The sequence below is a fragment of the Aquarana catesbeiana genome, linkage group LG07, assembly GCF_042186555.1.
Source record: "Aquarana catesbeiana isolate 2022-GZ linkage group LG07, ASM4218655v1, whole genome shotgun sequence".
Lineage (NCBI taxonomy): Eukaryota > Metazoa > Chordata > Amphibia > Anura > Ranidae > Aquarana > Aquarana catesbeiana.
The window spans coordinates 305,382,453-305,439,609 of NC_133330.1; the positions used below are offsets into that span (position 1 = coordinate 305,382,453).

Sequence of the window (57,157 nt, forward strand, 5' to 3'; positions counted from 1 at the left end):
CCTTTACATCAGAGTCTGCAGCATCCCCCCTTACATCAGGGTCCTCAGCATTTCTCTTTACATCAGAGTCTGCAGCATCCCCCTTACATCAGAGTCCTCAAAGTTCTCCTTTACACCAGAGTTCGCAGCATTCCCCCTTACATCAGGGTCTTCAGAGTTTCCCTTTACATCAGAGTCCGTGAGATGTTTACATTCCCTGTAAAAGGAATAAAAGTGATAAAAAAGGCACAGTGTAAAAATAAAAAAAACAAAATAAATAAGCAAAAAAAAAAAATTGAAAGTGCTCCTATTCCCTCCGTGCTCATGCGCAGAAGTGAGTACTTGTACTCACACAAATGCTCCCGATGCCTTATCCGATACCTGGTCGGCGGGCGATGTCAGTGGACGGAGTCGGTGGACAGAGAGGGCGGGCGGAGTCAGCGGAGCGGAGAGCAAGTCCTCACCTGCAGTAGAACCAGCTTGGTAAGCTGGCAGGGGTGCAGGCGCAGCCGCATCAGGATCAGTGATTGGAGCCAAAACATTCGGTCACCGTCAGCGGCTGAACATCCCGATGCCCATCTTGGTACACCCTGCACTCGGCTGTAGTAAGCCAGCAGCAGACATCTTGTTACACCCAGTCCATATAGATGGGGCTGGGTGTAACAAGATGTCTGCTGCTGCTTACTGCGGCTGAGTGCAGGGTGTACCAAGATGGGCGTCGCAGCATAGCATTTCAAAATAAATCCTTTCCTCATGTCATTTATTGCTGCATTTCAGTGCCAGCCATGAGTGCCACCTATCAATCCCCATAAGTGCCGCCTATCAGTGCCAGCCACCTGCCAGTGCCATCTATCAGTGCCCATAAGTGGCGCCTATCAGTCAAACTGTCACATGACATTAAAAATAAGTATCGTTATCGGTGAGTACTGGAAAAAAGTATCGGTACTTTTACTCGGTCTTAAAAAATTGGGACAACCCCACCGCAAACATTAGAGCGAGAGCAATAATTCTATCACCAGACCTCCTCTGTTACTCTAAACTGGCAATCTGTAATGCTATGCAAATACTGTGTGAGATAAACGTTTGCAATGACCGCCATTTTTTTTTTTTAACAGATAGAATGACCATTTTATTCCCCGGGGTCTCTGCTAACAAAAAATATATACTGTTTGGGGGTTATAAGTAATTTTCTAGCAAAAAATACTGAATTTTACTCTTAAACAAAAAGTGTCAGAAAAGGCCTGGTCAGCGAGAGGTTCTCTGAGACCTGAATACTACTTCAAGGGATCCTCCATGACAGAAAGGCTGAGAGGGCAGCACACAGGTGACAGATTCTCTTTTATTACAACAGAGTGTAGGGAAAGCATTGTATTATATTTGTATGGAGGAGGAGGAGGGATCAGCTTTGCTGCACTTTAGCCCTCCATGTTCTGTTACTCAGGATACCGAAAAGAAAAGTCTCTCAGGAAAAGGCGACACAACAACAACCCCGCCCTTCCTGCCCCGCGCGCGCGCGTCCCCGCCCTTCCTGCCCCGCGCGCGCGCCCCCGTCCTCTCAGGCCGGCCGCGCGCACCCCCCTCTCCGCCCTCATAAAGCGCATGCGCAGTCACCCTCTCCGGAGAAGTCGGCGGAAAAGTTAGCTGGAAGGAAAAGAAAAGTTTTGCGAGGCAGCATGTCGGGCACCGCGAACGTGTCGGCCATGAGGAAGATGGTGTCGCAGCTGCGGCTGGAGGCCAGCATCAACAGGGTGAAGGTGAGGAGGGAGAGCCGGGGGCGCGCCTCGGGGCCGGGATCCCCCCAACTTCCCCGTCCGGGGTGGGGGAGGGGCGGGGGTGGTCTGTGTGTGTGGGGTGAGGACACAGGATATCGGGGTGGGGGATATATACACGGACAGTGCACTCATCACTATGGGGGGCAATCACACTTGTGGGTGACTGGCCCTTTAAATGACTACACCCCACTGACAGTCCAGTTATAGGGGTCCCCATCCCTTTATTTGGGTGGGTTCAACTCCATTTACATCCTCTTCTCTCAATACAAACTTTGTCCTGCTGGACCCTGAGCCGCCATCTCCCCCCCCCCCCCCCCTCATTGGGGGGCAGGAAGAGACCACCGACCCCCCCTGATGGTGCAATACCTTGTCTGACCACTGTGTGTCCTCCTCCTGGGTCAGGGGGTCTCCCACGAGTCATCATCACCATGGCAACAGTGGTGGGTGGGGGCAGAGAAGAACTTATAAACTTTTGGGGGGGATTGTGGAAGAAGTGAACTGTCAGTCCTCGGCTTCTTTGCCCTCTATAGGGGATCCTTCTTCATACACCCCGATCATCCATAACTTCCCCATTCTCCTCCTATATCCCCCGACCCATTGAGGAATGGACTCCGCTAGACCTCCTCTAGTACTCGGTGGTATCTGGCACCAAGTCCCCAGTAGCAGATCCCCCCCCCCCCAAATTGTGAGGTCCCCATGGATAGGACTATTATCGATCTTATTTCCAGCACATCCCATGGATGCTCAATTTGGATTGAGATCTGGAGAATTGGGAGGCCAAGTCAACACCTCCAACTTGTGCAAGCCATTTTTGCAGTGTGGCACGTTTTCATGACGAAAGTGGCCACTGCCATCAGGGAATGCTGTTTCCATGGAGAGGTGTACTTGGTCGGCGACAATGTGTAGGTGGTTTGTGTTAAAGTAACGTCCACATGAATGGCAGGACTTAAGGTTTCCCAGCAGAACAAAACATCACACCGCACACGCCGGCTGACCTTCTTCCCATAATGCATTCTGGTGCCATACACAACAAACTGCAATGTCCCTCCCCCTTCTTCCCCTTTTTTTTTTTTTTTTTTTTTTTTTTTTTTTTTTTTTTTTTTTATTCGTTCTATGCATTAAGGTAACAAACTGTGTCCAGCAGCCCCCTGAGCCCCAATCCAGCGATGTGCATGAGAGCAGCGGCTCTCCAGGGTCTGTTTCCTAATTGGCTCACACAGCAGCAGAAGCTTATTGGCTCCGGCTGCTATCAATGAGTGGGAGGCAGCAGCTTGTATTAAGAGACTTGCAATTAGTAGGAGGGAGGGAGTGCTGGCGGGGGACCCGAGAAGAGGATCTGAGCTGATTTGTGCACAGCAGGAAAGTAGAACATGTTTGAGGTTTTTTTTTCCTATAGAAAGGCTTTAAGGGAAGGTTGTAAAACTGCAGCTCAACTGTCTGTTTTTACCACCCCAGCCAGGAATTGAGGTTGGTTCTGTCTTGTCGTGGCTTCTAATGCACATGTTGAGAAGCTCGGTGTGCTGTGAAATCGCAGTAAGTGGTTTCAATTAGAGATCGACTGATTATCGGAGCGGTCGATATTCAAATAATTGGTATCGGTCAAACTTACTGATGTTACCGCTATTGGTCAGACCTCCTCCCCGTGTGGCGCTTGCTGCAGGCTCTGGCAGTCTGTTAGCGTTGCCGTGGGCAGCAGAGAGATATCTCACTGCCCGCCTCGTATCACCAATATTCTGCCCCTACGGCAGGGCTGTGAAGGCTGTTCTTGACAGAGCTGAGGCTGCCAGAAGTAGTGTAAGAAGTGACAATGTACAGAATATCGGCCTGAAAAGTGGCTAAACCCCCCCCCCCCCCCCCCCCCCCCCACTAGCTTCAATACAGGAGATGCCTTCATGGGTAACTGTCAGTCTGGAGGAGCGGGTGTTCTAGTCGGGCTGTATTTGCATGCAGACAGCCCGATGTAACATCTAAATGTGATGCTGAGCTTCCATGGTTGAGAGATCTGAAATCCAATGAATAAGGGGCCCAGGGACAGTTGGACTGGTGAGGAAAGGGCTAGATGATGCTCAACGTCCTTCAGCCAGGAAATGACGTAAGGGACTAGATCTGATCTACTGCAAAGTGTACGGTGAAATTTATGCAAGCAATCTCCGTAGGAGTACAGTGGATGAGTCTGTAATTACTGTAGGTTGGAGCTCTGCTTTGAAAGCAAGTGAGAAATCGAAGACAAAACTTTTTTTATTTTAGAAGAGCAGAGAAAGCCAAGTGGATAGAACCCCTGGCAGGCTTGTACTGGTATCCAGGCCTCCATTGAGATATTTCCCTTCACTTCCTGTCCTGCTGACATTTTTCTGCCGGACAGGAAGTGATTGGAACTCCCTAACAGCAACACAGACAGAAAATGCTTTTTCTTTAGGGGAAGGTGGTCCAGCAGGCTTGGAAGCAGGTTCAGTCAATAGTAAGTTTGACCCTTCTGTGAAGTGAAGTGAGGTCCTACTTCAGTAGGGGGGGGGGAGGGGGGGGTTGTGCACACTCTTGGCCCAATGTAACTCTAAAAAGCCAACTGTCAGGTGGAAGTGATCAGGTGGCTGTACAGTTTCATTCACATACCCCAGTAGTGCAACATCCCCCCCCATGTTTCCAGGCTGTTCCACCTGCAGACCTGGGTAGGTAAGAGGGAGACCATTAGGGCTGCAACTAATGATTATTTTCATAATCGATTAGTTGGCCGATTATTTAGATCGGTTATGACCTTAAAAAAATGTGGTGTATAATTAATCTGTAACGTTTAAAAAAAGGTAATTTATTCCTAAATATCTTTATATGCAGGGGTAAATATAAACAACCAACTATATGGTTAGGGAGTAAAATATTTAATCCTCTCTGAGAATAACAGACAGAAGAGATATACTCTATATACTATTAGAGGTTGAATCTGGACTCAGATCAAATTTTTTTTTTTTTTTCTTTTAAAGAGAAAAAAAAAAATTCTAGACTGTTTTTTGCAGATTTTCAAACAGAACTGTAATATTACATGCTTTTCAGCAGCTTCTCCATTGAAGTATATTGAACCAAAAAAAGCAAATACACAGCAGCTGGAAAAAAGCATAGATGTGAATGTTAAAGCGGGGTTCCCATTTAAAAAAATAAATAAATGTCAGCAGCTACAAATATTGCAGCTGCTGACTTTTAATTGGACACTTACCTGTCCCTGGGTCCAGCGATGAGGGGGATCGAAGCGCCGCTCGTCTCCCCCTCTGTTCGGCAGCACCGGCATTGCAACTGTGGGTGCTGGGCTGTGGCGTCACAGCCGGGCACCCACTGCGCGAGCGGCGCCGTGATTGGCCGCTCAGTCATCTGGGACCTGTATTGGGTCCCAGATGATTGACAAGAGGGAGGGAACAGAGCTGAGCCCTTCCTGTGCCGAGGGGAAGTGATGTCACCAGCCCAGGCACTGAAAGAGGCAGACTACGAGGGACCCCCTAGCAACAGGCATTTAGAGGTAAGTTAAAAAAAAAAAAAAATTTCCAAATTTTTTTTTTTTTTTTTTTTTTTGTGGAACACCACTTTAAATGAATGAACTGTAGTGCATTTCTGCAAAAAGCACCAAAAAACACATGGGTGGGTTCCAGGCCTAAGACATTTAGTAACATAATGGAGTTTTTTTTTTTTGTTTTTTTTTACTGTGCAACAGTGAAAGTAATATTTACAGTAGAGATTATTTGCTCTTTTTGTACTATAGGGCTAATTTTAGCTTTTTTAACCCCATTATGTTACTGGCCGATTAATCGATTACTATTTTCATAAATCGATTATTTATCGATTAGTAGTTTCAGCCCTAGAGATCATTGAATGTCTGTTTGCTGATTTCACCCAGCTAGAGTGACCACAAAGCGTTGTGTGTGTGATATCACTTCCTGGGTTCATCTGTCACCTTTCTGTAGCTGCTGTGGCCATAGAGAGGACTATATAATGGGGTGCAGTCTGCACTACTCTCTTATCTTTAGTGGAGTGCAGGAAGACATCAGATATCAGGACAAAGAGGCACCAGTAACTTTAGATGTTAAAACAGATGACCCGTCTCTTTGGGGACTTGGCGCACACAGAAGCTCATTGTTCCACACATTTTAAATGCTCACCAGTCAGATGGGCCTGTGTGTTGTGGAGATTTCTGTTTGACGCTGACCATAAAATAAGTATACCATTGCATGGACAGATACAGTGGAAGACCATAAAATGCGGTTCTGGATAGTTTATTACGTTCTATCCTATAGAAGAGAAAGGGGGGGGGGGGTGCAATGTGTTTAGAATGTAACATTTCAGATAGCAGCAGCTAAGTTGCAAAACTAAAATTTTGAGAGGGGGTCATTCCGGTTCAGTCCATATACAGAATGGATGCTCTTGTGAAAAAAAACAGTGAATGTCTTTGTCAAGTGATACATTAGGAAGGCATGGTCCAGACGCTGTATATATTTGGGTCAGCATGACACAAGCACACACTATAGAAATGCAGCATGTGAACTAAATGGTTTCCGAAGGCCTGGTCTTTTTGAGGTGCTCATGGCAGCCATAACTGGGTACTGAGTGCCTCCTTTTTAAAGGGACCCCGTCACCATATTCTGTCTTTAACCACTTCAGTACAAGGTACTTTCACCTCCTTCCTGATTAGGCCAGCTTTCAGCTCTGTCACACTTTGAATGACGATTGTGCGGTCATGCTACACTGTACCCAAATGAAATTTCTAGCATTCTTTTCACAAAAATGGAGCTTTCTTTTGGTGGTATTTAATCTCCACTGGGTTTTTATTTTTTTTGTAAATTTCAGTTATAAAATTTTGCAAATAACAAATCTTCATTAATTTAGGCCAACATGTATTCTGCTACCTTTTTCTGGTGAAAATCCAAGTCCACAAACTATGGTATATCTGAAAATTGATCATTCCTGATGTATTGTGTAAATATATTGATGGCCTATCATTTCTTAAAGCTCTTATAATGGAAGGACAGTACAAATGCCCCCAATGACCTTTTTGGAAAGTAGACAGTCTGAGGTATTAAGAGGCGTGTGTGTGTTTTTTGTTTTTTGTTTTTTCCTCTCTGGATGAGTGTGTAGATACTGTCTATTGTGATTGGTTAGCGATCACATGGTACAGCCAGTGGCAATCACAGCTAGCAACACTATTGTATACAATGAATGGCATGAAAGAATCATTCATTGTTCACAATTGTCATGTGATTGGTCATACCGATCACATGATACTGGCAGTGGGCCGGTATAGTGATCAGTCATCCACTGTCTGGTGGACACTACGTGCGACAGATTGTGACAGAGGAACTCATGTTCTCCCAGAACAATGGGGATCTCGCCCATCCGTCATTTTATAATGGTTTTGGGCATGGCAGAGCATGTGACCTCTTCTGTGGGGCCGTGGTTGGGTCTAGCACCTCCTGATACAGGCAGTGCATCTGATTTTAGTGCCGGTGTCTTGCCGAGAGAGTTCCCCCGGCGGATAAGGACCCCCCTGTACTGTGCAGGCGCAGCGATTGCGCAGTACGAACGACTAAGGAGCCGCCGAAGATGGCCAAAGCTGAAAACTTCCAATCGGCTGTACACGGCGCCTGCACCCTGAGTCCAGGTTCAAGCCCCACCATCCAAGTGGGCCTAGAGGTAGAATAAAAAAGTGCAGAGCGACGCGAGCCCCTGAGGGGCCCTGTTACAGGCGCCGTGTACAGCTGATTTACACCTATTTGGCTATTTCCGCCGTCTCGTACTGCGCTGCGCCTGCGCAGTGCAGGGGGGGTCCTTATCCGCAGAGGACCCCCCTGAGCATCACTGGTAGGGTGAGCGTAATGTAGAGTCTCTATAAGCAGTTCCTTTCCTCTGCATAGGCACAGTGACTGCATCTCTCTTAAAGCACAATTAAAGTGCTTCTAAAGCTAAAAATGTTTTTACTTTTGAATGCATTCCTTGTGTCTATGGAATGTGGCCTCATGGCAAACAGCTTGCTATGGGGACAAAGGAGTCGAGATCGCCGGTGGTGGAACCTGTGAGGAGGAGGATTGGGGGCTGCTCTGTGCAGTGCTATTACACAGAGCAAGTGAGTGTATGTTTACAAAAAAAAAAAGTTAAGTTTTTACTTTTCAACGATAAGTTCAGCCTTGGGTAATGTATTGCATGTTCCACCTGTTTTTAGTGTGTAATGTGTTCCCACTTCTGCGGTGGCTCGCCAATCCAAGCCCTCTTGTGTGACAGCAGTATGGGGAGTAGTACCCTGTACCAGCTGACACTTTTTTTTTTTTTTTTTTGAAGAGTGTGGCCTATGTGGCTCCGCCTACTCTCCTATTTGACTTCACCCAAAGCAGTCATAACGAATGTGTGGCTACAGAGTGTACATTAGATTGTAAGCTTCAGGTGATTAATGATTCTGTTGGTTTGGGGATCTCTATGGTTTCCCTGTCGTGGTTTATGTTTTAAAACGGAGTAAAAGCACGTATCTTGTTTCCTCCTTGCAGGTCTCTCAGGCGGCCGCTGACCTGAAGCAGTTCTGTATGCAAAATGCACAACACGATCCCTTACTAACTGGAATTTCCTCAAGCACAAATCCTTTCCGACCCCCGAAAGTTTGCTCTTTCCTGTAAATTGTATTTTTCGCTCTATGGTGAGTGCATAGTTTATACCGTGTATATGTAGCAGTGCATTAGCTGCACAGTCAAATGGCTTGTAATAAGTTTGTGCTTGGTGCTGAGAATCATTAACACTTGCATCCAGTAAGGTAAATAGACTGCACTTTGTGTAGTTGCACTCGGTTTTCAGAGCTAAGTGAAATGTGGTAAAGCTCTGCTGATTTCCCATTATCTGATCATGTGCACGAATGTTTGATTTTTGCTTTCACCTGATTGGGGTGCTCTTTGCAAAGTGAAGATTCACCACACTTGCTAAGAAAAATGAATGCAACTGCACTTATCCCGGACATACACTGTTGAAAGATGATCGCTCAACTTTGGTACAGCCAGCCCACTGGATTCTCAGTGTAGAGAAGCTGGATACACACTATACAATCTTTAGGGGTTTTTTTTTTTTTTTTTTTTTTTTTCCCGAAACCTTATAATATGAGGTAAATACTTTCAATTTGTATGCAATCAGGCAGGCTCTTGCACTACATAGTTGAAGGGAAATCTAACAACAAAAGTTGTATAGTGTGTATCCAGCTTTAGTCTATTTGTCTTTAGTAAATCAAACCCCATTGTCTACCTAGGTGGTGCTTTAACTAATCTTACTTGGTAAAGCAAGAGAATTGTCTGAAGTGCAGTAACCCATGGTGCCCAGAATTCATCTTTCACTGATTTGACTGCTTTAGTAAATCTTTCTGTTCCTTTTTAAAGTAAATGGTATTTTGTAACAAACATTGGGGTTGATTTTCTAAAGGCAAATCCATTTTGCACTACGACCCCTTTCACACTGGGACGTTTTGCAGGTGCTACAGCGCTAAAAATGGCACCTGCAAAGCGCCCTGAAAGAGCTGTTGCTGTCTCTCCAGTGTGGAAGCCCTTGGGGCTTTCACACTGGAGCGGTGCGCTGGAAGGACGTTTAAAAAAAAAAAAAAAAAAAAAAAAAAAAAGTCCTGCTAGCAGCATCTTTGGAGTGGTGTATACACCGATCCTGCCCATTAAAATTAATGGGGCAGCACGGCTATATCTGAAATGAGGGGAATCACTGCTGATTTTATCATCCAATCATGTGCAAGCAAAATGTTGTGTTTTTTCCTTGCATGTCCCCCTCCTATAAACAGCAACTACAGTTTTAGTGCACAGTGGATTTGCCTTTAGTAAATAACCCCCATGTCTGGATATGGACACAAAGGGGTTTTAAGAAATGAAATGCCACAAGCTCCTCTGTTGGGCGCAATCTGCACCACATGACGCAGGAGCTCCAATCTTTCCATCCATTAACGCTCGGCTCAGGGAAGTCACATCTGCAGCATTTTTCTATATTGAATCCTACCCCCCCCCCCCCCCCCCCCCCTGGCAGATGTACAAATCAGTACCTGATGCATATCTAGGGCCAGTGAAGTCAGCCAAAGCAAAAGGGATGGTGATGGTATATGCTAACTAAGAAAGGGCTTGTGTTGCTTTCAAAAATTATGACCAGAACTTTTTACTTTTATGTAACTTTATCAATGCAGATGTGCTGTAACTTTCTTTCCCTGCCCCTCTACAGATTAACTTTTAGCTGGATCGCATTTTGTCAGAAGGAGTGGCTTGGTTTGACCCTGTACAAGACTTCACCCCTGGGACGTGCCAAGTTCCCCCCTCCATGTACAATCTATTGTCAGACCTGTTTAACATCTACCTCTCCGCTTTGTGCTATTTGCCCTAATGTGCATTTCTTTTTTTTTTTTTTTTTTCTTTTTTTTTTGTCTTTAAAAGGATATTGATTTTTATACACTGGTGACTAACCACAATAAATAAATTTCATTTTAATACTGCTTGGTGTGAGTTTGTATGGTTATTTCATAATTTTATGCCAACATGTGTTAGGGTTTTTGTACAAAAAAAAATAATTAATACTTGTTACTGTGCATTTTAGGCATGTTGACTGTCTTTAGGCTCTGGGCAATGGTTCCTTTTGGACAAATTAGATCATACAGGAGCTGGACAAAATTCTGCAAACAAGTATGGTGAAGGAGCTAATTTGTTACATAATATGGTGTTTGGATGCATTTTGGCATCCAAGATGGCCTGACTTCTCCTGGGAAATGACAGAAGTTTTGGATGGTGGACAGTGGGATCTGATACCACGCTTCATGCAAAAACCTGGGACCAATCCGGCGCAATGTCCTGTTTGTCTCCTTCGGTCAGTTGACCGCGCTTATGCTTATCAGATGACATCCTGTATATGCCGTCATAGCCTTTAAAACTGCACCTCGTGACACTGCAAATTGGCAACTTCAGTCAGAGGCACGAGCTAAGCTGTCACCAACCATGTGTCCTCTAACGCTGTAAGCTCTGATATGACTCCTTATTACTAGCAGTGAATGACAAAAGTGAGGCTTCCCACCTGTTGGCTAGGCATCTCATCACAGAGGAAGCAAAATGTTACATCACTTCCGCATTCAATACATGTCGTTGCCACTTTTACACCTGCAGATCATGTGTTTCCATACTCCCCCCCCCCCCCCCCCCCCCCCCCCCCCCCTTAAGGAGGAATTGAACTGTGGAAGCTGTTTCAATAGAAGTGAGGTAGAGGGGAAAGGGACTAGTCTCTAGCAGTGGTGTAGTAGGGGGACTGGGGCAGCTGGTGCACTCACCCCAGGTGCAACACTTACAGGGGAGCATAATTATTCCTGGACTGTCCCGAGTGTGCTGGGAGCCTCCCCCAGACTGAAGTGTTGTCCTGGGCATTTCTTAGCTGCGGCCTATTGCCTCACTCGCTCTCTTCCCTGCCCCAACCCCCTGGTGAGGCATAGCCCAGACATTCCTCTGCAGAAGCCCATCTCCCGCCGTGTAGTAATGGGAGAAGGGCAGTGCTTGGTGCAGATGGTGGGTGTTGATGGTGCTCCTGGCTGGGGGTGGTGGAACCCCAAAACAGTACTGACTGGTGCTGGGGAGAGCCCTGATCTGTGTGACAATGGAGGCCATGGAGGATCTACATTGTACTGTGTATAGGACTTCCCAGTCAGTTAGTAGGCATCAGTATAGTAATAAAATTTGCCACACACACAGAGCTTTCTTTTTGGTGGTATTTGATCACATCTGTGGGTTTTTATATTTTGCGCTACAAACAAGAGTACATCATGGGACTATATATATATATATATATATATATATATATATATATATATAAAAATTAGTGGCTTGCGAAAGTATTCGGCCCCCTTGAAATTTTCAACCTTTTGCCACATTTCAGGCTTCAAACTTAAAGATATAAAATTTTTATTTTTTGTGAAGAATCACCAACAAGTGGAACGAAATCTTTTGGATTTTTGAAACTTTTTTTAACTAATAAAAAAAATGAAAAGTGGGGCATGCAAAATTATTCGGCCCCCTTGCGTTAATACTTTGTAGAGCACCTTTTGCTGCGATTACAGCTGCAAGTCGCTTGGGGTATGTCTCTATCAGTTTTGCACATCGAGAGACTGAAATTCTTGCCCATTCTCCCTTGCAAAACAGCTCGAGCTCAGTGAGGTTGGATGGAGAGCGTTTGTGAACAGCAGTTTTCAGCTCTTTCCACAGATTCTCGATTTGGCTTCAGGTCTGGACTTTGACTTGGCCATTCTAACACCTGGATACGTTTATTTGTGAACCATTCCTTTGTAGATTTTGCTGTATGTTTGGGATCATTGTCTTGTTGGAAGATAAATCTCCGTCCCAGTTTCAGGTCTTTTGCAGACTCCAACAGGTTTTCATCCAGAATGGTCCTGTATTTGGCTGCATCCATCTTCCCCTCAATTTTAACCATCTTCCCTGTCCCTGCTGAAGAAAAGCAGGCCCAAACCATGATGCTGCCACCACCATGTTTGACAGTGGGGATGGTGTGTTGAGGGTGATGAGCTGTGTGGCTTTACGCCAAACATATCGTTTTGCATTGTGGCCAAAAAGTTCGATTTTGGTTTCATCGGACCAGAGCACCTTCTTCCACATGTTTGGTGTGTCTCCCAGGTGGCTTGTGGCAAACTTTAGACGAGACTTTTTATGGATATCTTTTGAGAAATGGCTTTCTTCTTGCCACTCTTCCATAAAGGCCAGATTTGTGCAGTGTACGACTGATTGTTGTCCTATGGACAGACTCTCCCACCTCAGCTGTAGTTCTCTGCAGTTCATCCAGAGTGATCATGGGCCTCTTGGCTGCATCTCTGATCAGTCTTCTCCTTGTCTGAGCTGAAAGTTTAGAGGGACAGCCAGGTCTTGGTAGATTTGCAGTGGTCTGATACTCCTTCCATTTCAAAATGATCGCTTGCACAGTGCTCCTTGGGATGTTTAAAGCTTGGGAAATCTTTTTGTATCCAAATCCGGCTTTAAACTTCTCCACAACAGTATTATGGACCTGCCTGGTGTGTTCCTTGGTCTTCATGATGCTCTCTGCGCTTTCATCAGAACCCTGAGACTATAGAGCAGGTGCATTTATACAGAGACTTGATTACACACAGGTGGATTCTATTTATCACCATCAGTCATTTAGGACAACATTGGATCATTCAGAGATCCTCGCTGAACTTCTGGAGTGAGTTTGCTGCACTGAAAGGAAAGGGGCCGAATAATTTTGCACGCACCACTTTTCAGTTTTTTAATTGCTAAAAAAGTTTAAAATATCCAATAGATTTCGTTCCACTTCACAATTGTGTCCCACTTGTTGGTGATTCTTCACAAAAAATTAAAATTTTATATCTTTATGTTTGAAGCCTGAAATGTGGCAAAAGGTTGAAAAGTTCAAGGGGGCCGAATACTTTCGCAAGCCACTGTATGTGTGTGTGTGTGTATGTGTGTGTATATATATATATATATATATATATATATATATATATATAATGGATTATAGGCCACCTTCAGGTGATGGACACTGGTATACCCAATCCAGGAAGGGGACAAGCAGTCTGCATACAGGAGCTGTGGGGCATGTGAGGGTTGCAAACTGGAATTCCTGATACAGGAAGGAATTTTTTTTTTTTTTTTTTTTTTCTTCCCAGCACTAGGATGACCTTTTTATAGTGGCTTTAATATCATGACTATATTCAGCAATTTAAGTGCAATTGTATAGTGCCTCTGTTTTTGTGCTTAGGACTATGCCTGCAAAAAAAGACACCACAAAGACCAAAAAGGTACTGAAGTTTTTCACCCCCATCTTGAGTTGCATTTCCATGCTGTCATCCTCGCCTGAATTATGGTGAGCCATTGGAACAAATTGATGGTGCAACTGTTTCTCACATTTCAGCCTCTGTATACGTGACTGAAGATGTCCTTTCCTCCACGCTGCAGGGTCTGGAAGGATGATTAGCGGCTTTAATTGCATCCTCCATTCAAATGGATAGGAAGCATGCTAGATCCCCCTCTTCAGAACATTTTCAAGGGGAACAGTGGGCACAGGATGAGGTGTTACCCTCAGGCGATCAGGAGCAAAAACAAATTGATGATTCCTGTGTGGAGGAAACAACGGTAGATGAACCTTTTTCAGCCTCACACTCTGAGAAATTTCGGATACAAAATCTTACAGATGGTTCGTTCCACTTTCATGCTACCTCTAACGGAGTCTTCTAAAAGCTTGCTTTCTTCCTTGGGTTCCTTTAAAACCTTCTCAGCCTTCGCATGCGTTTCCTGTCCATGCATTACTAGGAAAGCTTATTTTTGCTGAATGGGATCAGCCAGATAAGCATTTTCTCCCTCCTAAGAGATTTTCAGTTCTCTATCCCATGAAGGAGAAATTCACCAAAAAAATGGAAAGTACCAGCAGTTGACACTGTGATTTCCAGTGTGAATAAAAGCCTAACTTGTCCTGTAGACAATGCACAAATGCTTAAAGATCTAACAGATAAGAAGTTGGAATCCCTGTTAAAATCTTCTTTTTCCTTGGTAGATGCTGTTATTCAGCCTGCAGTCGGTGCAATAGGCGTCTGTCAATCCCTAAAGGACCAATTTATACAGGCCCTTAAAAAGAGGTTCCTGTGCAACAAGCCCGGGAATTGGCTGAACTACCAAATGCATTATGCTCTGCCATAAATGCCATTAAAGATTCTATTCACCAGGCGTCTCGCCTTACGCTTATACATAGGCGTAGAATCCTGTGGTTAAAAAATTGGTCAGCCGAAGCACCATGTAAAAACCTCCTAACTGGGTTCCCTTTTCATGGGGAGCGACTATTTGGAGAAGATTTGGACAAATATATCCAAACAATTTCTAGTGGGAAAAGTACTCTTTTGCCAGTCAAAAAGTATAAATGCCCTTCATTTAAATGGGCTTTTTCCCCTGCGCCAGGGGCTTCTGCCTCTAGGCAGTGGCGACGGCCTCCGCCGTCAGACCCAGGCTCAAAAGAAGTCCTGGGGTTGGAAACCTGAAAAGAAGAATCCTAAAGCCTCATCATGAAGAGGCAACCCCCCTTACCAAGGTGGGGGGAAGACTTCTGCAGTTTTCAGAAGACTGGCAAGAGGAAATTCAGGACAGATGGGTCATCTCCACGAAAACGCTGGGGTACAAGCTGGAATTTCGTGACTTTCCACTGTCTCGTTTCCTGAGGTGAAGCGTTCCCAAAGATCCAAAGAAAAGACAATTTCTGTTTCAGGCACTAGACAGATTAATATCTCAAGGGGTGATCATACAGATCCCCACAAAAGAGCAAGGTTTAGGGTTTTATTCAAATCTTTTTATGGTACCAAAACCAAATGGAGATGTCAGACCCATTGTAGATCTAACAAATCGAAATTCCTGAATATCCACTCCTTTCACATGGAGACGAGCGGGTCAGTAGTTGCTACCCTTCTAGGAAAACTTCTGGCATTGGTCGACATCAGGGATGCATATCTGCATGTTCCTATTTTTCCCGCTCACCAAAAGTTTCTGTGGTTTGAGTTAGAACAGCAGCATTTCCAGTTTGAAGCCCTGCCCTTCGGGCTAACCACAGCACCCCGGGTGTTCACCAAAGTGCTGGCCCCACCTCTAGCCAGGTTAAGGGCTCAGGGCATAACAGTCGTAGTGTACCTAGACGATCTATTGCTATTAGACCAGTTGGTGGCTCATTTGGAGCAAAGCGTACGCATTACAACCAGTTACCTGGAAAGTTTGGGTTGGATTCTCAACCTAGAGAAATCTTCCTTAATACCGCTAAAAAGGCAAAACTACTTGGGTCTAATCATAGACAACCCAGGAAAAGGTGTTCTTGCCTCAGGCAAAGATCAGCTCCATAAAAGAGCTGGTGTGGATGGTCAGGCTAAAAAGGCGATCCCTCCATTTGCCTTTGCATGAGGTTGCTAGGAACTATGGTGGCTTCATTCGAAGTGGTTCCCTATGCCCAGTTCCATTCAAGACTGTATCCTGTCTGCTTGGAACAAAACTATTCAAGCTTTAGACTTTCCAATGTGGCTGTCCCCAAGGGTGTCACAAAGCCTCAGTTGGTGGTTACTAACTCAGAATCTGCTGAAAGGAAAATCCTTCAGACTAGTTATCTGGAAAGTGGTAACGACAGATGCCAGCATTTCAGGCTGGGGAGCAGTACTAGAAAAGACAACTGTCCAGGGACAGTGGTCAAGAGCCGAAAGAACTTTGCCCATAAATATCCTAGAGATCCGGGCAGTGCGTCTGGCTCTAAAGGCCTGGACTTTCAGGTTACGGGATTGTCCTGTCAGGATCCAATACGACAATGCCACAGCTGTGGCCTATATCAATCACCAGGGGGGCACCAAGAGTCTCTCAGTGCAGAGAGAGGTGAACCATATTCTAACTTGGGCAGAAAGGAATGTTCCATGCCTATTGGCAGTCTTCATTCCGGAAGTAGAGAATTGGCAGGCGGACTACTTAAGTCGCCAGCAGTTATTCCAGGAGAATGGGCTGTTTGCCAAAGATGGGGGACTCTAGACGTAGATCTTCTAGCATCCAGGTTCAACATGAAGTTAGTCAACTTTGTGGCCAGAACAAGGGATCCACTCGCATGCGGAACAGATGCGTTGGTGACCCAGTGGGATCAGTTCTCACTGATCTATGCATTCCCTCCTATTCAGTTGCTGCCTCGACTCCTTTGCAGGATCAAGCTGGAAAGAAAGCCAGTAATTCTGGTGGCACCAGCATGGCCCAGAAGGTCATGGTATGCAGAAACCGTAAAGATGGCAGTGGAGGGCCCATGGTCCCACCCACTACGGCCAGATCTGCTCTCTCAGGGACCGATATTCCATCCTACCTTACGGTCTCTAAATTCAACGGCTTGGCTATTGAAACCCACATTCTGAAGCAACGTGGGCTTTCCGGGTTGGTTATCTCTACCCTGATTAATGCATGGAAGCCAGCTTCCAGAACTATATATTATAGAGTCTGGAGGGCTTATGTTTCCTGGAATGAATCCAAGGGTTGCCACCCTCGGAGATATATCATAGGCAGAATTCTTGCCTTTCTACAAATAGGGGTAGAAGTGAAATTGAGTACTATTAAAGGCCAAGTCTCAGCTTTATCGGTCTTATTTCAAAGACGACTTGCTACACATTCTTTAGTCTGGGGTTTTATGCAAGGGGTGATGTGGCCTAATCCGCCCGTCAAACCTCCCTTAGGACTTGAACTTAGTTTTGTCTGTGTTACAAAAACAGCCATTTGAACGGATACAACATAATCCCCTAGTGCTTCTGACAAGGAAGTTGGTATTTTTGGTCGCTATATCCTCGCATGGGTTTCGGAATTGGCTGCTTTTTCTTGTAAAGAGCCATATTTGATTTTTCATGAGGACAGAGTGGTGTTGCGCCCTCGTCCAGGTTTTTTTACCAAAAGTGGTCTCAGGTTTCCACCTGAACTAAGATATTGTCCTGCCATCGTTTTTTTTCAAAAACCATGTTCCAGGGAAGAAAAGTCACTACATTGTCTTGAGGTGGTGAGAGCAGTGAAAATCTATTTAAAGGAAACTGCTCAGATTCGTAAGAGTGATGTCTTATTTATTCTGCCAGAAGGTCCTAAGAAAGGGCAGGCAGCGTCGAAATCCACTATCGCTAAGTGGATTCGGCAAGTTATAATTCAAACTTATGATTTAAGGGGTAAGATTCCCCCTTTTCAAGTTAAGGCACACTCTGCCAGGGCGGTGTGTCATCAAGCCTCCATGGCTCAGATCTGTAGGGCCGCTTGGTCTTGGTCTTCAGTGCATACATTCACAAAATTTTATCAGGTGGACGTAAGGAGGTATGAGAATATCGCCTTCGGGTGCAGTGTGCTGAAGGCAGCAGTATGATTCCCCAAGTCTGGGGGTACCCTCCGCGTTGTGTCTCCCTCCCCTCAAGTAGCATTGCTATGGGACGTCCCAGTAAGTAATTACTTAAGGCTCTGTATCCCATGATGTACGATAAAGAAAATAGGATTTTTATAACAGCTTACCTGTAAAATCCTTTTCTTGGAGTACATCATAGGACAGAGGTCCCTTCCCTCTTTTTTGGGATTTAAGTATATTGCTTTGCTACAAAAACTGATGTGCTCCTGGAAGGAGGAGGTGTTATATAGGGAGTGAACTTCCTGGATTGGGTATACCAGTATCCATCACCTGAAGGTGGCCTATAACCCATTATATTCTACATATTTTTGGTAAAAATAAATAAATAAAAAAATCGCAATAAGCCTATATTGATTGGTTTGCACAAAAGTTGTAGCATGTATAAAATAGGGGATCGATTTATGGCTTTTAACTTTTTTTTTTATCAGGACTGCGATATTGCAGCAGATATTTTTGGGACCATTGACAATTATACATCGATCAGTGCTATAAAAATGCACTAATTACTTTATAAATGTCACTGGCAGGGAAGGTTCTTGCTCTGTCCCAAGCAATTGAGGGAGCCCGTCGGTCATCGCGCTTGCCGGGCACTCACATCAGGTCCGTGCACACGCTGCGGGCCCCTAGTGGCCAAAAGGTGAAGTGACGTAAGGTAACATCGTCTCAGCCAGCTGTGCCATTCTCCCGCAGTAAAACTGCAGCGGCAGGTCGGCAAACTAAAGACTCCCAAAGTTTTACTACTACAGGGTATAATTGCTAGTTCCAGTTTATCCTTGAAATAGAATTTGTACTTGGCACTATTCGTTTTACCCTTCCCAGCAGCATATCTTTATAACTCTCTCTCCCCAGTACAGTGATGCTGTACTGACAGTATGTAAAAAAAAAAAAACAAACTCGCCATGCCCCTTAACCTCCCTGGCGGTATGATTAGGTCAGATTTTTACATCTGAAAGCGGTACATTATTTTGCATAGAAATTTGGCGTTTTATATTGTAGGCCTGTAATTCTTAGCAATAACACACTTATATCTGTCGGAACAAGAGTCTAGTAGATATCCCGGGTATGATAAAGTTTGAAACACAAAATCATAAAAAAAATAATAGAATAATAAAATTCATTTCCCTACGATTCACTATCGCTCAATTCTGCAAGCGTTCTAATTTACTATCGCTGTTTTCTAGCTGGCTAGCTTTTCTAGCTAAAACCACTTGACGTAAAGGGACACTTTTTGGTTGCTATGGACAATCTCCAGTTTCCAGGCAGAAAGAACAGTATATATCATATAAAACTGCATGCAGAGCATTGGACAAACCACTAGGGACAAAAGGGATGCCAAATAATTTCATACAGTAATGTAATCTGTAAGATTACAGTGTACTGTATGTATTATGATTTTTTTGAATTTGCCACTGGGCTCCGCCCCCACGCTCGCAGCTAATGGAGCCTGGCACACAGAGGCTTCGGACAGGAGGACACAGCAGGGGGACATCACCGGATCCTGGTGACAAGGGTAAGTATACCGCACTAGGATCCTGCAATGCAATCCCAAGTGTGGCTCGGGGTTACCGCTAATGGTACTGAAATTTAATCCCGAGCCACACTCAGGAAAACTGCCAGGGAGGTTAATAAAAAAAAAAAACCCTGGCTTGTCTACTTTCCCAGAAAAAAAATTTTTTTTTTTTTTTTGTAACCAGAGAAATACAGTGTTACTATGGTGTAACACTGTACTACTCTGGGGAAATCAGGATTTTTTTTTTTTTTTTTTTTTTAACAAAATATGTATGCTTATACCAGTGAATTTCACCGATATAAGCAACCATTTTTACTGAATGAAACAGATTCATCTAGTGTGTATTGTGATTAACCACAGCTAATCACATGGTACAGATGGGCTGTGATTGGCCCTGCCTGTACCATGTAATCACTGTGACCAATTACAGCTAGCAACACAATTGTACACAATGAATGGCATGAAAGGAAGCCATCCATTGTTTCCAATTGTCATGTGATCTGCGCATGGTCACAGCAATCACATGGTGCAGGCAGCAGGCTTGGACACTGATCAGTGTTCGGTGGACACAGCCGGTGACAGATCATGCCACAGTGCAGCCTGTTTTGAGATGACGCCATAGGGCGTCCACCCAGCCATCATTTGACAATAGGCTGGGCGGGAAGTGGTTAAACATGTAACAGTAAACAACTGACAATAGTTTAGATTGTTCTAGATGATCTCTTGCTTGAAAAGGATTGTTAACGCCCATACACACAGGCTGAAATCAGCCGTTACAGTAGAATCCAGCTGGATCTCAGCCCGTGTGTACAGGGGCTTGTCTGACAGAAGCCAATCTCATGACCAGGTTTTTATCTAATGAGCATGTTGGAAAACCAGCAGCCGATCAGCACTTGCAGCCAATAACTGCGAGCACTGACCCCGCTGTTAGTACAGCGATTCAGCCCACTGAGTTAAATGGAGGAAAAAAAACAAAAACAAACTTACCGTGTGTACCAGGCAGACACAACCAGGAAAAGAGTTGGTCCCATTAGATTCTATTCTCTGGCAGGACCAATAGTTTTTTTTTTTTTTTTTTAACGATACTGAAAAATTACTGATAGAGCCTTCCGTATGATCAAAACAGATTTCTAAAATACATATTTAATCAAATCTCATTATATTGTACATATATGGCTGGGGTAAGTGGATATTTTACAGGATTATCTTCCTGTAAGGAAATGGGAGGATTTCTTTTCATTCATCATCCAGACTAAAAAAAACAAAAAAAAAAAACAAAAAAAACATTCCAGACCGCGCACACAATTCACTTCCTACTTTTTTTGGCAGTATTTCTGAACTGGAACTTTGCAGATTGCACCATATTGGGAGAATACTTTGTACAGACAGTTCTGAAATATCCTAGTAAATCCAGTTCAGGGACAGTTTAAAATTCATTACATGTGACTACATTGTTTTTTTTTTCTTTTATATCCACCAGAGGATTGCATTTCTAGTACAGTCACACAGGTAAAGTCATTGTTCCACTCAGCAGTGATTATAGATGGAATTTTCTTCGATTTGTGTCCATTTCATGTCGCTGTAGAAAATAAACAAAAAAAAAAAAAAAAAATTAAATTCCTTGCACAGAACAGATTTTTTTTTTTTTTGAAGGGTCTTTGAAATGAGGCTGTATTAAAGAAAGTATTATTCCTTTTCATGAGTCTCTGCCTCTTAAAAGGAGAAGTACAGCCAAAGCTTGTTTGGCTGGGCTTCTCCTATGGATCACAGGAGTGAAGTTAGTTAGTTTTGCATTCCAGTGACCCGTTTTCAGCAGAGAGTGGGCTGAAGTTGGTTCTCTGCTGATGTCACAGCAGTCAGTCCAGGCAGCGCGTCATCACGATCACAGAGTCAGGATGCACCAGTTCCCTGGACCGACACCCGGCTCAGCCTCTCAGAGAGCCGGTGAGAGCCCGAGGTTGGCCATACATGGTTGAATTTCGAAAGAATTTTCGTGGCTAGGAATCTTTTCTTTCCGGGAATTTTCTTTTCTTGCACATGCGCATTTCTTTTTTGATTACATTTCGCGCACAATTCTCCCATCCTTGATTAGAAAATCGTTTGTTTTTTAAAAAAATTTCCAACATGTCCGATTACTCAAATTTGATTGCCGCAGCCCACTAATGGTGCGAAATACAAACGAAAATTCTTAGATAAGATTTTCGAAAGAAAAATCAGGCACTGGGGGACCGATGCTGCATCCACCTAGGTAAGTATGAATCTAAAAAAAAAAAAAAAAAAAAAAATGGAAAAGAAAAAAACCCCATACTTCTCTTTTAAAGCTAAATTCCAGGTAAATGGTTAAATATGCAGATGGAATAAATATACATGGAAGTGGTGTTAGCAAGTGTTTGCAGGTGCCTGATATTGGACCCATGATCCACTTATCACTTCCACCGGAGGAAAGAAATAATGAAAAATAAAATAACTTTTTTTTTTCCCTGCAAAATATGGGCATTTATCACCCCCCCCCCCCCCCCCCAAAAAAAATAAATGTTTTCAGAAAAGAATCTAATTTCAATTAAAAACATCAATATATTTTAACTCCATGATTGCTCCACAGTGTACGGCTTTCAGCAATGAAAGGCACAACTGAAAGAAACCCTTTTTATTGTACAAAGAGTGTACTGAAAACCATGGGCCTTTCTGCAGAACATTACTAGAAGTGGTTTATTTGAAAGCGCCATCTCCTGTTCAGTGATGATTAGTGTGCCTCTCTGAAGTTAGCTTTAAAGCGGTTCTAAACCGCTGGATTTTTTTTTCTTACTCTGTAAGGTAAAGGCATAATGTGCTAGTATGCATCGCATACTAGCATATTATGTTACTTACCTTAAAGTGAAGCTCTTCCAGCACTGAGATGTCAGCGCTGCAGATGCTCCCATCTTCACCAGTCTAGCTTCCGGGTTTGCGGACTCCGTCTCTGACTGGCCGGAGCCACAATGACGTCACTCCCGCGTATGCGAGTGGGAGCCGCCGTTCATGGCACAGGGCACGCATGGCCGTTCCTTCAGAGTGCATACGCCAGTGATGTCACCGGCTGCATATACAGCAAATATCTTAAACAGTGCACGTTTACAATATGATTACACTACCTATAGGTAAGCCTATAATAAAGGCTTACCTATAGGTAAAAGCAAGAGACGCTTACTTCCACTTTAACCACTTGACCTCTGGAAGATTTACCCCCCTTTATGACCAGGCCATTTTTTTGCGATACAGCACTGCGTTACTTTAACTGACAATCATCGGTCATGCAACGCTGTACATAAATTACATTACATTTGATCATCACTGCATTTTTTATGCTTTAGAAACATTTTTATTTTTTTACTCTCTGCATTTTTAATAAAAGTAATGGCAGCGATTTATAGCAGGACTGCAATATTGCAGTGGACTATCTGACAATTTGTGGGAAGCAGTGACACCAATACAGTGGTCATTGCTAAAAATATGCACTGTCCTAATGACACTGACTGGGAATGGGTTAAAGGTGTACCTAACCATCAGTGTTTTTGTGTATAGTGTGCTGCTTTTACTTGCTTTGCAGGGAAACTAAATCCAGCACATCCCCACTGATAGGAGGGAGCTTTGCCTTGTTTACATATGCAGAGTTCTGTCCAGTGTGTCTCCTCTGTGATCAGCGGGTGCCGGCGGTCATTCATTGGCCGACACCCGCTGATCAGCTTCTGCTGTGACTGATCACAGCAGAAGTGGCATGCACCCCCTACCCGGGAGTGCAGAATCACATATATGAACGGGATTCTGAGCAGAGCGGCCGCCCTGTAGCAGTAAATCTGCTGTAGGGCGGTCCACAAGTGGTTAACAGAGACACCCAACCTTCTTGACCACAGTGCTTAGCTTTGTCAACATCCATCCTGTTGTCCAATGAGAATCTTAGTGGCCAGTAACAGCACACGTACTAAAAGAAAAAAATTGTCAAGTGCAATTTAATTATAACCTAAATTTGACAACAACTATGGCTGATCACATCTGAATCCCTAGTGTATGCAACAGTACAATGACAATATGGAAGAGCAACCATTGCAAGAAAAATATTTAAAGCTTCATCTGAAATACCAACCTTGTGGACCCACTCGTACTCTCCATACTTCGAGTCAAAGGTTCCTTTCTGGAGGGATCTTAGTTTTAATGTAAATCTGGGCCCGAGCTCTTGGATACCAACTTTCTTTTCGCTCTTGAACAGGTACCTTCAAAGAAACCATAGAAATTTACTGGAGAATCATCCAGATAAGGAGACCAGTGGAAGATAAAATCACACATAACCATCTACAGGAATGAATTACCTGTGGTATCTAAAAAAGATGTAGTCCCGCTGGTTATGGAAAGTGGCCACCTGTCGTCCAACAAAGTGGGGGTCATGCGGGAAGAGGGAGGCAAACATGCGGCCTATGGAGTGTCCGAGACGTGTGGTGAAGTTGTTTAGGATGACCTCTGGTTTGTGCTCTGTGGGGTCTTTTCCTTTTCTCTGTAGGCAATAAGAATTGGAATTTGAAGGATATTGCCCCAGCTTCATTCAAGAGCAATGCAACATAAATGCGGGGTCTGTATGCTGGAGGTGCTGCCTTAAGCATGAAACATATGGCCTTAAAAGCATATGGGTTCTCTAAGTCCATGAATACATTTTTACCTATATGTTGTGTATTTGTGTTTTTTTCCCCCAGTTATGTACAACAATTTTAAAATGTAGTTCTTGTAATGTTGCTTAAAAAATGTAAAGAAGCTGGTTTGCTCCATTTCCTGTATTCCCAGCAGGATTTAGGCTTGATTCACACCTATGCATTTTTAGTGCATTTTGCAGATTTGCACTACAGAACGAACGTGTTCCATAGGAAACCATGTTGAATGGACTGAAGTACAAATCTGCAAAATGCAAAAAACACTAAAAATGCATAAGTGTGAATCAGGCCTTACTCACCTGTGCTTCAAGGATAAGTTCACCTTTCTGAACAGGTTACAACTGTATTTTGGCTTGTAGTTCTTAATGAACTAGGGGGGCGCTGGTGAGCGCTCTTGTAGTTCACTGATCTTTCTATACTTCAGTAACTGCCTGCCCGTATCGGAGGTACATGCAGACAGCTATACTGACAGTCTGCAGGATCCTGACATTGCACCCAAGGTCTGCTGATCACAGCTGCAATTCCCTTCAGGCTTCTAGAGAAAAATAAATAAATAAAAAAAAAATGAATAAATGGCAATTTTTTTTTTCATTTAGAACCCTTAAAGGGCCGGGAGGCAGCCGGTGGGAAGGGGTTAAAGCCTTTAACTCCCCAACCAGTCTGTTCAGTGCTGGGTGGCGTTTCTAGGTATAGAGGAACAAGTGACTCACTTAATATGACAGCCAATCAGTGCAGCCACAGGGGAGTGTATAATCCTCCCTATGTAAGTTATTACTCCAGCTACTTGTAGCTTAAAAGAGGACATATTTCCATTACATATTCAGATTTGTAGAATCTCTGTTTTTTCACTACAATAACTCAATCTCTCAAAAATGGTCACATTAAAAAGCTTCGCTACATATAAAGTGCATTTAAAAACCACCATGCAACATTCCAAAGCAGGAAACATAGAAAATATTTAGCAGTTTTATTTACATAGATTTGCTAAAGTGTGAAGCTGCACTGCAGCGGCATCAAGACACATTTGATAAATGTGGTCCCTGAGGGCCAGTTCACACCACATGCAGTCCAGTACGTTTTTGTTCTGCATCAAAAAACGCATGGAAAGTATCTTATATGGTTTCCAATAGCATAGTTCACACCAGTGCGTCAGTTCCAGGGCTTTTCAGTTCCAGAAAAAAAAAAAAAAAAAAAAAAAAAAGTAGAACATGATGCATTTTTCCTGCACTGGAACGCAGTAAAACACATATGAAACGCACTGGAATGCATCAATAACGTACTGGACCCTAGTATAGTGAAAAGAAAAACAGGAAAAAAGAAGAAATAAAATCACCTGGAATTGCACCCGGAAACGCACCAAAAACACATTCAAAATGCGCATGCAGAAATGCATCCGGAATGGCTCTGGATTGCGTTTTTGTGGTGTGAACCAGCCCTGACTCTGAGTTCCTAGCAATGGGACATGAATCCAGCAATATACACACCTGGAGGCAACCCTTTCTTCATTAAAAGGTACAGCAACACACCAGAAACCCAGACATTGCCTTTACAAGGCAGATGAAGACTTTCAATGGGTCTCTGCACCAAATCCAAAAAAAAACAAAGATGGCAGCCGCACTGTTTAAAATAATTCTAAAAGGTTTTAATTTACAAAAAATAAAAAAAAAACAACATGTTATACTTACCTGCTCTTTGCAATAGTTTTGCACAGAGCAGCACGAAACCTTTTTTGGGTCCCCCGACGGCGCTCCTGGCTGATGCCCCTCCTGAGTGCTTCCCAATAGCAAGCCTCTTGCTATGGAGGAACTTGAGCAGGCTCACTCCCGAGCAACGCTCTTGTAAATGGACATTGTCCACACACACACACACAGCGTGGCTCCACCCTGCCCCTGCTATCTTCTCATTGGCTCACTGGCTGTGATTGACAGCAGCAGGAGGCAATGGAGAGAGGAGCCACTGCTTTCATGCACAATGATGGGGCTCGAGTACAACCATTTTAAAACTTGGCAAAAGGAAAAGGTGCACCTGGCCAGGGTAATATACAACACAGTACTAAGGGAGTTACCAGAACACTTTCAGGCTAACCAATCCCATGTACACAGCAAATCGATCACTGGAACTGCTTTAATTTGATAGCTTAGACTTTGTTCTTAATAAAATTGTATACAAATCAAGTTGTAAAAATAGATTCTCCAGCACACCAACACATATAGAAGCAATATGGAAAGATGTTCAAATCAGAATCCATGCAGTTCAACCAGACTTGGCATTAGCAGTAGGGTTGTCCCGATACCACTTTTTTAGGACCGAGTACAAGTACAGATACTTTTTTTCAAGTACTCGCCGATACCGATTACCGATACTTTTTTTTCTTTTAATGTCACGTGACAGTTTTTTTTTTTTTTTTAAACAATGCTTTCTTTTTTTTTTTTCGGGGGGGGGGGGGGGGGGTGAACGGTGTATGTGTGTGTTTTTTTTTTTACAATAATATTTTTTTTATTCATTTTTGCAATATGTTTATTTATTTATTTTTTTTTTAATCAGCCCTGTTGGGGGGCTTTGGTGAGATATCCGGGGTCTTAACAGACCTCTGATATCTCCCCCTTGAGACAGAGAAAGAGACCGAGGATAGAGATTCCCCAGTACCTTTCTCTGCAGCCTCAGATGCACTGAGAATGAATGGAGAGAAGACAGCGGCTCCTCTCCATTCATAAACTGACACATCGTAATCACAGGAGATTACAATGCATCAGTTATATGAATGGACAGAGTCAGCTGACTCTGTCCATTCGCAAAGGAAGGAGGAGGGGGACGGCGGAACAGAGGGGAGAGCGGAGAGGCACAGCAGAACGGAGGAACGGAACAGAGGGGGACAGAGAAGGAGAGGGGGACAGAGGAACGGAAGGTGATAGAGAAGGAGAGGGGGACAGAGGAACGGAACGGAGGGTGATAGAGAAGGAGAGGGGGACAGAGGAACGGAGTGGGCATGGAGGATGCAGTGACAGTCAGCGGTGATCGCGTGAGGGGGAGTTACAAGCACCGATCACCGCTGTATGTCACTGAAAGCCGCGGGAGGAAGCTTGTAACTCCCCCACACGCCGATCACCGCTGACTGTCATAGTATCGGCAGAAGCATCGGGAGCATTTGTCCAAGTACAAGTACTTGGGCAAATGCTCGGTATCGGTGCCGATACCGATACTAGTATCGGGACAACCCTAATTAGCAGTGATCCCTGGACCATTCCCAGTGATTGGATGCTCTTCACTGGGAACTGTTACAGTGATACTTTCTCCAGTGATTGTAAGTGCATAATCAATATTATTATTTTATCTAATTAGGAGATGTTATTGAACCAAGTCTATTTCTTTTTAGATCTGTATACAAAAAAAAAAAAAAAAAAAAAAAAAACACAACTTTCACCAATGTGAGTGAGCAGAAGCCACACTTGCAGATGCATCTTCATCCTGTGCTCTGGCTTCCACATATGGACTGTAGATGATAGGGGTTGATTTACTAAAACTGGAGAGTGCAAAATCTGGTGCAGCTGTGCATGCAACCTTCTAACTTCAGCTTGTTCAATTAAAGCGGATGTGCACTCGTGTTTTTTTTTTTTTTTTTTACACTTAAAAATTCACATCTTTTACAATGTTACACTCACTTTTTGCAGTCACTTCCTCCCGAGATGTCCGTTTTCTTTTCCAATAGTAAGTTATATAAAATGTGTACTGCCGTTTTCATCTTGCTTGTTGTGGGCATTTGAAGCCCACAAGCAATCACTTCCTGGTTCCAGTATTGCAGATCTACCAGCATTCCTTGCTGGTTCCCGCTCAGCAATGACACGAGATCCCAGGAGACAGTGCGGCGAGCAGGAAATTACGCAAATACCCGCCCACAGCCGCAGAGAGTGTATGCAGCAAAGAAAAACCAAGGCACATACAGTATATACAGGTACACCCAGAAAAAAAAAAAAGTTCCATTTTGCATTCTATGCTGTATTTAAAAACGACTGAGATAAACTTTAAAAATTGTGTGAACAACCGCTTTAAGCTTTGACAAAAATACCTGGAAGCTGATTCAACCCCTAAGGCTTGGTTCACACTAGTGCAGGCTGTGCGTTCCAGTTGCAGGAGTCTCATTGATTCCTGTAGCCGAATCACACTGCTCTTGCAAGACGCATGGGGCTGCCATTCATTCTGAACCTCACCCCCATGCATCACAGCCCGCAGCGCGTTTGCGGGAACTGCACAAATTTCCATTACAAACCACATGGTTAAAAAGACCATGCGGGTTTCCCTGCTGCCGCAGTTTTGAAAAGGTGCATGCACTATTTTTGTGCGTTTCACTCAGCGCAGCAGCCCATTCAACTGAATGGGCTGCCATGCCCGAGCAAACGCGGGATGCACGAGTGTGAACTGAGCTTTACCTCTGGTTCACACCGGTGCGACTTTGAAATCACGCTGTTTTCCCTGTGGCTTGTGACTTCATTTAACAGAACTCTATGCAAGTCGCAACGAAATCAGTAAAAATGAGTGCAGGAACCTTTCATAATCGCTGCGACATGAGTCGCGGTAATATGAACAGTTCCATTGCTGGCAACGGGGTGAGACTTTTCATGCGATTTGGAACTGTCAAATCGCATGACAAGCCGCACCGGTGTGAACGAGGGCTTAGTCTCCATTCTCAGTTGCTGTTTTGGTTGCATTGGATTACACAGAACAAAAACCTTCTTCGTCCATATAAGAAGCAGCATCAAGACATGCAAGTTCACAAGACAAAGTTAATCTGGCCAAAAAAGTAAAAGTGAATGGCTTCAAGACTCACCTTAAGCTCCTTGCGCAGGCGAACATTTGACATTTTGAAGTGGGCTGTTGGACCATCTGGTAAATGACTCAGGACAAGCCCATCTAGAGGTTGTGAGTTAAAGATATATAACACAGTACACCTGCAGACATTTTCCAGGTAATCCGGGAAGGGTTGGAAAGTAACAAATAACAAAAAGTACAGATACTATATTGAGTCAGATGTATACAAGTCAGCCTTGACTCAACTACTTTTTGAAATAATTTGCCGGTTTGATGCTGGTTATGAAATTTGATAATTAGCAAAGTGTTTTTTCAGTTACCTCTTTAGAAACATTTAGTTAGATTCTCACCTGATAGTCTGGCCTATCATGCTGACTTCAGTACGTGCTCTTAAGCCTCATACACACTATTAGATTTTCTGCAGATTTTTGTCTTCAGATTTACCAAAACCATGTAGTGCAAGGACCTGCCTGATTGCATACAAGTTGAAACTCTTAAGGTTTGACCTCATATGTTTTTGGTAAATCTGAAGACAAACATCTGCAGAAAATCTAATAGTGTGTTTGGGGGTCTAAAACCTTGTACACACGGTCAGATTATTGGACGAATTTTCGTCAAGTTTTTGTTTGATGCTAGTCTCAAATCGAAAGTGAAGAGGGTACTCACCGTCAGAAAATTTTCTGACAACAAAATTCAATGTCAGAAGTGACGTAATGTGTTGAATTGTTTTGTATGTGTTCTTTCATTTTTATTTTTTTTGTCAGAAAACCGTACTAACGAAAAGAAGAAAAAAAAAACAAAAAAAAAAAAAGAAGGAAGAAGGAGAGGGGGGCGTTGTGGTCACATCACACAAAAATTTTCAAGCCTGCACATCCAGTTTTTGTCTGCCAAAAATTTGTAATCGGCTGTCAAAAGCAGCATACTAAGGATCAGAAAACTGGCAGATCGTTCAACAGACGAAGTTTATCTTCAGGTTTTCTGACGTGTGTACGGGCCTTTAAAGTCCATTTCCAGTGTGACTCCCACTAGCCTGTCTTTCACATCTTTGATCAAGCTGAACTAACCCTTTAAAGGATAAGTACAACTTCTGGAAAATGTTACATGTTTCACCTGTATGTAGTGTGGAACATGTAACATGTTCCAGTAGCTGCAGCCTCTCCTCATCCTCCAGTGAGCGGGGGATCTTCTCCCATCGCCGGCTGCCACTCTTTGAAAATAACAGTGACAGTCGGCGATGGGAGAATGAAGCGAACGACCGCTTCATTCATTCAGTTTCCTGTGAATAACTTGAACTACAACTACTGTTATGCCCTGTACACATGGTCGGATTTTCCGACGTAAAAAGTGCGATCGGATAGTGTTGTCGGAAATTCCGTTCGTGTGTAGGCTCCATAGGACTTTTTCCGTCGGAATTTCCGACACACAAAGTTTGAGAGCAGGCTATAAAATTTTCCGACGACAAAATCCAATCGGTTAAATTCCGATCGTGTGTACACAAATCCGATGCACAAAGTGCCACGCATGCTCAGAATAAATTGAGACGAAAGCTATTGGCCACCCCCTCGTTTATAGTCCCGACGTACGTGTTTTACGTCACTGTGTTCAGAACGATCGTATTTTCCGACAACTTTGTGTATGCAAGACAAGTTTGAGCCAACATCCGTTGGAAAAAATCCATGGATTTTGTTATTGGAATGTCCGATCGTGTGTACAGGGCATTAGCCTTTGAGGCTAATGGCTTGTAGTTCTGAATGGACTGTGAGGTCGCTGATGAGCGACCTTGTAGTTCATTCACAAGCCCTGCAGCTTGTAAACAGACAATCTATGTAGGTGCAAGCTAAAAGCTGCACGGCTTGTGTGCAGGAGTCTGCCAGGGCTGCTATTAGAAACCATGGGGCCACATACAGCCAACCTGACCCCCCCAACAAAACAAAACCACACATTTTTTCTATACTTCAGTAATGAATGAACACAGCAAGTGATCGGCAGCGCTCACACATTGTGTTCATTCAGGAAAGGAAGAGGCTGGTAAGTGTGACATATTTACAGGACCCTTCCCCACTCTCCGTCCTAAAGGATCCTATTGGGTGTGGGGGTACACAGGGGGAAACATATGCTGCACAGGGAGGGTGATGGGTGTGGCGGGGGCAATTACTGGAACTGATCCCCTGGATGGCGCTCTCTGCAGCAGCTGAAAGCCGATGGGAGGAAGAGAAGAAGCCAGCTTTTAGCTGTGGCAGAGAGAGCCAAACAGGGGATTGGTTCCAGTAATTATCCTCCCACCATGCTGATCACCCTCCCTGCCCACATCTGATTCACCCACCTGCCTGGATTCCCCTGCTGCCCTGGGCCCTGAATAGGAGGACTCCCTTATCCACGTTTTGCACCCCTGATCACGGGCTAAATGCTTTCTAGACTCCTTAGGGGGAAAAAAACTAAATATTTATGAAAATGAACTTTTTTTTCCACTGCAAAAATATGTGCATTTATCTTTTTATCCATAAAAGGTAAACTTCTCCTTTAAGTCAAATATCTAAATTAGGCACAGTACTCAAGAAAGATTGAGCCTACAAAATCATCCTGGCGCCAGATAGAACATATTAAAATATATTAACATTATTATATGAATTCTGCAGCCATCTTTCAAACCCTTGGATGCACAATGTTCGTACATTTATAAAGAGGCTAGGTTAAAGGATACTTGCAATTTTCCGATCTTCATTGAGGACAATCAGATCTGTAAAATCCCTGGCAATACACTGTGGGATAATCTTTTTCAGTGCCAGACCCCTTCTGTAATAAACATGCGAGTTTGGAATGATAGAGGACAGTTGTTCTGTAAACTTTACAGTACGCTGTGAAGAACAGGAAAGAAAAATGTGAAACTAGAACCAAAATTCAAACATGGAAAAAAAATGAAATCACAAGTGATTATCAGGCTGAGGACAACTTGTCTCAAGTCAGTGGTTCTCTAGGACCAGCAATAGTAATTGTTGGTGGCTTTTTGGTGAGAGTTAAACCTCCTACGTCCCTGATGTTACCCGTCAGTTCTCAGGTTTTCATTTCCCATCTTTTCTACCCTGGATAACAGTATAGATATTTTTGAACATCCCACCAAAGTCCAGCTTACATGTAAATATGATTGATAGATAGAGATATCTATCTCTATACACACACACACACACACACACACACACACACACACACACACACACACACACACGACAGCATAGAAGTACTGATTTTAATGGATCCTGGGGCAGAGCCCCGGACCTGATCAATGTGTGATGGAAGAAAATCCAAGCGATTGTTTAATGCGTCATCACAGCAGTATGGAGAGGGAAAAAAAAAAAAAAAAAACCCCCACACATACACACCTCTTTCCAAAACAGAACAACAGATCAAATTCTACTCCTACAGGCAATACAGAGAAAAACTCCCACAATAATAAGGACAAATATATTGAATATGTTTCGGTGCTTTATCTCATACCCCACGAGGGCGATCAGATGTTGTAATCAGTATCTTTGGTGCTGTTTGTCGGTTAAAATAAGGTGCAAATTCATCTGTAGCTTCATCAAAAGCCACCTAGAGGAAAGCATTTAAAAAAAATCCAGTTAGGTATTCAGTATATGTGAGCAGTTTATCTGTGCACATAGATACCAAAACCACAGAGATACAGACCACAGAAATACAGAAAAAAGTCAAGTCCACCAGTGAGTAAAAATTCAAAAATTTTCAACAGACCTATAAAGAGTTCCACCCACAATTGGTGGATCACAGGTGCAATACCAGGCTACTGCATTCTTCCTCCAGCTCCTAGACAGTCCCATCTCCCCTACAGTTAGAACACACCTAGGGAACAAAGGTAAAGTGGAGTTCCACCCAAAAATGGAACTTCCACTTTTTGGATTCCTCTCCCCCTCCGGTGTCACATTTGGCACCTTTCAGGGGGGAGGAGGGAGCAGATACCCGTCTAATACAGGTATTTGCTCCCACTTCCTGGCAAAGATCACCGCGGTGATTGTGGTGACCTACGTCACTTCCGCCGCCTACCCCGCTGTATTCTGTGAGACACAGAATACAGCAGGGACCTGTGAGGACGCGCAGCACGGCTCGCGCATGCGCAGTAGGGAACCATGGGCGGCTTCACTTCCTTATTCCCTCACCGAGGATGGCGGTCAGTATTTGTAGCTGCTGGCTTTTAATATTTTTTTTTTCAGCAAACCTCCGCTTTAACCCCTTGATCACCCCCTAGTGTTAACCCCTCCCCTGCCAGTGACATTTATACAGTAATCAGTGCCTTTTTATAGCACTGATCGTTGAATAAATGTCAGTGGTCCCAAAAACGTCCTGGTAAAAAAAAAAAAAAAAAAAAAAAAAAAGCCGCTGATCACCACCATTACTAGTAAAAAAATAAAAATGCCATAAATCTATCCCCTATTTTGTAGACGCTATAATGTTTGTGCATACCAAAAATATGTAGAATACATATCGGTCTAAACTGAGGAGAAAAAAAAAAAAAAAAAAGTGGGATATTTATTATAGCAAAAAGTAAAAGATAATTGTGTTTTTTTCAAAATTGTCGTTTTTCTTTTGTTTAGAGCGCAAAAAATAACTGCAGAGGTGATCAATTACCACCAAAAGAAAGCTCCATTTGTGGGAAAAAAAGGACGTCAATTTTGTTTGGGTACAGCGTCGCACAACTGCGCAATTGTCAGTTAAAGCGACGCAGTGCCATATCGCAAAAAATGCTCTGGTAATTAAGGGGGTAAATTCTTCCAGGCCTGAAGGGGTTAAAGTGATACAAAAGGGTTTTCTCTCTATACTTACCTGCTGACCGTCTCCTGTACTATATTTGCAGTCTCTGATCATCTCTTGTATCATGTCTGCAGTCTCTGATCATCTCTTGTATCATGTCTGCAGTCTCTGATCGTCTCTGCAGTCTCTGATCGTCTCTGCAGTCTGACCAACTCCTCTAGTATTATGTGGGAGAGCCTGGAACTCCTCTAAGTTGTCTGCTGTGTTTAGACTTTGCTACATGCAGGGAGTGTTGTCTTTTGTATTTTATTTTTCATCTGTTCTTTTACTTATTTTTTTAAAGGAGTTCTTCTGACTGCTTGAATTTCTTTTGATGAAAACCACGCACAGTAATCGTGATGCATCGTGGAATCGAATCGTTGACATGATAATCAGAATCAAATCCAATTGTGAGGCCAGTGAAGATGTACACCTCTAGTAAATAGATAGGAAGATTTACTATTGTTTTTCTTTTAGACATTTCTTAAGTGGCTTCCTGGTTCCAGCCTAGACCACAATTATGTCATACATCCCATGAGTCTTCATAGCATTTTTTTCCTCTTGTCTGGAGGAGGGGTTTTCTCAGCGAAACACACCCTTCCTGCCTGCATGCCTGAGCTAAGGGCAGATGGATTCCAGAAAATAAATGCTACATGAATCCTCTGCCCTTACTCAAGATGGCAACTAGAAATGCTAGAGGGGGTGATTTTCAGAGTGATTTCTCAAAAAAAATAAAGCAGATATGAATGGATGGGGGAGTTTGGTTTGAACAGCACAAATGAATGAAATAGCGTTTTCAGTTTCTGGTGCTCAGACACGAAAAAATACATTATTGAATTACCTCTTCATCTTCAGGCTCCACTGTTGTCTCATCATAAACACGCTGGTTTTCAATTGTTTTGGGCACAGGCTTTGGTGGCGCCTAGGTATACAAGATAAAAATCAGTACTGTACAAATTTGCACTTTTGTACATCTTGAACAGGTTTACATTGGTCAGTTATAGTAATCTCCCATATATTACTAAATGCACACAAAAAAAAAAAAAAAAAAAAAAGGCATGCGATAATAGAGGATCGAGCACAGCACATCATGTTAAAAATCCTCTTAGGCCCCTTTCACACTGGGGCGGTGGGGGCGTCAGCGGTACAACAGTGCTATTTTTAGCGCTGCTGTACCATCGTTCTTGCAGCTGTATTCGGCCGCTAGCGGTGCGGTTTTAACCCCCGCTGGCAGCCAAAAAAGGAGTTAAAATCCCTCGTACAGCTCGGCTATAGCCACGGTATTGCCGCGGTATAGCCGCTCTGTCCCTTTGATTTCAATGGGCAGGAGCGGTTTAGGAGCGGTGAATACACCGCTCCTTCACCGCTCCAAAGAAGCGGTTTGCAGGACTTTTTTCACCGTCCTGCCAGCGCACCGCTTCAGTGTGAAAGCCCTTGGGCTTTCACACTGAACAAACAGTGGAGGCTGTTTAGGGGCGGTTTGCAGGCGGTATTTTTAGCGCAATACCGCCTGCAAACCGCCCCAGTGTGAAAGGGGTCTTACACAACCATTCTAATAAAAGTGTATTCAAATCTCAAAAAAAATAAGTTCTCTTATTTGCTCACTTTTGGTCTATTACACCATTAAAATTGCAGAGAAGATAAATGTGGATCCTGCCAAAAATTCATAGCTGTCCTGTGCGCTCTGCAATGTTTGATTAGTACTCCTAGGTTTTATCTTGGACTTTAGAATAATCAAATGTCTATATCGTAAAGCGCAGGAGATACGGAGGGTTTGAACAGTTTATTAAAAGACAACTGGGCAGGGCTGACACCCAAGGTCAAACAGTTATGTCCCTAGTACTAATTTTTATATATGTGGTTTTGGCAGAATTTAGGCTTTAACCCTTTCGCTTCCAGGACTGTATGTCGTATGGACCTGACAGTGAGGGGTTGACACACAATCCGTTGTGTGTGAATATTGACAGGCAGACTCCTGCCGCCCGATTGCTCACCCCCCCCACACACGGTACCGATAGGGGCGGCGGGAAGAGCGGACTCACGTGCACTCTCCTCCTCTTCTTGCTGTGATCTAGAAAGCGACGTCCGTGGCGTCAATTCCAGGTCAGCATCTAGGGGTCCCCCGGCTGGCTAGCTTAGCCGGGAAGCAATGTTTTGCAATGCGATCTGCATTGCAAAACATTCAATGAAGTCCAAAGGAGACATACAGCATACGCACGTACAAATGTAAACGCATGCGTCGGGGTACCTACGCATAAAAGCGTCGATTGTGATGCACATCGCCACGCACGCCAGGGAAAGAGAAATAATTCTAACACAGGCGCTCCTCTGTAACACTAAACGGATACCTATAGGGGGCTTTTTAAGGTTTGGCATGTTGGTTATCTATTTGCTCGTCACAACCTCGTCTTTTATATTTTAGCTAAAATTTGGGTAATTTATTGCGTTTTTTGCCCTAAAATTCACTTTAGTGAGTTTTTTACTGAAATTTTTCATTTCCTAGACCTTTACGGCAATATCGTGTGACATAAAAAAATTGGAACTACCACCATTTTATTTTCTAGGGTGTCTGCTATCAGAAAATATCATGTTTGGAGGTTTTATGTCATCTTTCGGGCTAAAATAATTTTCTTAAACATGTGTGCAGACAACACAAAACCGGTTCTAGCAGCGAAAAGGTTACTATTGGTTTTACAAACCTTGTCACCAAGTGCCTCTCTCTCCTTCTTACGTTTCTTCTTCATAGCAATCTTTTCCTGGAAAATTCAAAAAGATGCAAATTAAGAAAAAAAAAACCCCTAAAAATCAATGTTTTTTTAGCTGCACTATATTATTATATACACTATTCTGTTAAGGATAACTGTACCTTTGGTAACGTAATCCTTTAACTCATCCCCCTCTCCCCTGCAACCCCCCCCCCAAAGTTTTATACTCCCTTGTCCTTTGACTGGCTGTTCAGCAGAAGCCTCCATGCATGCATTTACTCCTATCTAGAAGCCATTTATTATGCCTCACAATGGTGGATGGCCTCTCCAGAGGAATAAATAAAGATTTTTCTACACATGCAGAAGAGACAACTGCCCAGTTGGGGAGATTTTGTAGTGGCGACGATGTGGCTTTCTGTGGGGCGCAGCTCTGGCAGGAAAAAGGACGGGTAAGTATAAGGCCCCCTTCACACTGCAGCTTGTTAGAGTGGTTGTAAATCCTCACATATACCCAGTGAAGTGACTGGCATCAGGTGATACACAGAGATTAAATAAATCCTCTTACATAAGTTGTACCTGTTTATCTACATCTGTCTTTCCCCCACATACATTCAAAGTGCAGAATTTACACAGGATCTCTGAAAAGCAGGGGGTGGGGAGCTGAAGTTACATCAGTGAAGAGAGCTCTGAGAGCTGATTGGTGGGAATTGACACCCCCCCCTGCACACTGGAACAGAGCTGAGACTGTCAATCAGCTGGAGGTCCCTCCCCCTGTCACCTTTTTTCTCTTGGTGTCAGGAAAACTTGTCAGAAGTGACTCATGCTGATAGCAGAAGAAGGAGGCAGCAGACAGAAATGACACTTAGTGCTCTGGATAGGGACACATTATAGAGGGATATGCTTTGTTCATATTTCATCTCTGAGGTTTACTACCACTATAACATAGATTATGCTAAGGAAGCCTATTCATTTTGTATTCTAGCGATGCACCACAATGCAGCCAAAATTTGAACAGGACCCTTTTCTTTTAATGTAGAACACCACAACATGTGTGCTTTGTAGAACTAAATTTATATAAATATTGCTCCCGATTGCACTAGAGGGTAAATCTGCCTTCTATCCGCTCGGGGCGGAGCGAGAGGCATCGGAGGGAGGGCCAATGGAGCGAGGGGAGGGGGCACACGAGGGAGGTAGCGAGGCCCAATGGAGAGAGGCGAGGGGGCACCGAAGGGAGGTAGCAAGGCGGCACCCGAGGGACAGTGGAGGCAGGCGAGGGAGCACCCGAGGGACAGTGGAGGCAGGCGAGGGAGCACCCGAGGGAGGAATGGAGGGACAATGGAGAGAGGCGAGGGAGCACCCGAGGGAGGCAGCGAGGATGATGGGCTCTGGGTGTACATCAATTTTGCTCTGGGCTGATACTTCACAGGTAATCACTGTATATCTGTATACATTCGGAGGGCGCCGTCATCCTCACATTGCTTTGTATGGGACTTCTTGTCTGCACAGTAGAGTGTCCCCAGTAGACATACATGTGAATGGGATTACATCCACCAACACAGGCTCTCATCCTCCTCCACCACACTTCTTTGCTCCATTCAGCACTGGCAGCTGGGAAGAGAAAAAAACCCTGCCCTGTACTTCCGGGTATGGAGGAGCACGTGACTAACACCATGTGTCAGCCCCAGCCAATCTGTGCCGTCACAAGAGGAGCGCAGAGCCCAGTATAAGGCACAGTGCTGCCCCCTGGCGGATCCTCACCTTCCTCTTCTCCTGCTTCATCTTCAGGAACATGAAGTGTCGGCGCTGCTTGTTCTTGATCTCGGAGAGGCTGAAGGAGGCCGGGAAGGCGGCCGAGCTCTCCTCCGGCTCTCCGGGCTGAGCCCTGCTCTCTCCCCCACCTTCCTCCTGCTTCGGCGCCTTCATCTTCTTATTCCGCTTCTTCTTCTCCCCGGCCTGACAACCCTCCACACCGGCCATGTGTGAGAGCAGAGGGCAAGCCACGCCCACCACCAGAAGTGACGTTAGCCAAGGAGGAGGAAGTGGGCGGAGAGCACAGCGGTGTTCTGTCAAAAGAGCAACTCGTTTTGATAGAACAGAGCTGCCCTACTCGGTTATGTATCTCTATGGTGAATCGGGGGGGCCGGTGGCTTCTGATTGGCTGGCGGAAGGGGGAGCATGTACATTAGTTACTACACGTGCGTGCGCCCCAGAGGCACCACTTCCGGGGAGCTGTGCGCTTCCGCTTCCGGTTTGTGCTGTTGCCATGGAGACAGAAAGGATGCTTCTCCAAGGGCTCAAAAGAAGCTGCTGGGAGGACCGCATCCCATATATGCGTTCTATAGTCTGTAATATCATTACAGGCATTAGCCTGAGCCTCTCACTCACATTAGGGCCCATGCACACTTCATTAATGCATGCTGGTTATGTCACACATTAACCTGTGTTGTATAATGGCCTCATTTAGTTGGGAGGGCGGCAGGAATGCACAGTTGAGTTGCGTTTTTAGCACCCCCCCCCCCCTGCAACCGCCCCCTCTTAAGTGGCATCAGACGGCGGTGTGTGCATGCCGCACTTGCGATACTTCCCAACGTGTAGTAATTGGCAAGCCAACCCAACATGACCCATTCAGCGAACTGGGAAGTGCCACAAACTCCCCGCGGCCGCATGCAATGTACATGGTTACGCCATGCCTGTCAGCAAAAATTGAGTCAAAACAGGTGGCACCTCTGAAAAGGGACCTGAGCGTGGATCAATCTTCAGAGAGGCAGTAGATTTAGGCACACATGAAGACTGGTTCACACCAGAATGCAGGAAAGGCGTGCCCGCCTCACATTTGAATGCACTGCCCTTGCGATCTGCATGCAAGTGCCAATGTAATATTAACGGCACTCCAAACATAGATGTAGCACTAGCTCACGGTGGAGCAGCTGGTTTAAAGGGGGCTGCTACCTTCACCTTCGTTACCTCTATTTCACCAGAACCGGGTCTAGGGTCCCGCTGAGCTTAATACCAAACAATGTAGGCACCGGACACTTGAGTATCTTTTCCAATGCTTTAATAAGAAGTAACTGTAGGAAGTAGCAGGAAAGAGGTAGAAGAAGAGTTGCAGGGAAGTTCAACTACCTTTTCTTAGTGTTGTATTATGAATTGGAATCTTGTAGGTGAATGTACTCTCCTTTTAGAGTTGAATCTTTGCCCGCCTGGATAAGTTTCTCTCACTAACCTAGCAGCCGGTATGCAGCACAAACAAAAGTCTCTGCCACAGACTTGAATGTAATAGAAACCCGTACGATCCTCTGCCACAGGATGTAATGGTTTAAGATGAACAGCAAACACAGCACTAGAACATTTAAGCCGACCCGGCAGTACTATGCGGTAGGTTAACTTTAGGATGTGTCCTCCAACTGAGTCACCAGGCCCCTCTCCAGACCAGCACTCTGCATGATCCTTCCATGACGGGTCCTCCCCTGGGATCTTCTCAGTTGTCCAGCTTCTTCCCGTAGGACAGACAGCCAAGGACCATTCCTCTGCCGCTGTGGTAGGCCCCAGACAAGTCTCTGGGCCCACCCACACGCTGCAGCAACGCGGTCCTCCCGATCGGAGGACCACGAGGTAGTACTCCTAACACATACCTGTCGGCCAGGAGGGCCAGCAGGTGGAACGAAAGACCCATAAAACATGGCGTCTGTCCCATAAATACCCTCTCCCAGAATGCAACTCGGAGGACCACCTCCACCAAGTTGTCTCCGGGACAGAAGAGCACTCATACGCTTCAACGTGTTGCTTTTCCAACACCGACCCATGGCGACAACGACACCCACAGGCACAGTGTGAAACTACATGCAACTCAGGCAAGCTGGAACAGAGGCTAAATCTGAATATATACAAGACAACTAACCCACTAAATTTACCTATAAGCAGTAGATTGAAAATCTACCAGCGCTACATAGATAAGAAATGCAGTGGATTTGCAGACACCAAATCCTGCAGTACCATGCGATGTGGTGTAGGGCATTTTTTAAAAAGTAATTCATGTTCTACTTCTTCCATGTTCCAGTGCGATTTGCAGCCTATTCAGATGAATGGGCTGCAAAATCGCACGGCAAAGGAATGCAGCACGTGTGATCCTGGTGTGCACCGGTCCTAAATATACCCTCAGGCTGCCCATTCAAACAAGAAAGCTGCCAACGCACCCAAATAAAAAAAAAATATGTGTCTTTACTTTCTATCATGCAGCACATAGACAACACATGATAGTGTATGGTGGGGCGGTGTAACGCATGTGCATCCCAGATTGGTTGGCTTAGCATGCTGGAGTGCCATCCAAACCAAACAACACTGCAAGGTGCTAAATATGTAACCATAAACTACACAATCTAATAGAAAAGAAGCCTTTAGATCTACCATCAACTATATAGTGCAAGGGCCTGCGTGATTGGATACACATCATCGATTGTTTAGGTTTGTCTTTATATTATACCGTTTTGGTAAATCTAAAGGATGTTGTACTGCAGGGGTGCCCAACCGCTGGCCCGTGGGCCACATGTGGTCTGTGGCACCCTCTAATGTGGCCCGCCACCACCTGCTCTGGGATGGCGGGTCAGCAAGCCCACATCATGGGTTCCCGACCCGCCATCCCCGAGCATCCATGAGAAGAACAGAGCCGGCGCTAGAGAAAGCAGAGCCGATGCTTCCTGTATAGCGCCAGCTCCTGTCACAGGCGGAGTGATACCAATTGTACTCTGCCTGCATCAGGAGGCAGCGCGATATAGGAAGCATCCGCTCTGCTCTCTACTGCAGCTGCATGCTTCCTCCAGCGTCGGCTCCTGTCACACTGATGCTCAGGGATGGAGGATCGGGAACCAGCCAGCAATACCCACCAACAGTACCAGCCAGCAGTACCCACCAGCAGTGCCAGACAGCAGTACCAGCCAGTAGTACCCCCCAGCATAGCTCCCAGCATGGAGTCTGCATGTTCTCCCTGTGCTTGTGTGGGTTTCCTCCTACAGCCCAAAGACATGCTGGTAGGTTAAATGGCTCCATTCAGTGCTCCTTGAGTGGACATCACTAATTTACTCCGCTCAGCGGGGGGCGGGCCTTAGAGAACAGAGGCCGCATATGGGAAACACAGAGGCTTAGTGGTTAGCCTTGCAGCACTGGGGTGCATGGTTCAAATCCTGACCAGGACACTATCTGCATGGAGTTTGCATGTTCTCCCTGTGTTTGCGTGGGTTTCAACCGAGTACTCCGTTTTCCTCCCACACTACAAAGACATGCTACCTCACGTTGGTGGTGCAGTGGTGAGCATAGCTGCTTTCTAAGCATCTGACCCGGGTTCGATTCCCGGCCAACGCAATCTCACAAGATGGCTGCCTCACCTGGTAAGTGTCAACCCACCCGTCCCATCATATCTGTATATACAATGTCATCTCTACAGTACTGTGAAAAAAGATTTAGCCAGGTATGAACAAATGCTGTAACCATAGAGGCCATGTGATCCCTTCCTGTCTATGTCCTGGTTGGAGATCACTATGAACCTACCATGGGGTCCATGTGATCCCTTCCTGTCTATGTCCTGGTTGGAGATCACTATGAACCTACCATAGGGTCCATGTGATCCCTTCCTGTTTATGTCCTGGTCGGAGATCACTATGAACCTACCATAGGGTCCATGTGATCCCTTCCTGTTTATGTCCTGGTCGGAGATCACTATGAACCTACCAGAGGGTCCATGTGATCCCTTCCTGTCTATGTCCTGGTCGGAGATCACTATGAATCCACCTTAGGGGCCTATTGACATGGAATGTTACCCACATGTCGGTAACAACCTATGAAATCCATACATACAAAGACACTCCCATACAGAGATATTGTGCTGCACAGTTGCTCGGCACTCCCATAAGAGATATTTTGAGACACAGTTGCTCGACACTCCCATACGGATATATTGTGCTGCACAGTTGCTCGGCACTCCCAAGAGATATTTTGAGACACGGTTGCTCAGCACTCCCATACAGAGATGTTGGGCTGCACAGTTGCTCGGAACCCCCATACAGAGATATTGGGCTGTACAGTTGCTCGGCACTCCCATACAGAGATATTTTATTGCACAGTTGCTCAGCACTCCCATACAGAGATATTGGGCTGCACAGTTGCTCGACACTCCCATACAGAGATATTCGGCTGCAAAGTTGATCGGCACTCCCATACAGAGATATTGTGATGCACAGTTGCTCAGCACTCCCATACAGAAGTATTGTGCTGCACAGTTGCTCAGCACACCCATACAGATGATATTGGGCTGCACAGTTGCTCGGCACTCCCATAGATATTGGCCTGCACAGTTGCTTGGCACTCCCATACAGACGTATTGTGCTGCACAGTTGCTCGGCACTCCCATAGAGAAATTTTACTGCACAGTTGTTTGGACTCCCATACAGTAAGTATTGTGCTGCACAGTTGCTCGGCACTTCCATAGGGATATTGGGCTGCAGTTGCTTGGAATTCCTAAACAGAAGTATTGTGCTGCACAGTTGCTTGGCACTCCCATAAAGAGATATTGTGATGTACAGTTGCTCAGCACTCCCATACAGAGTTATTGTGATGCACGGTTGCTCAGCACTCCCACACAGAAGTATTGTGATGCACAGTTGCTTGGCACTCCCATAAAGAGATATTGTGATGCACAGTTGCTCGGTGCTCCCATACAGTTATTGTGATGCACGGTTGCTCAGCACTTCCACACAGAAGTATTGTGCCGCACAGTTGTTCTGCACTCCCATACAGAAGTATTGTGCTGCACAGTTGCTCGGAACTCCCATAGAGATATTTTACTGCACAGTTGCTCGGCATTCTTATACAGAAGTATTGTGCTGCACAGTTGCTTGGCACTCCCATAGATATTGGGCTGCACAGTTGCTCGGCACTCCCATACAGAGATATTGGGCTGCACAATTGCTTGGCACTCCCATACAGACATATTGGGCTGCACAGTTGCTCGGCAGTAAATGAGTCTCTAGTGAACCCCATGACTTAAAGCAGCACTCCAGCCCTCCCTTCAGTCTTGCACAGCTGTATTGGATCCTCTCCTGTCCTGAAATTGCTTATTGTCATTAGTACAGTGACAGTGCATATTTCTAGCACTGATCATTGTATTGGTGTCACTTGTCCCCAAAAAGTATCACTTAGTGTCAGATTGCCTGCGGCAATGTCGCAGTCCCGCTAACAATCGCTGATCGCCGCCATTACTAGTAAGAAGAATAAAAAACAATAAAAATTACATAAATCTCTCCCATAGTTTGTAGACACAACGTTCAATATACGATTATTGGCATTTTTAGAGGAAGAAATTTTATTTTTTACATTTTTTTATTGGATGTTTTATAGCAGAAAGTCAAAAATATCATTTTTTTTTTCTAGATTTTTTGCATTTATAGGCGATGAAATCCCAGCAATAGAAAGTTCTATTTATGGGAAAAATGACATGAATGATATTTGTGTAGAGCGTTGCACGACCGCACAATTGTCACTTATAGGAACGCCGTATCACAGAAAATGGCCTGGTCATGAAGGGGGGTAAATCTTCCGAAGGTGAAGAGGTTAAACCCTAATGGTGGAGATAATCACTTTGATAAATGATCAATTTATTTTCTGATCGATCTTCTCCAATAGGAATAATCGATCGATAGATGACAACCCATTTAATCGATATGATACATCTGAGGAAGTGGATTTCAATGGAAAGGATACAATCATAATGGATAATAAATGTATTTCTGTTTCCATGGTGTAATCCCAGAATCGGATTGGTCACAATAGTAGAGTGGGAGTGGTTTAGATCTTTATCACTGTCTGGGGTCCCCATAGTGGAGATTTAACCCTCACTTCCTCCGGGGTCAGAAAGGCAGGTGTTAAGTGCAATTCTCAACTCAATTGCTCTCTAGTTTATATTGCTTTGCCAAATCTTAGCTCTTAAAGAAGTAAGACACAGAATCAAGAGTATCTGTATATCAGTTCCGAGCATAAAGGACCCGTACTGTCTGTTGCCCTCTTTATTGAAGCATTTATAGGGCTTGTTACACAAACATAGGTTTCAGCAAAATTTCCATACAAGGTAACAAGCAGTATATTTCAACATATAATGTAACAAGCAGTTTATTTCAACATACATCACGCGCTGGACATTCATTTAGGCGAAAACCTCAAACTACGTGTTGCAACATATGCTGACACGTACACATAATGCAGAGAAATGACAAACAACTTAATAGAACTCTAATTCATTATTTCCAACCTTATCAATTTCCCCCTTTGACATCATCCCCTCCACGATTCTGGGTCCTTGCAAACAAGTGAACAGCCGATACTTCAAAGAGTACTATCCCTGACGGCGGGTTGTCAGAGGAGGATAAGTCTTCTCTATTTACCCTCATCCCTCAAATCCATACCTGCATCTTATAAGCAAAGAGAATAGAAAAGGGGTGATGTCAAGTTACCCTTTTTGTCATTAGAGTTCCTAATACCTTTCTCTTTCTATTCTGTCTGCTCGTGCCTTAATCTTCCTATATAAGCAACAGTTTATCACGGTAAGCAGTACAAAAGCTAAAATTAGAATAAGTATCGGATTGAGCATCCAGTTAAGAATTGCCGTAGCAGTGGGTGACCATCCAGCAAATACATCATACCAGTGATGTGTTGTTTCATCTCTTATTTGTGAGGATAAATGTATTAATTTCCCTTTATCTATAACCGCAGATATTAGATTATTTTGAAGGGTATGGTTTTGTGTCTCTATGTGTTTTCTAAGTATTTCAGACTCATTTAAAATTTGCCGTAAGGGCTCTAATGATATTATTAAAGGTGTAGTATTAGTAAGATTATCTACCGTCCATTCTAGATTAAATATTCTATGTGCATCTGGTTCAAAAAGGAAAGTGTCATTTTGCCATTTAAGCATTTTAACATTCTTTACGCATCCTGAAAAAGGGGCCGTTTTATTTAAACTTTCCATAGTTTCCTGATCATTTGTGACTAAACAAATATGTTGTGGTCCTATCTCCATAAATCTGTTTCCTACACCTACTGGTAATCTCTGAAACTTACATATGTTAGATTGATGTTTCAATAAGCAAGGTTCATAGACTGGAGAACTTCTTCCACAGACTATTCCCTTATTAGTTTTAGCACATAGACTTAGATCATGAGTCATGTTTTGTGTATCTACATAGTGTCCATAAATCTCAGGATACCAAAACTCAGGCAGATCCTTTCCTATCAGGAGTGGCATCACTATTAACTTACACATTACCTGGACCTCCTCCACTTTGTATACATCAAACCTTCCAGCACACCATCTTTCCTCACATTCAACTTCTTTTCCTGGTACTTCAAACCATGTACTTTCTAAATTTAAACCCTTGAAATAGTTCATCCAAGTGCGATAATTCCCTAATCGTAGCTCATCTCGAGCTCTATTAATTTGAATGTGATAAGATAGTGTAGAAAAAGCACATTGAGTAATGTTTATGAACTTCTGATTTGCTTTCCACAACTCCAGACTAACTAGTGCTGTGTGATTAACCATAATATTGAGATATTTAGTTAATTGTACCTGGCTAATTTGTGTTTCGAATGTTGTAGGTAACCATTTGCTTGTGATTATTAACCTATCAGCTATGTGACTTCCTGCACGATTCCACTTATTTTGTATCATTTCCATCTGTATCCCATTCATTATTCCCATTCCGGTTCCTGCAGCCCCCAGAACTGTATCATACCATTCTCGGCGATACCTACATTCTGGTAGCTGGGGAAAAGTTACATTAAATTTGATTTTTGTTTTCTGTTGTGATACCGAAACATTTATGCAAGATCTAGGAATAGGAGTTAAAGGGGTTGTAAAGGTAAAAATTTTTTCACCTTAATGCATTCTATGCATTAAGGTGAAAAAACTTCTGACAGAACCGCCGCCCCCAGGCCCCCCGTTTTACTTACCTGATGCCTCGAAAGTCAGCTTCGCGTTCCCGACATCTGTTCCTCCGCTCACCCTGGCCGCTGATTGGCTGCAGTGGATGGATTGAAAGCAGCGCAGCCATTGGCTCGCGCTGCTGTCAATCACATCCGATGACGCGACGCGCCGGGGGGCGGGGCCGAGTGATACAGCGAGCGGCTATAGCCGCCGGCTGTATCACGGGAGCGCGCCCGCAAGCACTCACCACCGTGCGAGGGAGCTCGCATTAAGGTGGTGAATGCTTGCGGGGAGGAGCTGAAACAGCCGCCGAGGGACCCCAGAAGACGAGGTTCGGGGCCACTCTGTGCAGAACGAGCTGCACAGTGAAGGTAAGTATAACATGTTTGTTATTTTAAAAAAAAAAAAAAAACACCTTTACAACCGCTTTAATACAGAGGATTCGAAGATGGTGGGTAGAGCGTCCTCTATCTTTGTATTGAAACCATAATGTTGCCATTGTATATATCCTCCTGTTGTGTTTTCCCATTTCCTTACTGGTACAAAATACCATGCTGTACAAATATAAGTTGCAGATTGATTGGTACTAAGAGGACCTATTAGATTGAATTGCCCACTTACCCTTGCTGGTCTAGGACCTTTTCCCTTCTGTGCTGTCTCGTATTCTTTTGAATTCGGAGTTCTAAGTAACTGTAGTAATTTGTCTTTTACTTCTCTCCATGTTTCAGATGGACCTAACTTATGACATTTATGCGGTGTGTTATTAAAGGGCCATGTTAAATTGTCCCTCCAATGGAAAGTTATGTTTACTTGTGATTTGGCTTTTATCCACACTACTGGTGATTCCATATTCTGCATCATGTAAAAAGGACCCTCCTGTCCTAACACCGTGAAATTTCCTACCGTATACCATTCGTAGTAAGGATATTGCGTTATACTCTTATCCTGATTTACCCATCTAAGATCAGTACTATTTTCATGAACTGTTACATTGATACCGGGAGTCCATGTATAAACAAACATTTGAAAACATTCAAGCACTATTATCATAGTTAGAAGGATCTTCATTCTGTTTCTCTCGGTTCAAGACTCTTTTTGCAGTGTGATGCGTGGATCCAGGCTGCTTTTCCTTCCAATTTCACTGAGGTGGCTGTAGTCAAAAGCACTTGATAAGGACCTTCAAATCTAGGTTCCAATGTCTTTCTGGTGTGTTTCTTAACATATACATAATCTCCTGGTAGCAGTGTATGTGTACCTGCTATTGAGTTAGGGTCTGGAAGAGAAGAATACACACTTTTGTGGATCTTAGTTAGACGTTGTTGTAATTGTATCACATATGCAGTCAAACTATCACATTGCAATTGCATACTCTGTGGAAAGTATAAACCTAATCTAGGTGCATTCCCAAAAAGTATTTCATATGGGGACAATCCTGTTTTCCCTGTTGGGGTGTATCTTATGGAGAACAAAGCCAAAGGCAGGCATTCTGGCCATGGCTTGTTTAACTCTTGCATGGCTTTTTGTATTTTCAACTTTATTGTCCCATTTACTCTTTCCACTGATCCTGAACTCTGTGGGTGGTAAGGGGTGTGGAAACTTTGTTGAACCCCTAACATGGTCATCACATTCTGCATGATTTCTCCTGTAAATTGTGTCCCCCTATCTGATTCTATGGTTTCAGGAAGACCAAACCTAGGTATTAACTCAGTGATCAGTTTCTTGGCTGTGGCTTTTGCTGTAGCTGATTTTACTGGATAACTTTCGGGCCAGCCTGAAAATAAATCGATACACACGAGGACAAATTCAAAGGGGCCGCTCTTGGGCATTTGTATGTAGTCAATTTGCAGTCTCTAGAAGGGGTATTGGGCCCGGACCTGGTGTTTTCGTGGGGTTTTTACTTTCTGTCCTGGGTTATTCAGGAGATAGATTTGGCAGGCTGCACAGTAGTTTCTCGCAGTACTACTGAATCCAGGGGCAAGCCATCCTTGGTTCACAATCCTATACATGGAATTGGAACTGGCGTGTGTGGGTAGGTGAACTGCCGCTGCCATTGCTGAGTACAGAGAGGCAGGTAGGCATACTTTGCCTCCTTCCCTCCATACATTGTCAAGGTCTGGTGCTGCTCCCATCCTGACCCACTTATCTTTCTCGCTCTCCCCTGCTTGCTCCTGTAATTTACTCAGCTGCTGCCGTGTTGGTTCTGGGATACTCACCTCTACCGCTGCTAAGGTCTCAGGGCCTCCTTCCCCTAGAGCTGCCTGTTTTGCAGTCAAATCTGCAAATGCATTTCCGTTTGCCTCAATTGTTTTTGCGCTCGTGTGTGCCGCTATCTTCATGATGGCCACTCGTTTAACCTTTTGAAGATTGTTCATGACTCTCTTAATCCCTTCTCCATGTTTTACAGGTATACCTGCTGCTGTCAGATAACCTCTAGCCCTCCATATGTGGCCATAATCGTGCGCTACACCATAAGCGTAGGCAGAGTCAGTGTAAATATTCCCTTCTCGTCCTTTTAAGTATTCTAGGGCTTGTTCTAAAGCTTTTAATTCTGCTTCCTGTGCTGACATGTGGGCTGGTAAGGGCTGTGCTTCAATCACCTGTGTATCAGTCACTACAGCATACCCTGTGTGATATTTACCCTTGTCATCAGCAAACCTGCTGCCATCTATGTACAAAGTGTGCTCAGCATTTAAAATTGGTGTATCTGTAACATGTGGGAATCCCATTGTCTCCTGTTCCATGAGCTGAAAACAATCGTGCTCATCTATCTCTTTAAACAGAAGGGTGTCAGTTTCCTCATTTCCTTCCTTATTAGCACTATTAGCACTATCATTATCATTCCCCCTTGCCAAATCTGGTGACTGAAGAGGCAAAAAGGTGGCCAAATTTAAGGTTGTACAGCGCTGAAAAGTGACATTTGGAGGTAAAAGTAAAGTACACTGTAACCTTAATTGCCTAGCCATTGAAATGTGTTTGGGCTGTACCTGAGACAAGATTGCATGTATGTCATGTGTGGTGTGCACTACAACTGGATTGTCTAGAACAATCTCTGATGACTTATCTATGATTATCGACACCGCTGCTACCGCCCGTACACAGGACGGTGAACCTCTGGACACTGGATCTAATGCTGCTAAAAAGTAAGCGACCGGTCTTTGTTTTACATGTGCCTGTGTCAAAACACCTGTGGCGTGTCCAGTGATCTCAGCAATGTACAGATGAAATGTCTTAGTATAATCTGGAATACCGATAGCCGGTGCAGAAATCAATAACTTTTTCAAAGTGACAAACGACTCATAAGCTACTTCTGTAAGCATATACGGTACAATTTTCAAACAATCGTATAATGGCTGCATCAAAGCGCTAGCGTGTGGTATCCATTGTCTACAATATGACACAATACCTAAAAACATACGCAATTGTTTGAAATTCCGTGGGGGTAACATTCCCTTTATCACTTGAACCCTCTCCTCAGTGAGATGTCTTGTACCCTGTGATATACAATGTCCCAAAAAGATAACTTTTTCCTGACACACCTGCAACTTTTTCCTTATTAACCTTGCAACCTTTTTCTGCCAAAAATCGCAACAAATTAATTAAACAAAGTCAGAGTCATCTTATACCTGCATAAATCCTCCCTATCCTGCCAGGTTGCTTCATGTGTATTCATTAACTGTGTCACAAATCTACAGAAAGCAGCTGGCTTTGCTACCGGGTCTGGGGCGCTCTGTATTAATGCCATACAGGTGTAGCTACTGTATGTAAAACATTAAAAATAAGCGCCTATACGGTGCACAATCCAGTAATACACTCTCTCTCTCTCTTCTGCACATTGCTCAGTTGTTTTCTATTTCTTGGCACTGTGCTGAAAATGTAGAGGTCGATCTGCTGACAGCCTAAAGATTTACTGCTGCTCAGGGGCTCTGGGCTTCAGTAAAATGGCCGCCTCCAGCAAGTAACAACAGGAGCAATGCTGACGGCAATTTACAGCACACACTGATTTTGGTAGCATCATTATTAAAAATGATATTAAATAGCAATAAAAAAAAAAACTGAAAAAAACAAACAAAAACAAAGATGTTATACTTACCTGCTCTGTGCAGCAGTTTTGCTCAGAAGAGCCCCGATCCTCCTCTTCTCACATTCCCCACCGGAGCTCCTGGCCCCTCCCTTTCTGCCGAGTGCCCCCAGAACAAGCTGCTTGCAATGAGGGGCACTCAAGAAGGCTCGCTCCCGAGCCGCTGCTCTGCATGTCCATTTACGCACACAGCCATGGCTCAGCCCCGCCCCCTCTTTCTCTTCATTGGCTCACTGATTGTGATTGACAGCAGCGGAAGCCAATGGCTCCACGCATTTGCTAACATGCACAGCTGGAAAATTTTTAGAAAAGGGTCAGTTGTAGGGTTGCAACCCTGGTCAGTTGATTTTTTTTCCGTGTTCCTCGTGCAGAGGATGGCCCCATGAAAATGAACGGGCTGCGCTACACGTGACACACGGAAACATTCGTGTCGTCACACCTCTATGATATAAATCTAGCCTTACACATAGACCTCTGCAAACTACGACTTTGCCTGTCCCTCCAAATTCATTTCCACCTGGAGAGAGGAGATAAGAGAGGACAACAAAATCAACTTGTCCCGCTGAGGATCAGACAAAAGAGGAACTTTGGGTCCGTGATACGGCCAACGTTATAAGATGGTGCGCTATGGACAACTTTAGAAGATGGTGCGCTATGGACAACTTTAGAAGATGGTGCGCTATGGACAACTTTAGAAGATGGTGCGCTATGGACAACTTTAGAAGATGGTGCGCTATGGACAACGTTATAAGATGGTGCGCTATGGACAACGTTATAAGATGGTGCGCTATGGACAACGTTATAAGATGGTGCGCTATGGACAACTTTAGAAGATGGTGCGCTATGGACAACTTTAGAAGATGGTGCGCTATGGACAACTTTAGAAGATGGTGCGCTATGGACAACGTTATAAGATGGTTTGCTATGGACAACGTTATAAGATGGTGCGCTATAGACAACGTTATAAGATGGTGCGCTATGGACAACGTTATAAGATGGTGCGCTATGGACAACGTTATAAGATGGTGCGCTATGGACAACTTTAGAAGATGGTGCGCTATGGACAACTTTAGAAGATGGTGCGCTATGGACAATGTTAGAATGGTATCGTCAGAATGGAATGTTACCCTCGGATTGGAGAAAAGCCAATGTAGCACCAATATTTAAAGAGGGCCCAAAATACATCCCTGGGAATTACAGACCAGTTGGCCTAACATCAATAGTATGTAAACTCTTGGAGGGGATGATAAGGGACTATATACAAGATTTTAGTAATAAGAACGGTATCATTAGCAGTAATCAGCATGGATTCATGAAGAATCGTTTTTGCCAAACCAATCTATTAACCATCTATGAGGAGGTGAGTTGCCATCTAGATAAAGGAAGGCTCGTAGACGTGGTGTATCTGGATTTTGCAAAAGTATTTGACACAGTTCCCCATAAACGTTTACTGTACAAAATAAGGTCCGTTGGCATGGACCATAGGGTGAGTACATGGATTGAAAACTGGCTACAAGGGCGAGTTCAGAGGGGGGTGATAAATGGGGAGTACTCAGAATGGTCAGGGGTGGGTAGTGGGGTTCCCCAGGGTTCTGTGCTGGGACCAATCCTATTTAATTTGTTCATAAACGACCTGGAGGATGGGATAAACAGTTCAATCTCTGTATTTGTGGACGATACTAAGCTAAGCAGGGCAATAACTTCTCCGCAGGATGTGGAAACCTTGCAAAAAGATCTGAACAAATGAATGGGGTGGGCGACTACATGGCAAATGAGGTTCAATGTAGAAAAATGTAAAATAATGCATTTGGGTGGCAAAAATCTGAATGCAATCTATAGACTGGGGGAGAACCTCTGGGGGAATCTAGGATGGAAAAGGACCTGGGGGTCCTAGTAGATGATAGGCTTAGCAATGGCATGCAATGCCAAGCTGCTGCTAACAAAGCAAACAGAATATTGGCATTAAAATGGGGATCAACTCCAGAGATGAAACGATAATTCTCCCGCTCTGCAAGACTCTGGTCCGGCCGCACCTGGAGTATGCTGTCCAGTTCTGGGCACCAGTCCTCAGGAAGGATGTACTGGAAATGGAGCGAGTACAAAGAAGGGCATCAAAGCTAATAAAGGGTCTGGAGGATATTAGTTATGAGGAAAGGTTGTGAGCACTGAACTTATTCTCTCTGGAAAAGAGACGCTTGAGAAAGGGATATATATTAATTCAATGTATAAATACCGGACTGGTGACCCCACAATAGGGAGAAAACTTTTCTGCAGAAGGGAGTTTAACAAGACTTGTGGCCACTCATTAAAATTAGATGAAAAGAGGTTTAACCTTAAACTACGTAGAGGGTTCTTTACTGTAAGAGCGGCAAGGATGTGGAATTCCCTTCCACAGGCGGTGGTCTCAGCAGGGGGCATCGATAGTTTCAAGAAACTATTAGATAAGCACCTGAACGACCGCAACATACAGGGATATACAATGTAATACTGACATATAATCACACATAGGTTGGACTTGATGGACTTGTGTCTTTTTTCAACCTCGCCTACTATGTAACTATGTAAGAAGATGGTGCGTTACGGACAATGTTACAAGATGGTGTTGTTAAGCAATGAAATTACCACTGAGGTGGAGTCAGCACTGAATAATAAGAAGCAAAGGGGTGTGGCGCTGCTTATTTTTAGTGGTGTGTATCCCTTTAAATGCACGTTAGCTTTCTAAAAACAAACGTTATATTGTGCAAATGTGCAAAGAGAAAAAATAATAAATGAAAATAAAATATGTAAACAATCCTTTGATAAATGTGTGGTATTAATTCCTAATGTATAAATCATGAAACCTTCTAAATATTAAACAAGCACCATAAACAATTAATGTGCGATAAAGTGACTGTGCTGTGCGATAATTCATTTACATCCGTGAAAAAAGTGACATGTGCGATAATACAATATAAATGTCAATAAAGTGACAGCTGGTGTCAGTGCGTCACTTTCGGTTTTGGTCCCTGGAACGCATCGGCGTCCTGGATGTCCTGATTTTAAACGCTGAACCGTTTTCTGATACAATATATAGTATCTCACAAAAGTCAGTACACCCCTAAGTGAAAATGTCCAAATTGGGCCCAATAAGCCATTTTCCCTCCCCGGTGTCATGTGACTCGTTAGTGTTACAAGGTCTCAGGTGTGAATGGGGAGCAGGGGTGTTAAATTTGGTGTTATCGCTCTCACTCTCTCATACTGGTCACTGGAAGTTCATCATGGCACCTCATGGCAAAGAACTCTCTGAGGATCTGAAAAAAAGAATTGTTGCTCTACATAAAGATGGCCTAGGCTATAAGAAGATTTTATGTATATTGTGGAGTTATGTGCTCCGTTTTTTGAGCAATAAAGGCTTACGTTTTTTACTACACTATTTGGATCTTTTTGCGATTTTTGCACTCAAGGCCCTCCCAGGACCATTGAGTGGTTTCCTGTAGATTTACCCCTGGAACGCTGCAGACCGCTATAGACCTAGGAGGATCCAGATGTAGGCGCTTAGTCGTCCCGGCCGAGGAACGTGGGAGTCCATTTGTCCCTACAGAGGGCTGTATCTGCCTGTGCGTATGACCTTGCTCTAAAGGAGGTCCACCGATTCTGGTAAGGGCTTTGGCTTCACTGTTATCCTGGATTCACCTTCAGCCTGGATGCTTACTTCACACATTCCTCCTCCCTTCTCTTCATATGTGGGTTAATGTGGACACTATTTGGATGCATGACCTTTTCTCACTGGACTTATCTTTTCAATTTTTGAAAAGCCTGTCAGTGCTCAGACCATACGCCACACACTGCATCAAATTGGTCTGCATGGCTGTCGTCCCAGAAGGAAGCCTCTTCTAAAGATGATGTACAAGAAAGCCCACAAACAGTTTGCTGAAGACAAGCAGACTAAGGACATGTATTACTGGAACCATGTCCTGTGGTCTGATGAGACCAAGTTAAACTTATTTGGTTCAGATGGTGTCAAGCGTGTGTGGCGGCAACCAGGTGAGGAGTTCAAAGACATGTGTGTCTTGTCTAAAGTCAAGTATGGTGGTGGGAGTGTCATGGTCTGGGGCTGCATGAGTGCTGCCGGCACAGGGGAGCTACAGTTCATTGAGGGAACCATGAATGCCAACATGTACTGTGACATACTGAAGCAGAGCATGATCTCCTATCTTCAGAGACTGGGAAGCAGGGCAGTATTCCAACATGATTACCACCCCAAACAAGCTCTGGTGACCTCCATGCCCAAGAGGGTTAGGGCAGTGCTGGAAAATAATGGAGGCCACACAAAATATTGACACTTTGGGCCCAATTTGGACATTTTCACTTAGGGGTGTACTGACTTTTGTTGCCAGCGGTTTAGACATTAATGGCTGTGTGTTGAGTTGTTTTGAGGGGACAGCAAATTTACACTGTTATACAAGCTGTACACTCAATACCTTACATTGTAGCAAAGTGTCATTTCTTCAGTGTTGTCACATGAAAAGATAGAAGAAAAGATTTACAGAAATGTGACTGAGGGGTGTACTTACTTTTGTCAGATACTGTAAGTGCGTTTCTGATTATTGCAATAAATGTTTTTTTACTGAATTACACTCGGGGGCCCGCGTGTTGTTGTTGTTTCTGCATGTGAGGAATCTGGAGAGAGAGGAACCCGCTGGAGGAGCCGAGGAAGTTCTGTACCCGGATAATGTGCTCAGCCACATAGTGCTTCACCCCTAGAAGGGTGGAGGAGGGGAAACCACCAATACATCACAGACTTGTGAACCCAAATATCGACTCATTTTTTATTTTTCAGCACGTCACTTTATTGACATTTATATTGTATTATCACTTTTTTCACGGATGTCAACGAATTATCGCACAGCACAGTCACTTCATCGCACATTAATTGTTTATGGTGCTTGTTTCATATTTAGAAGGTTTTATGATTTATACATTAGGAATTAATACCACACATTTATCAAAGGATTGTTTACATATTTTATTTTAATTTATTATTTTTTCTCTTTGCTCATTTGCACAATATAACGTTTGTTTATAAGCACAGCAAACTAAGATGCATTTAAAGAGACACACACCACTAAAAATAAGCAGAGCCACACCCATTTCCTTCTTATAATTCCTGCTCAGCAGTCCCAGCAGTCCTCCACATAGGAAAGAGACTTAACTATCATGAGATTCAGCGATGTCCCCTGGTATCCCTCCCCCCCAGAGATTCAGCGATGTCCCCTGGTACCCCCCCCAGAGATTCAGCTATGTCCCCTAGTATCCCCCCCCCAGAGATTCAGCGATGTCCCCTGGTATCCCCCCCCCAGAGATTCAGCGATGTCCCCTGGTAACCTCCCCCCCCCAGAGATTCAGCAATGTCCCCTGGTATCCCCCCCAAAGATTCAGCAATGTCCCCTGGTATCCCCCCAAAGATTCAGCAATGTCCCCTGGTATCCCCCCCCGAGATTCAGCGATGTCCCCTGGTATCCCCCCCAGAGATTCAGCCATGTCCCCTGGTATCTCCCCAACCAGAGATTCAGCCATGTCCCCTGGTACCCCCCAAAGATTCAGCGATGTCCCCCGGTATCCCCCCCAGAGATTCAGCGATGTCCCCTGGTACACCCCCAGAGATTCAGTGATGTCCTCTGGTATCCCCCCAGAGATTCAGTGATGTCCCCTGGTATCCCCCCCCAGAGATTCAGCAATGTCCCCTGGTATCCCCCCAGAGATTCAGCAATGTCCCCTGGAATCCCCCCCAGAGATTAAGCAATGTCCCCTGGTATCCCCCCCCCCCCCCCCAGAGATTCAGCGATGTCCCCTGGTATTCCCCCCCCCAAAGATTCAGCAATGTCCCCTGGAACCCCCCCCGCCCAGAGATTCAGCGATGTCCCCTGGTATCCCCCCCAGAGATTCAGCAATGTCCCTGGTATCCCCCCCAGAGATTCAGCAATGTCCCCTGGTACCCCCCCCCCAGAGATTCAGCAATGTCCCCTGGTATCCCCCCCCAGACATTCAGCAATGTCCCCTGGTATCCCCCCCCCAGAGATTCAGCAATGTCCCCTGGAATCCCCCCAGAGATTAAGCAATGTCCCCTGGTACCCCCCCCCCCCAGAGATTCAGCGATGTCCCCTGGTATCCCCCCCAGAGATTCAGCAATGTCCCTGGTATCCCCCCCAGAGATTCAGCAATGTCCCCTGGTACCCCCCCCCCCCCCAGAGATTCAGCAATGTCCCCTGGTATCCCCCCCCAGACATTCAGCAATGTCCCCTGGTATCCCCCCCCCAGAGATTCAGCAATGTCCCCTGGAATCCCCCCAGAGATTAAGCAATGTCCCCTGGTACCCCCCCCCCAGAGATTCAGCGATGTCCCCTGGTTTCCCCCCCAGAGATTCAGTGATGTCCCCTGGTATCCCCCCCATCCATACTTGTCAGGCTCCATGATAAATCAGACAGCCTCAGGTGACGCTGACCAAAAAAGAACACAATGGATTCCATCTGCTTCTGGTGGTCACAAATCTGCAGAATCAGAGAGCTGAACCTCCAGAAGAGGAAGTCCTTCACCTTCTGGGGGGCCGGAGACACTGCGTGAAAGGGGGGGAAATACAAAACCACATCAGGAAGGAAATCGATATTATTTCCTATATATCATTATTATTCACAATAAATATACAATTTATATGGATGTGAAACCATTTCCAGTTGTGCCAATGACCCAGAGACACACCCCCAGAGACACACCCCAAGAGATACACCCCCAGGGATACACCCCCAGGGATACACCCCAGAGACACACTCCAGAGACACAACCCAGAGACACCCCCCCAAAGATACACTCCAGAGAAAACCCCAGAGACACACCCCAGAGACACACCCCAGGGATACACCCCAGAGACACACCCCCAGGTATACACCCA

At 44.4% G+C, this 57,157-nt stretch overlaps 2 protein-coding genes and 1 non-coding gene across 4 annotated transcripts; 2 read left to right on the forward strand and 1 right to left on the reverse strand.

Moving 5' to 3' along the window:
* The first annotated feature begins 1,542 nt into the window (after positions 1-1,542).
* GNG5 (G protein subunit gamma 5) lies at positions 1,543-10,236 on the forward strand. The gene is made up of 3 exons (XM_073593641.1): positions 1,543-1,733; positions 8,264-8,409; positions 9,969-10,236. Exons 1-2 carry the CDS (start codon positions 1,653-1,655, stop codon positions 8,387-8,389), a joined length of 207 nt encoding a protein of 68 aa, XP_073449742.1. The 5' UTR covers positions 1,543-1,652; the 3' UTR covers positions 8,390-8,409; positions 9,969-10,236.
* A 10,079-nt stretch (positions 10,237-20,315) lies between these two features.
* Positions 20,316-38,243, reverse strand: RPF1 (ribosome production factor 1 homolog). 2 transcript variants are annotated; one of them, XM_073593642.1, is made up of 9 exons: positions 37,946-38,243; positions 36,182-36,238; positions 34,324-34,404; positions 32,175-32,270; positions 31,384-31,537; positions 28,702-28,784; positions 23,547-23,728; positions 23,324-23,450; positions 20,316-20,782 (listed from the first exon to the last, which is right to left on the reverse strand). In XM_073593642.1, the coding sequence occupies exons 1-9, from the start codon at positions 38,162-38,164 to the stop codon at positions 20,741-20,743; spliced, it is 1,041 nt and encodes a 346-aa protein (XP_073449743.1). In that variant the 5' UTR covers positions 38,165-38,243; the 3' UTR covers positions 20,316-20,740. The 2 variants fall into 2 exon arrangements, with proteins under 2 accessions (XP_073449743.1, XP_073449744.1); XM_073593643.1 differs by lacking the exon at positions 20,316-20,782 and having other exon boundaries at positions 23,340-23,474.
* Positions 38,244-41,470: 3,227 nt separating this feature from the next.
* Positions 41,471-41,542, forward strand: TRNAR-UCU (transfer RNA arginine (anticodon UCU)). Its single transcript has one exon. It is a non-coding gene; the product is annotated as a tRNA-Arg (tRNA).
* The last annotated feature ends 15,615 nt before the right edge of the window (positions 41,543-57,157 follow it).

Excerpts from the sequence above, each read along its gene's own strand:
- GNG5 (XM_073593641.1), top strand. The coding sequence starts at position 1,653 with ATGTCGGGCACCGCGAACGTGTCGGCCATGAGGAAGATGGTGTCGCAG. Across the intron at positions 1,734-8,263 it reads CCAGCATCAACAGGGTGAAG|GTCTCTCAGGCGGCCGCTGA; the intron begins GTGAGGAGGGAG and ends TCCTCCTTGCAG.
- RPF1 (XM_073593642.1), bottom strand. The coding sequence starts at position 38,164 with ATGGCCGGTGTGGAGGGTTGTCAGGCCGGGGAGAAGAAGAAGCGGAAT. Across the intron at positions 28,785-31,383 it reads TGAAGATCGGAAAATTGCAA|ATGGGCTTGTCCTGAGTCAT; the intron begins GTATCCTTTAAC and ends CACAACCTCTAG. Across the intron at positions 23,729-28,701 it reads GCCTGCGCAAGGAGCTTAAG|AGAAAAGGAAAAGACCCCAC; the intron begins GTGAGTCTTGAA and ends TATTGCCTACAG.